The sequence below is a fragment of the Apium graveolens genome, chromosome 2 (genome assembly GCF_009905375.1).
Source record: "Apium graveolens cultivar Ventura chromosome 2, ASM990537v1, whole genome shotgun sequence".
Lineage (NCBI taxonomy): Eukaryota > Viridiplantae > Streptophyta > Magnoliopsida > Apiales > Apiaceae > Apium > Apium graveolens.
Genome location: NC_133648.1, coordinates 275,558,207 through 275,630,295, shown reverse-complemented (window position 1 = coordinate 275,630,295; position 72,089 = coordinate 275,558,207). Strand labels below are relative to the sequence as shown.

Below are 72,089 nucleotides of genomic sequence, written 5' to 3'. Positions count from 1 at the left end.
AGTATTTGATTAAAAGAGTGAGCTCGTCATACCTCTATAGCTTGTCATTATTCCTGAGTTTCATTGATCAAGCTTTAGTGGTTTCTATTGGTAAATAGTCTTGGCATGTTCAGAATCTTCCAAAAGTTTACATCATTAAAAGATCCTTAACTTACTTGTATTGCCATCATTCTTTCGGTTTACTTGAGCTTCTAAAAGAAATATTCTTTTGGCATGCTTGTAGTAATTCTAAATAGAATTGCAACCTTTCCAACACGCTCCTCTATACCTACTCTGCAATTACTTAGCAAATAATTTTGCACAAGTTTTTTTTAGTAGACCAACATATAACATTATCATGATATCACTGCACATATATAACATTATGTCCGTACCTGATGATAAGAGAGATATTAATATGATGACTCTAGTAGTTCATATTTAACTATAACTTCAGTTAGAGTGCCATACCATGTCCTTGATGATTTCTTGAGTAGTATACTAGATCATACCAACCTAAAGTGAGCTTGTGAAGAAGAGATATGCATAGTCCAATAGATATGCAACTGCAAAGTCCAGGAACTGTGCATTGACTACTTCTTTTGACTCACCAACCAGGAGTGCACTTGTACATATTTACCAGAGTCCAATTCCAGGTAGAATGTGCAACAGGTGCCTGATATGTCGTAATATCCTCAAGTCTCGTCACTAGTGCTTTCTGTCAGATACTGCTTCCCGATAATAACCTAGCATCCAGTTTGTCCTTGTCCCTCGTAACAATGCCATTATCATCCAGTTTGACTTCTGGTTATCCTTGTACCAATTATAAAGTTGTCATTTGGTTTGGATTCCAGCTTCCCTTTAATCTTCTTGCTGACTGATTGAGCTCATCTTGATTTGCAATCACCCAATCAATCTAGATCTATCAGAGCTTCTGTAACTTTCTTAGTTTCTTCCTTATATAGAAAACTAGAGAGATACTCATTTATACTCAGTAGCCCTGCTAATCATTACTCCACCAGCTGGATCACTTAGAACTAGACTCTGGGAATAATATTGACATCAAACCCTTTGTCTCAGCAGATATGTTCTTGTAGTGTCCTCTTCATATTTAATATGGTGTAGTGTCTGACTAGTTGATCCTTCTATTGCTCCCCCTAAGCTGTTGCTGGGATTTCCTGAAAATCCTTACCCTTGCTGATGGGCTTCATTGAAATAATGAGTTGTGTTATACACTGTCATTTCATTGCTTGAGTATGAATTATGATCAATACAATTAATTTCTCCTGTAACAGCTTGGAGCATGGAGTTGTTGAATTATGCACTTAGACTTTCAATCATCTTCCGTTGATCAACCACAACTGCCCTGTAGGTTGTAGACTCCACTGAGTAGCCATGGAAAATATCCTAAATAGTCTTAGCTGCAAATGCCAAGATCTTCAAAAAACTCAAAACATTTCATTGTTTGCTTCTATAGAATATTCTCTCCAAACACTTTCAGGTTATCTAGTGTTTGCTTCTGTTGGCCATTAACTCATTAGTGGTCTTCATGTGTACATCCTGATCAAGGCTTGATCTTACTTGTTGCAAGTTGTTTTAACTACTTCATCCCTTTGGTATTTAGAAAGTCTTGATTAGCTTGATATTTCCCTTGTAGCTTTAATCAAATTCCGGTTCTTCCTTTGTACCATTCCATTCTGACACGGAGCTCCAAGTGCTGAATATGTCTCAAAATATTCTTGATGTTACAAATATTAATCAAAACTGCTTCTTGAATTCAGTCCCATTATCTGACCACAAGATTATTTCTTTTACAGTTACTTCCGGCTTGATCTTCTGATACAATCAATCACCATCTGTGATGTCTTGTCTTTAGAATGCACGAATAACAACTTTGTGTTAAGAGTAGTCATCAATCATCACTAAGGTATATCTTTACTTTAATGTGATGTTGTCTTTGACTTCTCATCCTGATATGCCTCACATTTATCATCCTTATGAATTCCAGATGAGGCAGTCCTCTCACTACCCCCTTTTCACAAAAGAGTTCCTTGAGATGATGTTCAAGGGTGAGAGCTTTTAATGCCATAGCTAAACTTATGTCAGATGAAGCTTTATAGTAGAAACCATTGATTTCACCTTTCTTGAGATTCCAGTCTAGCTACGAGCATATTATTTCCTTACTCTAAGAAGAGCAAGCTTCTTAACCTTCCTGCTTCAGATGAGGCACTAATCCTTCGTTGAATTGGCATTTTGTCCTTTGATGCAGACCTGTCTGATAAGAGGATTTGTGCCTTGATTCTCCAGCAAGAAAGATGCTTCAATTGTTATCAATGACTCTAATCATTAGTTGTTATCAGTGATAGCAATTGTTGATTTCATGATGACATCCCTTTTTTGTATAGCTTGTCTCTTAATGAAAATCTTTATTGTCATCTCCAAAGATTATTGACAGAATAGCTTTTCTCAATCATATTTGATTGTGAGGCTCTTTCTTTGATCACATGCTTTGAGTATGAATTATCAAGAATACATATGAATCAATTAACCTGTTATGTCCTACACCCACAAATGGATTAACATTTCTTGGTACCCAACTTATTAGTTTGGGTCCATATGTATTAGAGATTTTACTATAAACAGAGATAACAACAGTTGCAACCTTATCATGCTAATTCTTATCTTTGACTGACCATTTTCTCGATTTTAATACCCTTGACAGAATTGTCTCTAGACTAGGGGAAACATGGTTCCAACCTTACATGAGGAGGACTAGAACTCTTTGCCGTATTGTAATCCTAAACATGCTTTTTCTACAATTAATGCAAGTACTAAGAGATGCATTCATGGCATAAAGAATAAGCCAGAATCGTATTGGGAATACATGGCATTCATTCAGATATATGACTTATAAGAATTAAGCAGTATAGGCATTATCTGGAACAAATAGAATTAACAATTAAATCACTAATTCTATCTAGTCCAATCCTGTTAAAAAATCTCATCTGGCTATCTCAATCCAATTATAAACTAATACAACTTAACAAACAATTCAGATCAAATGAATAAATCACATTGTAATAGGATACAGAGGGTACGCATAAACAAAGGTCTTATATGCTGGAAAAATATATACCTCACTAAAGCAATTAATCATGTTCAAATTCAAACAATTATTTAAGATCATCTAATGTAACATGCACAAGTTAAACATCAATCCTAGTTACCATATAAATAATCTAGTGAACTAGTTCAGCATTATCTAAGTGTGATGATATCATGCTTGTGCAAGTGTTAAACATTTACACACTATGATCTTAACCTGCATTGAATATTGAAAACAAAATATTGCAGTGGTTCAAAAATTTGAAACCTGAGGTATGTGAGTTGGACCATCTTCAGAGATTGCTATAAAAGCAAAATATTCATGATTCTCATCATCTGACCCATCCCAACTCTTTCGTGTGCACCATAAGTTTTGGCTGGCTGCTTCCCTAAAAAAACATTCCACCTTTGTCTCAACTCTTCAACTGAATCACTACATATCCTTGTTTGTCAAGCTTCTTGTTCTGTAGTAGCAAAACCCTGATAGTTACTTGACATATATTGCTTGTCAAACCTGTAGCTATCAAATCTTGTTTATGTCCCAACCTCAGTCTGTAACCACCTTTTGAACTGAGTCTGTAAGAATCTCTGCTTCAGAATAGATAGGCTTGATCCTTGTGAATATGATACGACCAAACTTCCTTGACATATGAAACACTGCCCTGACGTCCAGTCCCTCAAGTACTTCTACCTGAGCTTCTTCTGGTTCAGCTATCAATAACTCTTCCATATTGTCCCGAGGTTCCAACCTTAATGCATGTAACTGAGATATTTGTATGTCCCCACTATTCTCTCCGACCTCCTCAATTCCTGCCTATATGATCTCATTGATTCCCTAGATAAATATAGCATTGGTACAAACCACTGTGTGACTGTATAATCTGGAATTATAGATTGTCTTAAAATCTTCGAGAAAAATTGTACCCGTAGAAATTTCATTCAATTCCTGCGTCTGAAAACCCAGTGGTATCCTATAGAGTAAGCCTTTGAGGAAGATCCACAATTATCGTCTATAGGTCTTGAAATAAGTTCCATTGGAGTAAAAAAACCATTATCTATAATTTCCGTGTTCGGGAATTTTCCGTCTAAATAGCACATGATCTTCGTTTTCTTCAAAAGATTAAAATCCACTTTTAAAATCCCAGAGGAATCCTGATTCTACCAATACCTTGAGTACCCTTAATTTAATATTTAAGAAAAATTTAAATTTCCAATATTTTTAATTTTCTTAAAAACTAATTTTCAAGAATTTCGAATTTTCTTAAAAATTAAATCAAACGTAAATTATTATTTAGGAAAAATTTAAGTTTAAGAATTTTAAATTAACCAGGAAAAATAAATAAATCAGAAATAAAAATTGGTATCTACTCTGCGCACACAGGAGGACTGATTTTTGCCAAAAAAAAAATAGTCTGTGGCGACACCTGTATGGAGACTATTACTTCTGTGGCGACCAGTGTAATAACAGATAGCTTTTATTTGTGCGGAGACTACAGGGTGATATCAGTAGAAAATTAATTACTTGACCAAATTTATAACTTCTCTAAGTCGACCTCTGTTGTCTCTGTGGCGACTACAAAGTACTAGGATGCTACCTTAGATTTTATTTCTAAGCCGAGTGGTTTGAATGCATATTCTTCCTCATTGCACCAATCACAGATACAGGCGCGTGCGTGACAGTCGAGCTGCAACAGGAGGCTTCCCGGTGCGTGACTTGCAAGCAATTCTTCATTCGAGTCTAACGAGGATGGGGATTTGCGAACTCCCATTGCACCACCTGTGACCTCCTTAAGGAAGGTTAAGGTGATTTTCCTTGCAGGTACATCTGGATTTTGGAGCTATGAGAGGAGTGATACACTTGTGAGAATGAGTGTAAACACGAGTGGAGAGAAGAGTGAAATACTTGTGAGGTACACGAAATAGAATCATACACTCACAATGAGGAAGAAAGAGAAACATCATATCCCATTCCCTATTCCTTAACATGGTTCTTGATACTTCGGGTCTCGAATCTGTTTATGATTGGAACCTAACTCTTAGGGACCTAACATTTATAGATTGGATTAGAATACTTCGAGACCTAACAAGTTCGGGACATAACAATTGGTAACAATTGGAGATCTCACAGTTGGGAGGTATAAGGAGTTGGGAAGATTGGTGAACATGATGATCAACAGTGAGGTCATTCTTGCAGCATTTAAAGGGACATGGTCGATCAAACTATGACTTGTTATTTCTTTTCCAACCAAGTAAAATATGAGAACTCCTTCAGACAAAAGCATACACTCCTTCTCTAAGGGGGAGATAAAAGCCTAAGTAATAGTTTGGAGGATTCCTCAACTAAGGGGGGAAATAGCAGGAAGGAGGAAAAATGTAAAGCACATGTACACTACACCATACCATTGTTGTTTGTAACTACGGATCCTATTGTAAGGGAGGGTGGTAAACACAAGGTGATTTCCTAGTAATCAGAAGAAGTGGTTTGGTTCATCACTATTCTTCGTAAGGGGATACGTTATTTTCCAAAAAGGGAGTACTATTGGTTTTTATCTGCGGATCCTATTGTACAGGAGAGGTGGTAAAAGAAGGTGATCTTTTTTAAACAGTCAACTTTCATAGGGGGAGACTCAAGAGAGATATGCGCTTCTCAACAGGAAATGTGGTTGTACAAAGGAAACTGCTAATGATTACTTCAAGACTGAAAAATGTTATCGGCAGAAATTTGAAGAACCAAAGAAATGAAGATGAAAGTACTTGAAGATCTGTTCAAGGATGGAGGAACAAGTATCTCTCATTTCAGTTACTCAAGAAATCTGGAAATGCAGTATTTGATCCAGAAAACCAGTAGCATTATTTACAAGTCCTGGTACTTTACGTTTTCTAGTTGTTAGTTGAGTTATCCTCTCTATTTAATTTGTTTGTTAGATTTAACAATCAAATAGGGGGAGATTGTTGGTGAGACTGCGTAGCTGTATGAACAGTTACGTGATAACTCAATATGAGAACAACACTAGAATATGACAGGTTTATAATACTACATCTACACAAGAAATCAGAAGAAATGAAGACAAGGAAAATACAAAGAATCAGAAGATTAGAAGGCCTGAAGTCTGTCTACAGGTTACTAAAAGAAGTTCATTAATATGATCATGCCTCAGTGAATAACAAAGGTTAAAGACTTTCAGGGTTTCAGAAATGTTGAAGGTTATGTATACAAGTGCTACTAGAAGATTTCAGTGTATTGGCATTGATTGAAGATAGACAGTGTTCAAAGCATAGGAATCTGAAGAATTGAAGACAGGGTATAGACAGAGGTTAAAGAAGACAATTGCAGTCTTGAAGTTATACTCATTAACAGGAGTTCATTTATATGTTCAAGCGTCGGTGAAGAACAGTGAATAAATTATTCAAGATTGTAGTAGAAATGAAGATGTTGTCTAACGTACCATAAAGGATTCCAGTGAAAGTACAGTTGTTTATTGACAGTCAGTGTTCGAAGCAATAAAGTTGAGGCAAGCTTAACAATGTAATCAAGGCTATAATACGAAGATCCGAATTGGGGTTAGTCGTCTATGAACCGGACCAGTTGCACTAGGTGTCAACAGCTCGTGAAAGGAATCTGGGTATTATTTATAAAAGGATTGTTAAGTTAAGGAACGTACTTGGATTGAACGTTTATCAGTTAAAGTACGAGAAGAGGTCCACGGGGTATACAGCTAAACCGCTCAAGGGACTGGCGAAGCTCAAAGTTTAATTGTTATATTAAATAAATTTATTTAATGGACTTTAATATAATTTATTTAATAAACTTAAAATAATTTATTTTATAAACTTTAAATAAGTTTATTTTATAAATCTAAATTAGTTTATTTATATAAGTTATATTTAAGTTTATTTTATAAATTAATTTGGTTACAATTTAAACTTAAAAAGAAAGGAAAAAGAAAATACAAAAAGAAAACAAAAAAGAAAATAGAAAAAGAAAACAAAAAAGAAAAAGGAAAACAAAAAGAAAACAAAAAAAATAAAAAGAAAAATAAAAGAAAAAGAAAAAAAAGGAAAAATAAATAAAAGGAAAAAAACAAACAAACGAGTGAAAGTTTGTTTGGTTTTGTTTAAGTACAAACTTTTGTACTAGTACTAGTAGTTAGTCGCCAGAGAAGGTTTCCCCTCTCCCCCTCTTGTTGTCGCCACAGAGTAACACTACTCCCTCCTGTATCACCTTGGTCGCCATAGAACACTACCTTGGTCGCCACAGAATCCTCAACCACTACTTTATTGATTCATTCAATTAATATGTGTTGTCAATATTTACCCACACATTTGAATTGAATATAAAGACTACACTCAGCAACAGATCAGATTCAAGCTATTAGAATTATTTTCTGTTCATCTTCTTTGCCAAGAGTGGTGAAAAATAGCAATAAAGATTTTCAGAGAAGCTCAAGCTTTTTCTATATCCGTTTAACTTCTCACTAGAGTATCGTTATAAACCCGATTTAATTCTTGTATATTAATAGGGGCATTATAATCGTTACCCGGTAATTAAATCCTTAAACAAACAAAAGTTAGATCATTGTATAGGATTTGATTTGTTAATCTTTGTAGAAGTTAGGAACTTTGTTGTTCTTAAATTGTAGCCGGTTAATTTATTTACCGGAGTGTAGAAACACACCTCGCGGATATATATATATATATATATATATATATATATATATATATATATATATATATATATATATATATATGAATATATACTTCACTGAATATCTTGTGTTCGTCATTTTATGTTCCCAAACACTTTTTACCTCAAGAACACGGAACCACTAACCGAGCACTAAATCTCTATCCGATAAACATTCGAAAGAATTTTTAATTTAGCGATTATCGTATTCAACCCCCCCTTCTACGATAATTCGGGACCTAACATTAACCATATCATCAAGTTAACCAATCACGTATTTTCTATTCGACTTTAACCAATGAGAGATCACACTTAAAAAATAGACCGATCATATTACAAAACTTCTATTTCCATACACATCCTTCCTTTCTTATAAAATTTGAGTCTAACTAGGTATGTAGTTAACCAGTCAAAAAATTTTGAATTATTTTAGACCAATAAAAGAAAATTCCTAAATTTTAAACCATTCATATTATATTAAAATATCTTTTTTTGACAAATACGGCTTATTATCTTACAAATGAGTATTTGTTCTCATAAATTTTTGGGGTGAGCGAGGATCAAGCCCGGGACATGGGACGTCATAGGATAAACTCTTAACCACTTGAGTTATTCAACCGTACTCTATTTGTCCAAAAAACATCTTTATTTGCAATTTTCATCCAATTATACGAACCATTGTTAATAATAGGGCTTTTTCAGAAATACCCAAGTTTTACAATTTTTTTGTAAAAATACTGCCATTTTTTAAAACATATTGCAAAAATACTATCTTTCAAAAAATATTTGCAAAAATACGGAGGTTGCATTTGCAACCATATCTACAACTGCTAGTAACCATATATGCAACCACAAATGTAAATTTGAAAATATCCGTTGAAAATTATATTTAATTACAAAATAGGTTGTCTAGGTGGTTGCAAGTGGCGAAAAATGAATGCCCCTACGGGGCCAATACTAATACCACAAAAGCAACCATGAAATCAACTAAAAAACAACCCCAAAATTAGCTAAAAACAATCAAACCCGCTCAACACTAGCTCAACAAAGCCCCCTCCAACCACCACAACTCCCCCATCATCACCCGATTAAACTAATTATATTTCCGCTTCATTGTAATTTCATACCTCCGAACTCGATCCTCATAATTCACCAACTACAACTAATCAGAATGCATAATTACAATCAATCAATTCACACAACTCAAATTACCTACAATAAATTGTGAGAGACTGTACAAACACTTTTACCTAATTACATTTTTGCTTCATCCCAATTCCACTAATTACAACTAACCAAATTGCATAATTACGAAACAATCAATTCACATAATTCACTAATTACAACTATGCCTCGTTATCGTCCTCGTCGTCGGTGTCGACGTCAGAGAGCTAAGAGTCTAGGGCGAAGAGAGGCTTCGGGAACTTGTAGAAGGTTCGAATTGAGAGAGGCGGTTGCGTACAGAGGTTGGGGAGAGGTGGGTTAGGTAGAATCGGTGAGTGTAGAGAGAAGAGAGTAGGAGATAGATGAGAGAGATTGGTTGGGAGAGAGATGAGAGGAGAGAGAATGAGACGCTCATGGAGAGAGTGTGCCGGATTGAAGATAATTGTGTGTATATTGCTCTGTATCTAATCTTATTTATGCAAAGTTGTAATTTCTTATTTATTGGAGAAGGGGAGATGGTATTTTTGTAATTTAATTATTTGTATGTTTAAAAATATAGTAAATTTGCAAGACTTTAAGTAAGGTAGTAGAGTTGCAAATAAATATCCAAAAGTTGGTATATTTGTCAAATTCCCTTAATATTCTAATTGAAATTTAATAGATAATTATTTTAATATATTTATATATTTAATTTTAAAAAATTATCAGTTTACGTTTGATTTTATTTAATCTCTATCTTGAGCTCTAAAATTCAGATTTTGATGAATTTATAGCTCACGTAAAACTCACAAAATTATCTTAAATTTAGCGATGATTTAAAAATTATTAACCAACTAAAGTTATCCCAAACAACAAAAAAAGACATGTACAAATTTTGAATTAAGTATTCGGTTGATATTTTGAATACCTACTTAATTTTTATTTAATCATGAAAATATAGAATTATGTTTTACATCAAACAACTATCTTCTTTTAATTTTAAAATCTAACAGTCCTTTAAAGTGTCGAGGAAAAAATAATCAAATTATAGTTGAAACAAATAAAAACAAAAAATTTGCTTAGGAAAATATTTTAATCTGAATTCGTTTGATTTTATTTTGGTTTTAACGTGGATTCTAAAAACAGATTTTGACGATTTTAAGCACACGCGACATTCATGAAATAATATATAACTAAATGATGATATAAAAAGTAGTATACGACTAAAATTATTCAGATTCAGAATAAAAACTACATGCACAACTTTTACATAAAATATTCAATTATTTTAGACGAACAACATAACACTCCTAGATTTTAGACCAATTGCATTATATTAAAAGATTTCCTTATTTCTAATTCTCATCATCGAACACGAACCACAATTAGTTTATAGTTATAACTTAAATATATTAGTTACTTGATTTAACATCATATATTAAATTTTTATATGTGAAAATATAATTTTATGTTTTTTAAAAAAAATTACAAGTATACAAATATTTCTTCTCGAACTTTGATTAGTCAGACTTTGTTTGATTTTATTTCGACTTCATCTTCAATTCTATAAATCAGATTTTGACGAATTTACAACAAAAAGAAACCCACGAAATAATCTTTAACTTATGAACAATTTAAAATGTATTATCGGTCTAAAGCTATCCGAAAATGGAAGTAAAAATACATTTATGATTTTGCATTAAGTTTGTCAAATTATATTTAGGATAAATACTATTTTTGGTTTAAATCATGAAATACTATTTCATAAATGGCTTTCTGCAACAACTCAAAAATGTTGCAAAAGGTCGAAATAATGTTGCTCCAATTAATAAAAATCAACGACAATATTTTTGGGGTTTTAGTCTTTTCACCATTGCCCTAGGTATCAATGGAAACATTTTCATACGTATCCTAGCATCCCAAATTTGTGTTGCAAAAAGGTATAATTTGCGGTAAAAAAATGGGTCCCACAACAGGGCTTCATGTTCGGTGCCCACCTGCAATTTTTTTGTATTGTATAATTTATATATATACTCATTTTCACAATCAGAAATGCAACATAATAGCTAAAATATTTTTTTATTGTGTAAAATGTAATCATAAATTTCATTACAAAGTTCATGAACCTCAACTTTAAAACAAAAAAAACAACATAAATGAAGGTTTATAAGCTCTACAAAGTCTCTTTATTAATAAAAAGTAAATACGTAAAAATTGTCTAACTAGGAAATTTATATATCTATGCGAAGTTCTTCCAGATCTTTGTAACCACTTTCTCTTCTACCTTCATTATCATCAACAACGCTTTGCCTTAATTTTTTGGTTGTGCATTCATAATACTTGACTGGTTTTTTAGCTTATCTTTTTCTTCTTTTAACCTCTATAAAAGTATAGATATTTCAGTATTTTAGATCAAACATCTATTCATCTGTTTAATTTAAGATCTAATCATCTCTTAAAATAATTTAAGAAATATATTTAATAAATCTTTTAGCAGAAAAAATACCGGTTTTTATTTAATTCTATTTTTGCTCTATCTTGAATTACTTGATTTAACATATCATATATTACATATTTTATATGTCAAAAAATATAAATAGATTTTAATTAAAATAATTACGAATTACAAATATTTTCTCTCACACTTTGATTAGTCGTTTGATTTTATTTTGGGTATATGATAAGTTATATTAATCAGATTTTGACGAATTTGGAACTCACACGAACATCACAAAATAAAATTTAATATAGGGATAGCTTAAAACTTATACAACTAAAATTATCCAGAAACTAAAGTGAAAAGAAAGTTGTGAATCTTGGATCAAGTATTTGTTTATATATAAGACACCGGCTTTTTTTTTGTTTAAATCATGAAATATGAAAATTCATTTATTTTAGAGGAAATAACTATCATCGATGTAATTCAAGATCTAACAGTCCTTTGAAATAGTTAAACAAATAAATAATCAAATTGGAGTTGGAAATGAATAAAATAAATAATTTTTCCTGGAAAAAAATATTTATGAGTTTCCGTTTGATTTTATATCGGTTCAATTTTGGGTTCTAGAAATCAGAATTTGGTGATTTTACAGCCACTCAAAACTCACGAAATGATCTTTAATTTAATGATGATTTAAAAAGTAAAATCCAATTAAAATTATACACAAAATTGAAGAAAATAGACAGTTACAAATTTCACATTTAGTATTCAATTCTACTTTGAATACCCACTTTTCTTGTTGAAATTATGATATATGAAATATTTTTTTATACAACGACCAGATATATTAATTTCAAGATCTACTTGTCTTTATAACATTGGTCTTCAATGACCAAAATTTCGGATAAGATATCTTTTACTCTTGATATATAAAAGCATAAAATAAATTAATTTTCCTAAATATAAATCAGAGCAGACAAGGATCACCATATATATACTAAAATCACTATAATCAGACTATCACAACATATGCATTGTCATTTGCCACTATTTATCACCACATATCCACCGTCATGATCACTAGTAACATCATTATTTGCAAACTATCACTATATATAGATTACCAAACACAAGCCGAAATCACAATGAAAATCACAAGACTCGATAAAAATTATAAACAAATCATGCATGTGGAATTGAAAATAAATACGGAAAAGACAACTTGGAAGAAACAAGAAATTATTTTCACGGAAGCATGCAATGTTGAAGAATCGATATAACGTTATAGATATGAAAAATGGGTAGAGAGTAAAAATTAGAAAAAAAAAGAAGAAGTAACAATCAAAATTCAGTTTTCAGGAGTTACTCAAAAAGATGATGATCGACATAAAAGATAAAAAGAAAAATATGTATATTAATTATATATGTAAGATCTAAACTGATACAAATTAAGATTAATATAAAAAAATGAGTGACTGAGATTACTTTCAAAAGTGCGTTTTTCTGAATTTTTAATCGATTACTATATAATATATATGTTAATATTACACAATTAATCTAATAAATGATAATAATAAGTAATTTATCCAATAAATATTAAATTCAATAATTTTATAATATATTGATATTTTTTATAATTTACGTACCTAACTTCAAGTAATAAAAAAATATTATGCAATTTATACAATGGAAAAATGGGTAATTTTGAGTTCTTTTTGTAAACAAATCACTAATCTGTCTTTTTTCCAAAAAATGTTTGTTTTGAAAAATAATTACAAAGAAATTTTTTAAAAGTTTTGTTTTAAAAAATACGATATGCAACTTAGCATCTCAAACTGCATTTGCGGCTTTTTAGTTAGTTTCAGTTGCATATGTTACAAAATAAATTAATTTCAAATCAATATCAAAGGAATCTGAATAAAAATATTAAATTTCTTCGTGACATTATGTCAAACAGTTGATATCCATGAAAAAAGATTAATTAAATCAACAAAAATGTAATTTCATGATTCATCTATCGACCAAAAAATGAAAAGAGTATTTAAACCAAACTCAATATAATCAATTAATCGCAACTTTAGAAATAACCAAGCCACTTAATTGCAAGTTTTTGTAAAATCTTACGTGTGTTGGTTCCGTAATTACTTTAATATGTATAAAGAAGAGTTAAATCAAATATAAATCAAGGGAAACGATAATGGTAGTGCGGTAAAAATGAGGGAGGCTGGATGATGATCTAAAATCATACATGATGAAGAATGATGACGACAGGGAATGATGATAGAGACGCTACGGAGGATGCAAAATGAGAGAAAAAATATGGGATCGTATTGTTAAAAAAAGAGGATTGAGAAACTGTAATAATGAAATACAAAAGGAGACGCCGTATTTTTGAAATAAATTGGTAAAATATATTTTCTATAAATTCTCTAATTTTAATTATTTATATTATAATAAGTTTTAGGATTATGAGATAGATCTTAAGAAATGATTCCGAAGGTAGTAACTGATTTGTATGTATTTTACTAAGAATTTACAGATATATTATCCTGATTTCAAAACTAGACAAAAAGGATGATAAGTAAATAAATGTCAAGATTGAGTTATGATTTTATCATAATCTTAGGAAAAATATTTTGAGATTAATATCATGATCCTTATTATCTTATTTTATTATAAATATTATCTATAACTATGAATTGGCATAAAATTTAATCACATCTATAATTGGGTGCTAAGCTTGGTATAAAAAATATTAAAAAAATCACGAGAACACATTTTCTTTTCGCCGCTGAATTTGAATTTGAATAAATTTTTAGTTTACGCATAACTCAAATTATTTATACATACATAAATAAGCATAAAATTTTAATTATATTAAATTAATCATCAAACTCCTTATATTGCAAAAATGATAAAGGGTTTTTTTAATATTGAATCCAAAAAATGTTTTGATAGAGGAAAATGTAGTTCGTCCCAATTTATTTGTCATGTTTAACTTTTTGTGGTTAAATTGTCCTAATTTTGACCAAAAAATTTATAAAGTATATATTCAAAAAAATTATAAAAATTATATCATTAGAAAGTACATGTAATCTACTTTATTATATATTTTCCAGTTTTTAAAATAATGAAAGATTAATGTTTAATTTACAGTCAAAGTTGAGTCAATTTGATCACAAAAATCAAATATGACACATAAATTGGGACGGGGTAATACAATTTTTATTCCCAAAAGGATGTTATAAATGTTAACTTTGGAAATAACAGCCTGCATAATAGGCACCCGCTACTATGCTCGTAAGCTTATAAATGTTTTCTGAATTTGAATCAAACCATCTTTGATGAAGCCCAATTCCACAATTATGTTTATCTCGTATGTCTGTACACAGTACATATGTGTGGACGGTGTAGTGTGAATGTGTGTGACAGTATGCCTTGATCATTCATTTTTTCTATTCCATGAGACATATGGTGCTTTTAAATCAAAGCCATCGTCGTCGTATTCTATTTTCATGCCATGTTCTTACATTTAATTTGCATCTTTGTAAGTGTTTGTTTAAGATGTCGCAAGTATTTTGCTAATTAGACACACAGATATTTTTAGATTGTTTTCTTATCATACATGTTGCAAGTCAATTCATGACAACATAAGTTATAAAGTTAAATCATTGATATGTCCTCGTGCAGGTAAAAACTTTAACAATGTTGTTATCATGTGGTTAGTGTTAGTACTGATTTTTCTTAGATTCGACACGAAAGGAAGATGGAACATGTTAAGACGGGAGTGGATTAAGGACATGAAGATATCTAGGCGATATCACAGAATTTAACTAACAATCAGGTTGGAAGAATAGATCTAGATACTGAGTCCAACATTGTCCCTATTTCGGAGGAGCAAGTTTAACAGCAAGACCGATTCTATAGGCAAGATCTAACAATGGGAGAAGGGAGAGAAAAGATAAGGATGATTCAAATGTGAGGAGAAAAAGGTGGAACAAACAGGAGAAGATCAGGGTATAAACACAAGAAGCTAGCATGGATCAAGAAAAAAGGAAAAAGAACACGAAAAATAACCTTGACACTACCACCAACTCCCAACACAAAGTGTTCATACAGATAGGGAAAAACACAGCAAAAAACATTGTGTAAAATATGAAGAATGTAATCAGAAATTGTATCTTGTAATCAACTCAATATCATAGTGAAAGCTATTTAGGTAGGGAACACAATCCCTCCCACGGTATTTTCCCGTTCTCGGATTTTCCGCGTCACCAGTTTCTTGTGTCATTCATATTTCCGTTCTTATTAGTTTAGTTATATTGCACGAATCGGCCTAAATAGTTCCTAGCAATTAACCTACAAAATTTGGTAGAAACAATTGGCACCGTCAGTGGGAAACTTTCTAAGGATTCGGTTGGTTCACCATGATGGCAGGCAACGATTTGGAAGAATAAGTTACCAATCAAGGAGTTGAAATAGAAAATAAAAAAGAAATGGCAGCAACGTTAAAGAAACTACAAGTAGAGATGGAAAAGATACGCTCTGAAAATGAGGTATTTAAGAAAGAAATCACTATGTCCAAATCCAAGACCAAAATAGCTACAAAGAAGATGATTCCAAGTGTGGCCAGGCGTCTGAACATGGACGATGTTGAGGAATGGGATCAACATGATGACCCAACAAATGATATCGACGATGTTATCGAGATAGAGGATGCTGAGAATGTACCAAATAATGATGATGATGATGTAGATAAATAACGAGATGAACGACATTTTAGAGATCGTGAGGAACGAGAAGGAGATTATGACAGGAGGAGATCACGTCACAGGAGTACAAAGTCACGGAATCAGATTCCAGAGGAGTTCAAAAGAGAATTACAAGAGGTGAGACAATTAATCGAGAGGATTCATGGCGTCCCTAAGCCATTGGACAAAGCAATCCTTACGAGTTATGTTGATTCACCTTTTCATAACAACATTGCTTTGGTAGAGATACCAAAACGCTTCACAGTGCCATAGATGAGGCCATATGACGGCACTAGTGACCCATTGGAACACATCACACAATATAAACAACGAATGTTTACAGTTGCTATTACACGTGACTTAAAAGAAGCTTGCATGTGTAAGGGTTTTGGCTCAACATTGTCAATACCAACCCTACAATGGTTTGTGAATCTTCCACACAGGAGAATCAAGACGTTTGCCAATCTGGAGGATGCATTTAACATGAAATTTGTCAGCAGTAGAGTGTTTGAGAAAACCACGAGTGATTTATACAATATCTTTCAACGTCATAGAGAGCCACTACGTGACTACTTGACATGATTCAACAGAGAGAAAGTAACTATTACCAACTATAATGTACCTACAACTATTAAGGCATTAAGAAGGGGATTGGAAAGGGAGTGCTCACTGTATGAAGAACTGACAAAGTATCTATGCAGAACTACGGATGACGTACAAGCTAAAGCTATGGCACATGTGAGGTTGGAAGAAGACATGAGGGAAGATAATGAGAAATGTTACAGACCTTCGAGAAAGATTATGACACCAAGGTCTAGGTAATACTAACCCTATTCGAGGCCTTCTAGAGACGAAGTCTATGTCAATAGAACACGGGAACACAATGATTGGAGAAAGGAGGAGCACGTGGATTGGAGAAAAGACCCTAATTTGTCGCCAACGTACAACATCTACGGTTTCACGATAACACCGTTAGCCATGATGAAGGAGTTCACTAATTTAGGAGATATAATCAAATGGCTAACAAAGAGCAACAAGCCCAAAGCGAATCTAGACTCCAAATTATGGTGTGAATACCATGGAGATTACGGGCATAAAGCTTATGACTGTGTGGCTTTATGAAAGGAGCTATAATTTTTAACCAAGAAGGGGTACTTAACTGAGTTTATGACATCCAAGAAAGCAACTTACGTCAGGAGAGACAAGTCACCCAATAGAGATGACATAACACCAATGAGATAACCACCACCACCATCACATCATAAAGTAATTAACTTCATCGCAGGTGGTTCTGAAGTGTGCGGGTCTACGTACTCACAAGCTAAAATGGTGGCTAGAGAGACAGACATACGAGTTACTCAAGTTGGAGTTGGAAATAGTACTCTACCAACCTTGATGTTTGACAAATCAGATAAGAGGAGTATTCGAGAACCACAACCGGATGGAATTGTCATCTCGCTCCCAATGGGGAATTACCTTATCAAAAGGATATTTTTTAACGACGGGAGTGCTGCTAACATCATGATGTTGAGCACGTTGAAGCAAGTGGGTATGGAAGAAAGAGACATGATTAAGAAATTGACAACATTGGTGGGGTTCAGTGAAGAAACCAAGCATATAATGGGTGAGATCACGCTACCTACATATGCACAAGGAGTCAACCTCTTAGAGAAATTTTGCATAATAGACATCGACTTCACATACAATATAATAATGGCAAGGCCCTGGATTCATAATTTGAAAGTTGTCCCACCAACATACCATTAAGTTCTCAAATTCTCAATACCATGGGGGGGCACAGAAAATTCGAGGGGACCAAGACATGGCACGTGAATGTTACAAGACGTGTTTGAAGCCAACTGTCCAATATAATGGGAATGAGATATATGTGGCCACAATGACAGGACCTGAAAAATTGGCTGAGGTCGAACTAAAGACGGGAGACAAGAAAGTTCTGATTGGAAAAGACTTATCACCTACAATTGAAGCTAATTTGGTGAACTTTTTGTCCACGAGGTTGGACGCGTTTGCGTGGGAACATGACGACATCACGGGAATTGATCTCAGTATGATCAAACATAAGTTAAATATCGATCCTAACCACACTCCTGTTCAACAGAAACTAAGGAAATTCGCAGCAGAAAGAAACAAAATAATCAACGAAGAAGTAGACAGGCTTATAAAGGCTGGGATGATCAAAGAGGTCAACTATCCTTAGTGGTTAGAAAATGTTGTCATCGTACAGAAGAAGAACGAGAAATGGAGAGTTTGTGTTGATTACACGGACTTGAACAAAGATTGCCCCAAAGACCCCTATCCATTACCCCACATCGACACCCTGGTGAATTCAATAGCTAGACATGAATTTCTTACGTTCTTGGATGCGTCAAGTGGATTTAATCAAATCCAAATGGAGCCGTCTGATTGTGAGAAGATAACATTTATTACAGACATAGGGATATATTATTACTTAGCTATGCTTTTTGGACTACGTAATGTTGGGGCAACATGTCAAAGACTTGTCAACAAGATGTTTAAAGATCAAATAGGTCAAACAATGGAAGTCTACATAGATGATATGGTTGTCAAGTCTACAAATGCTGAAAATCATGTACGTGATCTGCAAGAGGTGTTCGACATATTGAGGACGTACAATATGAAGCTGAAACCGTCTAAGTGCAACTTTGATGTATCGTCCGGAAAATTTCTTGGACACATGGTGACGAGGAGAGGGATTGAAGCTAGCCCAGAACAGATTAAGGTGATTTTTGAATTAAAAAAGTCCATCGAATGTTAAAGTTGTTCAGAAATTAACGGGAGTGGTTGCATTCTTGAACAGGTTTATCTCCTGATCGTTAGACAAATGATGTATTGAGAAAGAACAAAGGGTTCGTGTGGTCAGAAAAACATGAAGTCGCGCTCAATGACTTGAAGGATTTATATCACTACCCCTCCACTCATGTCTAAACCTCTTCAAGGTGAGAACCTTAATGTATATCTATCTGTTACAGATCATGCCATGAGTGGGGCACTCGTCAAAGAAAGTGAAGGCGTCCAATCACCAATATACTATATCAGTAAAAGTTTAGTGGATGCAGAGACAAGGTACATGTCACTTGAAAAACTAGTACTTGCACTGGCCATGACCTCAACCAAGCTGAGGCATCATTTTGAATCACACAAAATACATGTTATGACCAATTTTCCTTTGAGGAATATTTTGAGTAAGCTTGACTTGAAGGGACGGATGGCTAAATGTACCATATATTTAAGAACTTACGACATTACATATGACACTAGAACTGCAATAAAATCACAAGCCTTAGCTGATTTTTTGGCCGATTTCAATCCAAGCCAAATGACGATAGCTGAGGAAGAATTTCAACAAGTCGTTTTAAGGAAGGACGTCAGGCCATGGACGTTGTACACCGATGAAGCTTCAAATGTGAATGGAACAGGATTGGGGCTTGTACTCAAATCTCCATAGGGGGATATGATAGAACATTCAATATGTTATGATTTCAAAGCCACCAATAATGAAGCCGAGTACGAAACATTAATCATGGGGTTTAAGACTGCTAAAAACATGAAGATCGGACATATTGATGTAAACTGTGACTCATTATTGATTATGAATCATGTCAACGACTCTTATGAAGCTAAGGATCACAAGATTATTACATGCCTAGACATCACCAAGAGATTGACGAGTTATTTTGACACATTCAACATACAACAAGTTCCAAAGAAGAATAATGCTCAAGCTAATGCACTAGCTGGGCTTGGACCTGTTTTCAAAGACCTCAGTTTAAGTAATATTCCAGTTATATATATCATGAAGCCTACTATTGAAAGGTTGGTTCACGACATGGAGATGTTGGCCCTTGATCAACGTGATAACAATTCAGATGAGGGCATGGATAGCTGGATTCAAACATACAAGGATTACTTGCAACTTAGAGTCAAACCCAGTGACAACAATGAAGCAAGAACCCTTAGGATGAAGGTGTCAAGGTTCACGGTTGTCGATGATGAGCTGTTTAAAAAGTCTTCTACGGGATTACTATAAAGGTGCTTGAAGAAGCATGAGGCTGACATGGTTTTAAGGAATACACATGAAGGGGAGTGTGGAAATCATACTAACGGAAGAAATCTTTCATTGAAGATATTACTCTTACGCTATTATCGACCAACATTAAGAAAAGATGCACTGGATTACATGAAAAAATGTGACGCCTACCAGAGACACGCACCCATCATACATCAACCATCCAAGCATCTTAACATGTTTATTCCCTCTTGGTCTTTTATGAGATGGGGGATGGATATTGTGGGGAAGATGCCACTTGTACCTGGACAGAAAGTGTTCATGCTGGCCATGACGGACTATTTTTCAAAATGAATCGAAGCAGAGGTGTTCAATTAGGTCACGTCGAAAGATGTGATATCATTCATCAAAAAGAATCATCTGTGCAAGTTTGGTGTGCCATCTGAAATCGTTTATGATAATGGATCATAATTTATAAGCGACAAGAAAGAAGCATTTTATAGAATTTGGAACATCAACTTGATCAAGTCGAACCAAGATACCCTCAAGCCAACGGATAAGCTGAATCTAGCAATAAGATCATAATCAACAACCTCAAGAAGAGACTGACTTCGTGCAAAAGAAAATGGGCAGAAGAATTGCCTTGGTAATGTGGTTGGATAGGACTACTCCTAAGACATCAGCTGGATAGACACCTTACAGCTTAGTCTGGGGGACTGAAGCTATCTTATCAACAGAGATCATGATGCCCACTGCCTGGTATGGATTGTTGACAACTAATATGAACAGCCAAGAATTGGCATATGATGTAGATACAATGGACGAGCTTCGAGAGATGACAAAAATTCGTATGGTGTCTTACCAACAGAGGGTTGCCAACACATATAACAAACATGTTCATGTGAGAGCTTTTCATGTTGGCGACTTGGTATTGAGGAAGACATTCCAAAATACTATGGACAAGACAGCAGGAAAGTTTGCCGACACCTAGGAAGGGCCTTACTTTGTAGATGCAGTTGTTGGACGTGGGGCTTATCGGCTATCAAATTTGGATGGAATTCAAGTACCAAGAAGCTGGAATGCTTTACATTTGAAGCTTTATCATGTGTAAATTTTACTAACTTATCTTTTAAATTCAATTTTTAGGAATCTTTGATAAATAAGTCGCTAGGACATAGTTGATTGCTGAATTTTGCTTATGTTGGTATGGCGTTTTACTTGAAGAAATTTGATCCCATATTTTTGATTCTTTGCGTTTTGCATCATAAGTTACATGATTATGCAATTTATTTCTACCTATTGTGCTTGTCTTCTAGATATACTTGAGTTCACATAAGTCTACTTTATTATAGTTGCTTTTATAGTAATTGTGTATATCAATATATGACAAACAAAAAGTGTCAACTACGGATGTAAGGGCTGATCACCCAACTACAATTGTGTTGCTTTGAATAAAAATGCTATAAGCAATCAACATTCATAGTCGACGAGCATGTTTTATTGAATTCCTTGCAATAATGAATAACATTTATATACATTCACGTAATAATAAAAAATGACGTAATATTTTGGTGAGTTTCAAAAGGGATAAAGGCCTCTTAACCACTCTATGAGTGCATGCACCAACGTATATTGAAGAATCAAATAGGGCAAATTGACGATTACAGTTGGATACGAAACAAAAAACTAAGTCGTTAAGATACATGTTGTTGACAAGATGAAAGCTTGCCTTATAAAATTGTGTAAATGGTTACTCCATTATGTCAAACAATTGGTCATAATATTCACAACAATTAGAAGGATTCTGATTTACAAATTGAACTACTAATCAATGCTCAAAATCTACAATGAATTGCTAAATTGTATATGTGATATCTCATAAGACAAGATAACTACGATCGACAAAAAGGAACAAGTCGAGAATACGCTTAAAATACACAAGAAGAGACAGTGATACGATAAATACGGAAATAAAATGCATAGAAACATAGTTAAAGTTACGTTAAAAGTTCAAGGCAAAAATCAACACGAAGCAAATCACGATCCCCCGCTATAAAGCGAAACAAGGACTAAATGTAACAAAACCAACCAAAGTACCAAAATATAACAAGTTCAAGACAAAATTGAACAAGTTCATAATCTAGCAGAGGAGCTCAATTACTCATCTAGGATCACCTTCTCTAGGGGACTTTATCTCTCTGTCACCATCACCGGGACTGTTGAATTCATCAAGGGGAAAGGCATCATCAGGAAAGGCTTCGTTATAAATCTTCACGGTTTCGAGTACATTCAATGAGCTCCATTCACCCCTATGATATTCAAGCATCATATCAACACGTGTCCTCATGATATGTTGATGGACGACTCTCTCAGCTTCATCACGTATATCCTTCTCTAAGGACTGGACTTTCGTAGCAAAATCTTCAAGCTCTTTCTGCACATCATCTTTAGCTTTCAAGTTCTAACTCGCCAGCTCCTCAGCAGCTTGGATCTTTGAAAAAGACACTTTATGTTCGATTTCAATGTCCTTAAATATCTTTGACTCGTGCCCATGGACTTCAAGAGCAACCAAAATGCTTTGTAGAACCTGAGGAGATGTGGAAGCGTTATGAATGAAGTCAGCGCAAATACAATTACAGAAATTTACAACATTATAGTAGACAAGTTACTTACATGGAAAGAGTAACCTGCATCATAGTCCATTATCGATCCGACGGTTTTGGCAGAATGACCCTCCATTGACTGAGGAAGAATCATGACTCCCAATAAGTGTGCAAATTTAGACAGATTGACTCCAACATTGTAAGCCTGAGAAGCAAGAGGGGTAAACTGACTACTAGTTCCTGCACTAGATGGGGTAGCTTTTATTTCTTTATGGGGGGACTTGTGACGGGGCTAGCTAAGAAAGGAGCTTTGGAAGATTCGGTCTCAGTAGGCTTATCCTCACGGGATCTTTTAAACAACTCTTTACTACATACTAATAATGGCTTAATGACTGGAGGTTTGAATTCTACAATTACAAAGTACGGATCAAGATACGCTAACAAAAATAACAAGGAACAACAAGAAAAAAGAAGATACATCAAAAAGAAAAATATTCGACGTATACCTCTAGCATACTTGAGTCCTGAGCTCATCTCATTTTCATTCACAGTTTTTGGACTTTCCATAGATTCCGATGAAACACTGTGAATAGACAGGGAAGGCTTAAGAATAAGGGTAGACAACTTACTTCTAGTCCTTGTAGACGCGCCCTTACTTCCAGGAAGCTCAGGGGCACATCCTTCAGTCATGCCACATTATTCCTCATCTTGACAGCAAACTCTTCAACATTTACTCTGTTAGCATTGTTGCGGATAGGGCGATCAAGAAAATTGGGTTATAGCCTGTCTCCAACCACAGATCTTCGCAACAATCCCTTTGGCAATGAAATTTCCTTCATCAGCTTCAAATTCACAATCTGCTTGAAGACAAATTAAAGAGGGAAATAAAAGGGGCGAGTCTTAAAACTACGAGAGTGATAAGTGATATACGAAATATGAAGAGTATGAAAAGATGTAAAAGTTTGGCTTAAATACAAAAACACAATAATGATGCATAAACAAGGAAACAAGTTGGGCAAGTCTAAAGGCTATAATATCATTATACAAAGCCAAATAGAAAAGGGAACAATAGTAAAATCAGAATGACTGTTACCAGTATTATTCCAACGCTCTAACAGGTAAGCGCCTTTTCTTTCAGAGGGATCTCTTGTCTACAAAAAAGAAGTCCTTTTTCCAATTCTTATCATTGACGGTATCATGGTTCAAGATCATGGGGTCGTCTGTGTTCTTGTTTGAGAAGCCAAAACGACAGTTGCTGAATTTTTTTAGGCTGTATGTCTGCTCAATCACCTTAACATCAATTTGGAAGTGATGATTGTTTTCAATCGCGTCTAAACAAGCAAGGTTCCTCTATGCAAACGGCATAAGTTTTCCCGGGGATATATTCAAGGTCTTCAATATATCAACAACCAATTTGGGGAAAGGAAAGGTGAAACTGATGTCAAAGGGGTAATAGTAGAAATATACCCAATTGGCCCCGTGGAAATTCGTGCGGACATCGACATCTGGAGTAAAGGCTATGGCCTTAGAAGGAAATAACAACTGGGCGTTATCAAGTTTTTTGGATTTCATAGAACTAGGCTGACTGTCACGGAAATACAACAAGTTGGTAACAACCCATCCAGAAGGATTTGAGGATGCATTGGAGCTCTGATTGTTTGGGTTTTCAGCATGTTTGGAGCTTCTTTTAGCCATGGATAAAGAAGGTACAAGAGTTTTTTGCTTTACAGGATGATGTGGTCTTAGAGAAAGCGGCTGATTAGGGTGAAAAAAGTTAGAGAAAGAAAAACCTATAACAAGTGAGAGTATATAGGGAATACAAGAGGGTATTTATAAGATGTTGGGAAGAGATTTTTTGATAAGTGAAACATCAATGCATGTATATCTCTTCATGGTACACGCAACTTCCAAGAGGAAGACTAACAGACGGTGCACGCATCCAACGTAGTATCACGCATATGTTATCATTATGATCATATCTAATTAGATTGTGGAGATTTTATTGATTAATTCAATAAATCCGGGGCTATTGTTAGTACTGGTTTTTCTTGGCTTCAACATGACAGGAAGAGGGAACATGTTGAGATGGGAGTGGATTAAGGACGTGAAGATATCTAGACGATATCATAGAAGTTAACTAACAATCAAGTTGGAAGAATAGAGCTAGTCCAACATTGTCCCTATTTCGGAGGATTTCGGAGGAGCAAGTTCAACAACAAGACCGATTCTTTAGGCACGATCTAACAATGGGAGAAGGGAGAGAGAAAAGACGAGGATGATTCAAATGCGAGGAGAAAAAGGTGGAACAAACAGGAGAAGATTAGGGTATAAACACAAGAAGTTAGCATGGATCAAGAAAAAAGGAAAAAGAACACAAAAAACAACCTTGACACTACCACCAACTCCCAACACAAAGTGTTCATACAGATAGGGCAAAACACAGCAAAAAACATTGTTTGGAATATGAAGAATGTAATCAGAAATTATATCTTGTAATCAACTCAAAATCATAATGAAAGCTCTTTAGGTAGGGAACACAATCCCTCCCGCAGTTTTTTTCATGTTCTCAGGTTTTCCGCGTCACCAATTTCGCAAGTCATTCATATTTTCGTTCTTATTAGTTTAGTTATATTTCACGAATCGACCTAAATAGTTCTTAGCAATTAACCTACAAAATTTAGTAGAAACAGTTAGCTAAAGTTCAGTCAAGCTGATACACCTTACATCGACTTTAAAATTTTATATGTACTTACGTCTGGATGGATAAAGATGGTTGAAATGGGTTGGCTATTGAAGAGGTTATCGTTTGATCCTTACTGTGTTTTCATACTTAAATGTCTTAGTATAACTTACGTGATTAGACTTGAAGGATGTAGCTGACCATATGCCATTTACAAATTAGTGCATATCTGTAAAACTTAGAGCTTGTATACATGTGATGAATAAGTAGTACTGTTTTTTACTCGATTTCTTTTATACCGGTTAGGGAAACCATTTTATCTGTCATTGACTTGACCAGCTATAAGAAGTTGGCATAGAGAGGATCCCAAAAGATTCATCATTATATATGTTGATGGATCTGCATTAGTCGTATATTGACGAGTCGTCTGCTTATCATTGTTATTTAGTTGACATACATAATACATTCATGAGTGATCTATATATTTATTAAATTGTCACAAGGCTCTTCCTCATCTGGATTAGCTAGTGCAGGATGTACTGTGATTTTGCTTTGCATTGCCTGCATGTTACAAGGAAACAAACACATAAGTACGATTGTCTATGACATACATAATAATTGTAATAATATTATGTGAGGGGACTTGTTTGTTCCAGTAAAGCTAAGCTTCCAAATTAAAGCAACCTTTTCAGGAACTACCAGCAGCATGATATTTGACCCTCGTAGTGATACTATCAAAGGTAAAATCTCTTCTAGTTTTTAACTATATATTAATAGTTGAAAAGATATACGTAAACCTATAAAAGAAACAGAAGGGGGATTTGAAATAATTACATAGTTTGTAACATGGTTGCTTAAATGCTGGATCCTCACTTGGTGCAGGTGGTTCCTGACCATATATCATCTCACAGCTCATATCATCAAAATCTGCAAATGAATAACATAAGGTGAGAAGCCATTGGTTCTTCCTTGTCAAGTATTATTCTGTATATGTGCACCCTTAATGGTTCCTTAATGGGACTGTAAATTGAGTTTGGTGAGCTGTGCATATAATAGTGTGTGCACACAGTTGTCTGCAAATCTCTCTTTTTCCTTTGTGTCATTTTGGCGTATTGCTTTATTTCCAAGTAGAAAGTATGATTTTCTTATTGTTATGAAGATATGATAGTTGTTTTGAAGTATTACAAGTGTATTATTTTTTATCAGAAACATACTTATACATGTACCCTTCTGATCAAAATATTCATAAACAAAATTAAGTGGTATGCAAGCTTGAGGACATACTAATTGACATATTTAGTTATCAGTATACAGGCTTCCTATCGCTAAATACTTACTCGGAAGCATGTTGACTGGTATTCCAAAGGAGTCCTTAATGAACGCTTGAGAAGGCATCTTACATAAATTGGTGCAGATATTAACACAATTGCTCTCCTCCAAAACCCTGAAACTTATGAAGACGATATAAGATTTTGACATTTATCATGCAAATGATGATGATGTTTATAGTGACTTGATTGACTGAACCGAACCATCAACAACAATAGAAAAATAAAGGGAATTGAAAATACTGGTTCATATGTAACTGTCTCTAATCAACTTGACGAGGTTCTGCTAGTTACTTATTTGGCCTGCTTACAGAAAAAGAAGTGGATTCCCAGGGTGTCCAGATGGCCCAGCTTAAGGAACCGGTTCCTATAGACCAGAGTGGAACTGACCCCTCCTCAAATAACTTAATTTATGTTATTCAATATAAGACAACAACTGACTTTACCTGCATTTTTTTATGTGGACAACATTCTTCTCTTCTTTTCCATTGAACTCCGACTTTCTCACCTTGTATCAGAAAAATTAGACATTAGCAATGGAATTTAAATCAAGCATTGTACTTGCAATGTTAAGCTTGCTAGAGCACTTGGTATGATTGTTTAACCGGACTAATTTTTTTTCTCTTGGCCATCATTCATCTTTAAAGTATTCTTTTGAAATATTTCTGGTTACTTTTTTGTTTTCTTGGGAGGGGAGGGGGAACCTATTTGATAAAGAACCATACTATTGAATAGTAATTTCTGAACTTAAAAGTGATTAGACTTATTGGACTCTTTTGAAGGATCAAGCTCGACAACATGAGATCGATTTGGAAAGTCCTACGATTATATCATTATAAACTGGGTAAACAAACACAACCTATGTGTTTACAGTATCTAAACTAACTTGACTAAATATGGATTTGCTGTCGACCTGTTGCATGCGTAAGTTCAAAATACTTAATAATTTTATTAGTATAGTCAGATTCCTTAACACCTCTCTAGTGTCCACCTTTGTTATACCTATCAATTGCACGTTAACTTAATGTTCCTCATACCTCGCAGGGGCCTACTAGCCAGGGAAAGAATATTGTAGTAAACGCAGCAAAATATTCCCTTTGAAGTTTTGATGGTGGTAGCACTGCTCTAATCTGCCATTAAGACATGACATCAATTTCATATTCTTATTTATAATCTGCATTGTCGTAATGTATGACTTATGCATTGATATGTATGTAGAGAGGCAGGGAGAGAGAGCACAATGTTGACAAGAAAGAACTCACCAAAGAGAGAATAGGCTTGGGAAAAGCTTTGTCAAGAGCTTGAATGACCAGTTGTTGTTGTTGGTCTGGACTGAAGTGCTGCCTTGCTGCTATTGTGGCCTCCACCAGACCTTCATAACCCTTCTTGCTGCTTTTGAATCCTGTAATACAAAACAAACACATATATACATGAATACTTTTCTGTTCAACTTATACATAATCGCATCACTTATGTATGTGGAAGTAAAGAAGCAAACCTATTGTTTCTTGTACGGTGTTAGATAGATAATTAATGGCGATACGGTCGAACCAATTGTCTTTGTATTCAGTCTTCAAAGTTGTTATTGTTTCTACATTTTGTGTTGGCGATGTCATTGCAGACACAATACGAGGAGGATATCTCTGTGTATGCATGTTGCGTTGGCTCACGCAAGGAAAAACTGGGCTGGTGACATGCAGAACAAGTGTTGCATCCATGTTTAGCATGAAGGTAATCTGAGAATTGACACTGTCCCTGCACTTCTCAAAGTGCTGTAATTTAACTCTTTTAAACTCCTTGAAGAGATGCATGAAACAACAAAACAGCATGTTAGAGCATATTAACAACAAAGATTCCTCGTGCGAGAAACTGAAAGTTTAACAATACATAAGCCGTACGAGAAAGTAGACAGTGAGCATGATTCACAAGAGTTTTACATCATTATACTATTAATGACCGGCCGAAATTGATTCCTGATAGGTCAGTGAACTTTTAACGCAACATACTATAACTAATCTGTATAAGTCGCAAAACATCTGTGTCCTAACATTGTAATATTCAGAGGTGAGATATATTGATATGTCGGCAAAATCAAAATTCCCTGTTTTGGAACAATCAGACAAATCCTAACATTGTAATCCATAAGCAGCAGCCTCAGCCTATAATCATATTAGGAAATTGTCACCTACAGCTGGCTGGTAAAGCAATTCGATTGCTCCTACTTATATTTTAACACAGTTTTTGGCATCTTTAATCACTTATTACTAAATGAAATTTCTCAGCTTCTCTTCAATTGACTGACACTACAATCATCGACAGGTTAGATTTCATTTTCCGCCCCAGGAATAGACCATGGATATTGGTCTGTCCAGATTAAGTTTCATTTGACTAAACCTTTCATTTGTAACTTGCAATCACGTAAATTATATACGATTTTCATACAATATGTACTCTTTTGTTGGTCACACAGTCTTGATTATAAATTATAACTAGGAAAACTGCAAGTCACAGAAGTACAAAATAAGCTGGCAACAAGCTACACAGCGAGCCCTCAGTTAATCGCAAATCCTGTCATTTGAACTAATGCTAATCTACAAGATATACATATCAGATTATCAACTGCCATTTGAAATCAAAGTTACTGGAAATTAAATCCCTCCTGCCCAGCATCATATTGAATCAAATGAACTAATGCTAACATACAAGATACACCTATCAAATATTAATTTCAATTTTAAACCAGATCGAAAGTAAATTCCTTCGGTACACGAACATGTTATATAAATCACCCATTCAGAGCTTCTGTGAAGGCAAACTACTTCCAACACCGAGTATTTGTTGCAAACTAAGCGCTGATCAGAAGAAATAAAATGAACAAATAATTCAGTAAGTATCTACGATTCAATCAACAAACAAGTGGGACAAACAGGAATCGAACCAAACACAATCCATAACATTAACCCAGTAATTAGAATACATGAATTTGATAGACTCCGAACTAATAACTCCCTATTTTAAGCTGCAAGGACTACATATGGTGAGAGTTATATACCCAAGAATCTCTAAAACTACAATTACAGGATCCAGCATTAGTCAACAGGGAATCAAACTACCAAAGCCAGAGACAAGTACACTGTCTTGAAGTAACAAGTGACAAACTTATTCCTTGGTGGTTTTGTTAATTAGGGATTTGTGAATATGGGGGATAACACCACCTCCAGCAATGGTTCCTTTAATGAGAGTGTCAAGCTCCTCGTCACCACGAATGGCAAGCTGCAAATGCCTTGGTGTGATTCTCTTCACCTTCAGATCTTTGCTAGCATTTCCTGCCAATTCGAGTACCTCTGCTGTCAGGTATTCAAGGATGGCAGCAGAATACACAGCTGCAGTGGCGCCAACTCGCCCATTAGCAGAAGTCCTCGTTTTCAGGTGACGATGAATTCGACCAACCGGAAACTGAACCCGAGAAGATAACAAATAATGGCTGTTCTATCAAACTTGTATAATAAGTAGCTCTTGTAAAATGTACAACAAGTGCAATATAGTAGACGGGACTCCAATATTTTAATTGACAAGGAGGGCAATATAAGCTAAAAATTTCTGATGAACCAATCTTTTAAATAATTAGGAAATGCCAAAAGAAAAATTTGCAACAAGCTAGAAATCACAATTATCCATATATGGCTTGTGCACTACTGGCTTCACTGTGTGAATGGGTGCACTTGGAGGCCTAGCACAATTACCTTTTGGCATTTGTATAAGTGCTACATTTGAGGTCAAGCCAAACACATCTCATAACCAGAAGATATGATAAAGACAAGTTCTTAATTGACTAAATTGTCATGTATCTTCTCATACTACATTCATTAGATAATGAGACTGCAAAAAACATTAAAAACTTGGACCAGTACGGATTTCCGATGAGTAAAGACCATGTGCATTGTAACATTCGATTGTGAAACCAAAGAAAGTAAGAATGCTATCTGTGTAATACCACTTTGATGATAAAAATAATACTGCATGCAAGCAACACATGATTGTGGTTTAGACCAAGGTTTTGCTGTATTTTTAAGACTATATCAACCTTAAGCACTGTTGTATTATTAGCACTACGTACATTTACAATTATTTATACAGAGTTACTTTAGTAAAAATAATGCAGTACATTAGAACAATCATGAGTTCTGTCAGGCTGGTTTATTGTTCAAAAGAACAAAACAGTTACATAGTCATGGAATATTTAGGCTAGTAAAGGAAAAGATTGACCTGCACATTGTTATTGCAAAAAGTTCATACGGTAGCTTATATTTTTGATGAGGCCAGAAGTTTAAGCAAGAAAGAAGAATGGAAAATATGTCATATGGAATGTGTGCCCTATCATCAGTAATTCTACCAAGAAAATGATCCTTAAACCTAACCGATACCATCATACAATTATTCACTCCATTGCAGAACTAGAGATCATCAATTACTACCTGCTTGTAGCAAGTTCAAACTTAAGAGTACCATTGATACATAGCTTCTTAACAAGAGAATTCCTATATGTAATATAGGAAACAACTATAATAAAAGTATTTAACAAATTTATAGATTAATGGAAAACACAACGTATTCAGCTTATTGTTACTGTAGATTATTCTTCTAAGTTCTGATACTCTTTGGCTTTGAATTTTAATAGTTAAGAGGTTATGTTATGTTTCGAGTAGTAAGTTTCAGTGATGTGTGCCACTACTATGCTGCTCAGCATAATTGGTCTGAATCCCTAACATGAAACAGCCTTCACTGGCAGCAGCTATTACTTTTGCAATTAAAGGGATATTTCCTTTAGATACTCATACTACAGAAAATATAAATGAAGCTTCCCACTTTACCTTCTTTCAACAATAAATATTGGTAAAAGGAAAGCTTACATTTTCGTGTTTCAAAAATAATTCAAGAAGTCCGCAAGTCAGCAGTAATAGGTAGCGAAATACTCCAACTACAAAACATATATAATTAACCACAAAGCACTATGAAAACTACTATCAAGAAAAGCGAGATAAAAGATGTGATAGTCCATTCAGGCTAGATTGACAAACAAAGAATCGCTTAAAAGAAGTAATTCATGCATCCCTATTTCTGAAACAGGTTGAAGACATCTTTATGATCATATCATATGGGTTTCAGAATCAACTAAAACTATGCAAAAATTTCCAGAAGATTAGCATTTTTATATACCATAACCTCTGAGTAAAATCAACACCCTTACAGCTGTCACCTAGGAGTAACAGAACACAGTAGCTCAAGTAATCAAGTGAACAATCGAGTTCTTAAAGCCTAAATTTCAACACAATACATAGGTGGTTTAGAGAAGCACTAATTATGACACACACACACGGGACAAAAACTTTCAAAAGTAAACTCCTTGTTTCTACTTGTGCTATTGTCCAGTTTCAACATTCCACCTATTGTGTCAGTGCTGTATCCACAGTTTCTCACCAATTGTCACATTTTCAGATATGAATTTATCTTTTACCTTTATTTAATTTCTACACAATTCGTAAAAGCCTTAGACAATATTAGCTATAGACGAGTCAACATCGTAAACATTAATGTCAAAAACATCTCTAATTTCAATGTCCTAATTAGGGTCAGGAACGACAAATCTCTTTATGATAAACAGATCCATTTTGCAAATTCGTTATTACGGAGGTGGAATCTTCTAGTTCTTCCTATTTGACCCGAAACCGATCCATCTAGCCATGAGCTTCCTGCTGTTGCGGCCGGTGCTCGTTTGTCTATTGGCTGAGCAAAAGACGAAGACCCGTCTTTTAGCTTTTGTCGTGGTTATTTCTATTTATAATTGCGTAAAATTCTAAGAAAACGTCAACGGCTGCTCGCCTATTTGTCTCTCATGCCTTTCTTCGTTCATGGTTCGATATTCTGGTGTCCTAGGCGGCGTAGAGGAACCACACCAATTTGAAAACTCAAAACATTCTAAATCACAATTCACAAGATCCGCAAAAAACACATATAACACAAACCGCAAGCAAGCAAACAAATGAAATCCAAAACTCCCTATTATACACAATAAATGTTCAAATAACCGCCAATTCAGAACAAAAAAACAACCATATTATACCTGAAGACCAGCGCGAGACGACCTAGAAATCGGCCTTTTCTTGTTATCCTTGTCCTTGCTAGCTGCCGCTGCAGCAGCCGTTGTTTTTCCAGCCACTAAACCCTTCCCTCCTTTTCCCGCCATCTATTCTTCTTGACTAAACAAACAGATTTATCACTAATTACATCAAATTAACACATAACAGCTTATAAACAAACACAAACACATACATACGTGTAAAATCACACACACATACGCAAAAAGACACAAGCTTATCATTTAAACAACACAAATATGCGAGATCTAGCAAATTGAAGCAATGAACTAGTCAAAAAATAACCTAGCATAACAAAATTAACATAACAACATCACAATTACATGTTTATACAAATTAATATAGGTATAAATCTAGAGAGAGAAAGAGATTACCTGAGAGTTGTGTGAAGTTAGAGAGAGAAAGAGAGAGACGACGATTTTAGAGAAGTTAAATTGCGGATGAGGCTTTTGGTTAGAACTTTATTTCGTTTTTCATAGTTATTTACATTTTTGCCCTTGTAATTTGTTAAATTTTTTCTGTACTGGCGGGTCAAATTTGGGCGGACAACAAAATTTTTAATTTCGAAATTATTATTGTGACTAAATTGCCCTGTTAGATGCAGGGCGGTCAAAAAATTCAAACGTTCAAAAAATCGATATTCATTTGAAAAATTCACATTTGTATTTGAAAAAAAATAGATATTATTCATATGTAAAAAAATGAATATTATATGTATCCGAATTCAGGATATTCGAATTACAAAATTAAAAACAAATATAATATTTAGATTATATATATATAATTTAAAATATATTTTATTAATTTATAGTGTGTGTATATGTATTAAATAATATATTTATAAAAAAATTATATAATTATACAAATACTTATACATACATAAAAATATCATTTGAGTTTAATGTAAAAAAGTTATTCTATTCTAAAATTATTGTCAATACGATATGATCATCAAAAAAATCCAAAAAAATTGATATTCGTCTGAAATATCGGCATTCATATTCGAAAAAACGGATATTATTCGTATCCAAAATAAAATAAATATTATCCGTACATGAAACAGGTATAGCCGAACGTATCTTTCATGATATTATAATACCTATTTATAATAATGAGATTTTAAAATAAATAAGTTCATAAACTGATACGATAAATAGGTTTTAAAAAATATATACCCGACCCAATTAAATAGGTTATGTGTTTTCATGAGAATATTTTAATTTATAATTACTTGGTTTGTTGATAAAATTCAAATCTAGGACTAATTTTTTTAATAACTATTACTATTATATCTAATCTTAAATTTGAATACAAAAATTCAACAATTACAATTCGGCGACCAAACTACAATTGAGTTTATTGGAGATTGAAGTGATTTTTTATTTGTGCCGGAAAGATATTAGTGTGTTAGTGCTAACTAGCTCTATAGCTCGTGCAATGCACGGACATACTCTAATTGCACGAATATGTTATTTTAATTGCAGATGTTGACGATCTATTCATATTGTCTTAGGGTGGATAATAGATGATGTATCTGTTTATTTATATAATGAGTAGTTTTTAGGGTATGATGGCATTAGTGCAGAATATGTTCTCCGGCATTTGACATTAAGCTGAAACAACATTTATAATGTATTCCTTATTGTGTAATGGGTGACTTATATGGATTATTGTTACGAACATGTAGATGATTGTTTGAACTACTGCAGAATATAGTAGTTTATTAACATATACTTTTAATTTATAACTGTTATTTGAATTTAAGTCTTCTTGAATTTTTATTTTTGATCTTAATAAATCTCCCCCCTCCCTTGCTCAATATTAACAAGTACATAGCTTTGGGCATGTTAAACGACCCATGGTTGCATTTGATAGAGAAATCGCACCGTAATTAATCGTTTTAATCCATACCATTCGTTCACGTTTTGGGATGTAAGGACGCATCCAAACACCAATATAAACCAGTATGATCACATATTTTATGAATACTATAAGCTAAACTATATATAAATACACACCCACACACATTCATGCTTAATACATACCTTTTTCAGTTGATATTTTAATATTCAGTGGATCTAAATATTAGTATTAATGGGACATACGGTATATGTCATCAAATCGTGTGATAAATTATTATAGAAATGGTGTGACGAAAATCATTGAAATTTATGACAAACAGTTATATTTTTGTAATTATAAACTCTATGATCACTTAAATGTATTGCCACTTATTAATAAAATAAGAAAAAATAGCCAATATTCTCATTTTTTGGTATACTTTGATCCAATATCCATGTTGCCGGTTTGTTGGTTATAAATACCCATGTAAAGCTCTAACCACAATAGTGTATTTAATTTATGTTAATATATGCAGAAATATGTACTCATACCTCCACTCAACCTCATACCTTTACTTTTTGCGTCGTAGCCGCCTTTAACGACCCATGTTCAGGTGGTTCATTCTATCTTCTCTTTTTTTCCATATTTAGGATTAAACCTATTAACTCTTTTCTACGAGTCTTTGAATGAATTGAGTCAATTTAGACCTCAATTAGCACAATTAATTATTCACTGTGTTGAGTTGATGTTATTCTGTTAGGTCACACACTCACTGTAGAGGGGGTGAATACAGTGTAAAGTATAATTAAATCGAACTTTAATATCTCAAGTAACAGAAAACAAACTTTATTGAAACAATAAACTCTGTTACAGTATGGAACTGTTACATCTCAATGATGAACAAATATCACGAGAGCTGCTAGGGTTACAATGAATAATCTTCTCGAATATGATAACACTTATAGTGTAAACCCTATGTATGTGTTTATATACTACACAGTTACAAGATAATCGCTAATTGATATGGAATATAATTCTGCTTCCTAAAATATATCAATCAGATATCTTTTCTTCCAAGTATTCTATTCTTCATAGAATTCCTTCTTCATGCATATCTCTTCTTATGTTTGTCTCGATCTTCTTTCCTTTAATCAGCTGCTGTCCTTATCTGAACATCCTTCAGTACTTAAGTTCTGATATCCATCTTCTGATAATTATCTCCTGATAATATAAGTACTGATATCCTTAAGTCCTGACTTCCAATAAGTACTGATTTATCCTGTTTAAGTAAGATCTGAAAACTAAACATAAATCATATTAGCCATGACATTATCAAATATATCTAACAATCTCCCCCAACTTATAAATTAGCATAATATACAAGTTTAACAAATATTTGATGATGTCAAAAACATTAAGTACAAATGCATGAGAATTAGACTAGATAACTACAACTTACTATAACGACTCGTGTAACCTTTTTGAATTATTTAATTGTGCAATTATGGAAATTATTAAATAAATAAAATATGCGTGTTGGTTTTAACCGCTATGTGTTGTTTGATTATTATCCATATATGATTTATAGTGTATCGGGTTGTCCGCGTGATTAATTATGGGATCGTATTGAATTGTTTTCACTTTCAAAAGTGGATTTAGTGCAAATTTATTTGCATAAATATTGGGAATGTTTCTAAAATTGTATTTATGATTTTATAATTACAATAATTATTTTTAAGATTTTATAAAATTGAGAAATCAATATTTCATTAATTATTTATCTTTAAATGATTTTATGAGTTTGTTTAATGGTAAAATCCATATTTAATTCTAAAATTCTTCAAAAATTATGAAACTCATATTTATTTAAGTTTAGAATATTTTGAGAATTTTAAAATTATTTTGGAAATTTTCGGGATTTATTTCACCCGCGCGTCGATTCGTTTAATTGTTAAAAGCGAGTATAAAGTGCATTTTAGAAATTATTTTAAAATTTCGAAAATTTCGTTTTCATTTACTTCGGGATATTTCTAATATTGTAAGACTATTTTTGCGAATTTTAGAATTTATTTTTAAGTACAGCTCGGTTCGTTAATTGCGAAATGCGGGTACGGATTGCGTTTTAAAAATGCTTTAAAAATTACGGAAGTTTTATTTTATTAATTTTTGAATAGGTCGGATATTTTAAAAAATATTTTAGAATCTATCCTACTTACTTTCATTCACAAATTTTAACGATATCTGTGTAATTGCGCGTTAGATTCGGAATTTCAGTGGGAATAGGAGAATACGTGTCCATTTATTGGACACGTGTTAGGCCCAGTTGTATTACACGGGTCATGTTTTCTTTATACAGGAAAGAATAAGGGGGTAACAGTTTAATCCCCCATTCTCAATCTCTCCCCCTCGATTTTTGTTTTCCTCATCTCCCTTCTCCCTCTTCTCTTCACTCCCGCTTTCACTCTATCTTTTCACCATGTTCTTTCTCGTGATTCGCTGGTTCGAGCTCGCCGTCGGTGAGTTTTTTTTCCGGTTAGCTGCTCTGTTTCCGGTTGCCTGGCTTCGGGTTAGGCATGGTCAGTTGAATATATATATACACGCATATGCTTGTGTATATTTCCGTCGGGCTTTCTATTTTGCTGTGGTTTTTGTTGTCGGTTTTTCTGGGTTACCGTCGGTTTCTCCGGCAAGGTGGCCCTGTGATGTGTGTGAGCGTGATTAACACGCGTGTATGGCGTGTGTGTATTGTGCACTGTATTTGTGTTGTAGTTGCTGTCGGTTGTGCTATCTTGATTAATTCTGAAATTTAATTGTTCTTTTCTGCACGATGCATTTGATTAAGGTTTCGTGAAATAAATTTATTCGCGCAGAAATAATTATTTTAATCGGCGGAATTCGTGCCGGAAATCCAAATTTCATCGGATACCCGCGAATTTTACCGCCGTCGACGATGAGCTTCGGCGAGTCGACGGTGGACGGTGATGAATTTATTCTGAGTCCTAATTTTTTTTATATAAAATAAATAAATCAATTCGTAAAATGATTTTTGAAACGAGAATTGGATTGTTATATTAAAGTCAAGTACGTAAGTTAGTGAATGAATTGTGATTGGATTGATTATTGGCTTGAATTGGTGGTTGGATTTTGGGTTGTGGTTGTTGTGAACTTGATTGTCGTTGGTTTGACGTCGATTATATTCGACAGGTAGTCCGATAAACAAAGGAGACGCTGCCCGATTTTTGGGAAATCGAACTACGAAAATACGGGAACGTACCCGGGGATTATCGGGACGTCGAGCGAGTATAAGTATATACATAAACGTAAGTTTTATACAAAACCTGAATTGTACATTGTAGTGGAACGTTTTGCCAAAACTAATAACCCTAATTTCATACGATAACAAGTATACGTACTTTCTGAAAACAAACACCGAATCGATTTTCGAGAACGTGAACCCTAACTAATGCATGTATTGCAATACTGTATATGTTACGAGTCGGATTTAAATATCGTTGGGTAAGAATTAGTATTGAGGATATGTCAAGCATACCTAGACGTCTAACGTAGGGTATTTCGACCCTGTAGGTTATAGTCGAGAACCTGAAAGTGGACGATGGACTAAAGATAACATAGTGGTCAGTCGACAAGCTCAGTAGAGTTTCAACAGAAAGACCTGAGTGTCGAAGTCAAATCCAATGGGATCTAGTGGTTGGACGTTAGAGTCTGAACAACAGAGTCGGCTCAGAGTTGATCAATAATAGTTGTAAAGCCTTGTAAGGCAAGTGTTTCTGAACTTTTCTTCAAGATATACTACCAATGTTTTCGAACTATTTCATAACGTATGGCTATTATTAGATATAATTCCTATTTTATAATACAAATGCTTTAAACCGTTTAACCTTGTACTTTGATTTTCTTGATCTTGAGCCATAAGCCTTACTCTTTGTAAATCATCATTTGTTGATCCTCAGACACCAAACTACACAAATATGATACTACTTCCCAAATGTTTAACTACCAAACACTAGACGAAAATTGTTTGAAAACACAGAAACTTTTATACTCCAACCATTCTTATAACATCAAAGAATTATACCTTGAAAAATCAGCATTCGTCTAACACCTGATCATTTTACAAACTGAAAATCGTTTCCTACACATACCCTGATATACCCTTGAGATATCCATGAGTTTCCTTATGTTTATATTCAAGTGTTTAACTATCGTTGATTATGATCCTGTTTTATCGAATTATATTGTTTACCATATTGAACTGCTTTGGGATTGGATAGTTTTTATATATGTGGACCAGAATCGTGGTCAGACCATACCAATGGTCAAGTTAGGCCAATGTGTGCCTTGGATCCAGTAATTAGAGCAATGCTGTGTGCTTGCTCGGGGTTAGCGCGTGACTGATCAACAGCCTAACCTTGGTTTTTAAAACTTAAAATGAATATCCAATTCTAATAATCAGTTAAAAAGAAACTTGATTCATCTGAATCATCTCACTTGATTATTGTTTAACCTCAGTTATCGTTATTATGACTTGCTGAGCTAGTTAGCTCACTCTTGCGAATCTTTTTATGTATTCTACAGCTAAAAAAAAGGATACGGTTGATAGCGAGGTTTCCCAGTTCAATGTGCGAGCTAGGATTCCAGATTGTGTTGGATCGAGCTAGCAGAAGCTTATGGAGGTAGTGAGATAGTAAGATTGTAAGAATAATTTTATTATCAGTGTAAGTTAAATTAGTTGGGATTTGGTACGCTGTAATAAAAATTAAGGTTGTGGCTTGTTTTCATACTTAAACCTGTTGTGATCCATGGTTACATAGAGCAGGGTCATTGCAATTAATATTTCATATACAGGTTGAGATATTGTGATTGTGTTGTGGACCCCAAACTTCTGACCCGGGTTTGGAGGGCGCCACAGGTTGGTATCAGAGCCACATGTTATAAGTCACTAAAACAAGCCTAGATTGTCGGGATTGGGTAGAGGATTAGGAATAGGAAATAGAAAGATAAGACATTGTGAGGTTGAGTGTGATTGTATAGTAAGTCTCCGGCACGGTTCGTGTTGTGATTCGGGATTCTTAACTTGCGATGTGATTTCCAGACAACGACAATGGCAGATTCTGATTTCCCGATATCATCTGATCGTTTGGAACCTTCCGTTCGAGGATCGTCATCTTCTCCCAGATTTGAATTGGATCTTGTTCTCCCGTCAATATTAATAGTATTACCTTCGGTTATAACGGTTGCACATCTTCAAGCTATTCTACACTATTTTCCACCCCTTGATATGAGATTACCTATTCAAGAACCTCCATCTGTTTATTCTTGTTTCACTGGACATTTGGCTGTGAGTGTATCTCTTTAATTTACCCTACATCCTGTTCTATACCCCCAGTTTATAACTTGTTCTATGAAGCGATTGTACCTACGAGGATGGATCCGAGAGTTACAGTAAATAGTAAGCGTTTGAGACATAAATAAAGGTGAGAAGAAGTTTAGAGAGAAAGTTTAAGTGTTTCAGAGGATAGCTGTTATCGGGTTAAAAGAAGCCATTAGTGACTAAGCCATCCGTGAATAATTACTGGGATGGATTAGCTGAATTTTGAAAGAGTTAGAGAGAAAGGTATAAATCTGGAATTTTTGGTGAAATTAAATGAAGGTGCTATGATAAATGCGATATGTAAAGTAGTGATGTGATGTGATATGGGAAAACTTTGTTCTATGAAATAGACTTGTTGACTATTGAATAGCCTGTTCTACTTAACTACTGTAACGATAATGTATGGGAGCCTTGATGTGAAGCTACAAATAAGATAATGTGCGACAACAATTGAAGTTTCGTCGATTAAGGAAGGTAAGTGGACTCGATAAAGGAGAAAAGGTAGATCGAAGTGAACAGACCTTTATGTGATTGTTTCTTTAAATTGGTACCTTGTTATAGGTTGGAAGGACAACAACCAACTCATATAGTAAGGACAACCAGACTTGTGATTTTCAAAAATTTTAACAAGTTTTCGAAAAAGATTTTTCCTTACAAAATTTCTAAAAGTCTTTTTGAATAAAATAAGTTTTAAACCTTGGTTGTCAAGTTACTACTTGAGTTTCTTGTTTGTTAAAAGACCCGGATTACCTGAAAGGATGCTGTTTCAAACTCAGTATTGTTAATTCGGAGAACGAGATAACCTGCGATTATGAAGAAGTTAATTATTCCTAACAGCAAGGTGCAAGTATTATCTGATAAGATTAACAACAGAACCAGCGTACGGAGTAACTATTCATCCAATTACTGGGATTATCAAAGTTCGAAGAATTCATTGATTTAGCGGAAGCCTGAGCATGACCGAAGAAGATTGGGAAGATTTCCAGACTTTTCTAAAAGAAGAATATTACTAATAAAAAGATCGCTATGTAGAATGATTCAGGGTTATTCCAAAAAAAAAAAGGAAAACTCAAGGTTATCTGATAAGAATGCCATTATGATCGAATTGTTAAAGTATTATACGTGTAGGTGCGACGTTACAAACGCAAGACTTAACAAGTAAGAATCTACCATAATGCTTAGTTGCGAAGGCATTTTAGTATATTTCTAAAGTTGTTATATGACACAATTGGGATATGATCGAACGAGCTCGAAAAATGAATACAAATGAAATGTGCATGGTAACCAATGGTATCGTTCTTGCCTTCAATATTACAGCATATATTCCTATTCAATTCCTAAAAATGTATGAACTTCTTTCTTAAATAAACTCTTTGATGTGATATCGAAAAGAGAATATTGCATTCCTTTCAAATTTAATTGTTTCCGCAAGTTTTGCTTTTTGATTGGGACAAACAGTGTTATGGTAAGACACTTGGTCAGAATGACGAAGAGTCGGGTGGGACGCCACCTAATCATGCGTTGTATGCCATATGGTAGGAAAGACTGGCCATCTTGAGTACCAATATGGTTGTCTCATTCATATTCAAATCCTTACTTCTTCTTTCTTTTCAACTCTAAATTTTGTTGAATTTTGAATCCTTCTAGTCATTTCGTTATGCTGTCGTTCTTTGTAAGAGGTTTTCAAACAGAAATCAAGGTATCCTGAATCAAGCGGACGAAGTTCCATCTACATCTTATGCATGGGAAGAAAATAAGGGCACCTGGCGAGGATTACAAATCATTAGCCCCAGTGAAGAATCCACTAAGAGTCAAGGAAATCTACTCCAATAAGGAATATGTTTTCAAAAACGAGAATATACGATTTTCTTGTGAAATATGTTATTCAGAATACGTACGTGATGACATGGATGATTAGGGTGAATACCTTATGCGTTAAAGTATTAAAAGATGTGAGAGAAACTTAATTGTTTATCTCTCAAAGTTTTGTTGATAAGATTAGGATCAAAGGACCTCAAGTTAAGAATGTGAAAGTGTTGAACAAGTGAATACTAATGGTGAAATTGAGATTCCTGGCAATAAGTTATGAAGAATTGATATCATGGAAGATAAGAGGTTTTGATATTATTCTAAGGAATGGATTAACTATGAAAGTATGATGCCCAGACAAATTGTCGTGATGAAGAAATAGTCCTAAAGACGTTAAGTGAGAATATGATGAGATATAAAGGAAGAAGGAGAGTAAAGAATTTGTTAACGATGATTACGGTGATCAAGATGTGAGCATTATGGTAGTTATGAGATAAATAAAAGTCAGAAGCAAACAAAATTTGAAGATTTTATAACGATTAATGAGTTTTAAGATATGTTTTCAAATGGTTATCAATATTTTCTCCCGATAAAGAAGTGAAGCTCACGATTGACTTAGCACCTGAAACGAAGCCAGTGACCAGGGCCTTACACAAAATGGCACCAGTTAGAATGAGAAAGTTAGCAAAGCAGATGCAAGAAATGCTAGAAGAAGAAGAAATTAAACCCAGTGTATCCCATGAAGTGCACAAGTACTATTTGTTAATAAGAAAATGGAAGTATGCGATTATGCGTCGACTAAAGTCAGCTCAACAAGTTTACTATCAAGAGTAAGTATCTGGTACCTCGAACTACTGATTTGTTGATCAAACAGAAGAAGCAAAGTATTTTCTAAAATTGATTTAAGATTTGGGTGTTACCAATTAGAGATTGAACCTATGGACATAATCTTTAAGGAATATCTGGATGAGTTGTAATTATGTTACTTAAAGTCAACGGAGGACCGCGCGAAGCATTTAATGACAACTGAGGAATCAGAAGAAAAAAGAAAGAAGTTGTATGTAAAGTTAACAAGGTGAAATTTTTGATGATAGAAAGCATAAGTAATCAGTGAGAAGTAGACCAAAGGAGATCCAGTAGAAATTAAAGTTACTATGAATAAAGAAAGGCTAAAAGCACCAGCAAAGGTAAGAAGTTTTACCATGGACCGATTATTATTAAAAATTTGTGTAAGATTTCTTGAAAGTTACAATACCTTTGACGAAGCTAACCAGGAAAAGCAAGAAGTTGTATAAAATGGAGAAAGATGAACAAAGTTTTGCGAAGTTAAAGTAAAGAATGGTTACAACACCTGCTTTATTACTTTGAAAGTATCAAGGAAATTTAGTAGTTATAGTGATACTTCTCATAAGGGAATAGGATGTGTGTTGATGCAGCACAATAAAATTATTGTATGTGTATCCAGACAACCGAAACCTTATGAGCAGAAGTATCCTACTCATAAATTGGGACTAGTAGAAATAATATTCGTTTTGAAGGATTGGGGAAACATGATATGTATGGAGAAAGGTGTAAAATCTATATGGGCCATAAATATTTGAAATATGTATTCACGAGGAAAAGCAAAGGTAGAGGCAAGCGATAAGCAGAAAGGAGAGAACGAACATAGAAACTATACCAGAAGAATTATCTATGGAATTTTAGAAGTTGGAATTGAAAGTTAAAGTTTATAATCCAAAAAGAGCAAGGATGGATAGTATGACCTTCCAGTCAAATTTGTTAAGGGAAAGATAAGGAGATGTCAAGAGAAGATAATGGATCACGATGTTAGCAGTTAGTAAGAGGAAATTTATGCGCCCAGGAGAACGATCACGATATCTCCCGGTTTTCTTCCAGCACTTGGATGCTACAAGTAGGAGAATTAAGAAATGAGATCCCACAGGAAATTCACAATATAAAGTATTTAATTTTTTGAAGAAATGTCAAGATATACGGAAAATTTAAAGAAAAATAGTAACAACCAGGTATAAGAAGGAAATTTCGAGATGGATTAGGAAGTGTTTGATATGTGAAAGAATTAAGGCGAAGTATTGGAAGCCTAGTAGATAAGGCAGACCCAGGGAGTGGTTTTATAAGAAGTGAATCGTGAAGGTTATCAGTGATGTTTATGGAGAAAAGGAATGAAATTATGAGATTATGTACTGATTATCGGGAATATAACAAAACAATGAATTAGAAGAAGTGAGACCCTATAAAGAATTGATTACTTATGAGACCTAATCCAATAAGTGTGTTATGTATTGAGAATTAACTTAAGATCCGACCTGAGGACATAACAGAGATTACGATTAAAATAAGTTATGAGTATTGCAAGCTCTGGTGATATTATGTGAAATAACAAGTGTATCAGTTGTCTATAAGGAATTAAGGAACATGTTGTATAAGGAGTACTCAGATAAGTGAATTATATTTATTGATAACATCTTCAGCTGTTCAGGAAACTATACATTGAGTCTTCAAGAATGAAATTTTGACTAAGATTAACAGAAGATTCTGAATTGATCCATGAACAACTACCTAAGCAAAGCTGTAGGGTAACATATGCATTATGCCGACAGAGAAGATTGGATGTAATTAAGACCACCGATGAGTTAATAGACGAATAGGAAAGAGTGGAATCTGAAGTTTATATACTTAAAGGTGATAATACGTGGATATACGAGACTACTTTTCAGCCTTAACTGATGGAAAAGAGTAAGAGATGTTCAAATGTTTGGAAATCAAGTTGAAAATGAGCACCGCCTATCATCCTTAAACGGAAAGTCAAAGTACGAAAGTGATTCAGGAACTGTAAGATATATTGAGAGATTAAGTTTTTAAGAAAATACTAGAATGATTAATTATCATCGATGTCAGCTTTGGAATGCTGCTTTACCAAGCTTCATGTGAACGCGAGTGTAGGTCCCCATTTTTATTGAGATAAAGTGAGAGAAAGGAAGTTGTTAAAATCTAAGTTAATTCGACACACCAAGAGCGTAGTGCTATTAGTTGAAGCAGCCCAGAGTAGACAAAGAAAGAAGACGAAATTGTATTGAGAGAAAGTATGAGTATAGAAATAGGACCAGTAGTGTTAGTAAAAGTGTCGTCTTGAAAGAGATTGGAAAAGTTTGAGTAGAAGGGACAAGCTAAGTCCTAAAATTAATGAACCATTCGAGGTATTAATAAATATAGATAAAGTTGTTCATAAATGATATGACCGTCACACCCGTGTGTACACCTAATGTATTTTACTTGTCAATGTTAAAGTGATAAGTATTGGGTTTGAATTAAGTATTTGATCAGGAGCCAATGGGGCTCTTGTCCAAGTTGTTCTGCATATAGTGACCAATCCAAATTCTTGATCGTTAAAGGCAAATCATTGAAAATGAGTGTATATCTATAGTAAGTACGTTTGAACCCTCGAGTATAAGGGTCTACTTAGAAATTAGAGTCAGATATGCTTGACAAATATCCTCACTTGTGTAACTAGACCAGATTCTGAGGACAGAATCTTTTTAAGGGGGAAAGGATATAAGGACTCGTGTAACCTTTTTGAATTATTTAATTGTGCAATTATGGAAATTATTAAATAAATAAAATATGCGTGTTGGTTTTGACCGCTATGTGTTGTTTGATTATTATCCATATGTGATTTATAGTGTATCGGGTTGTCCGCGCGATTAATTATGGGATCGTATTGAATTGTTTTCACTTTCAAAAGTGGATTTAGTGCAAATTTATTTGCATAAATATTGGGAATGTTTCTAAAATTGTTTTTATCATTTTATAATTACAATAATTATTTTTAAGATTTTATAAAATTGAGAAATCAATATTTCATTAATTATTTATCTTTAAATGATTTTATGAGTATGTTTAATGGTAAAATCCATATTTAATTCTAAAATTCTTCAAAAATTATGAAACTCATATTTATTTAAGTTTGGAATATTTCGAGAATTTTAAAATTATTTTGGAAATTTTCGGGATTTATTTCACCCGCGCGTCGATTCGTTTAATTGTTAAAAGCGAGTATAAAGTGCGTTTTAGAAATTATTTTAAAATTTTGAAAATTTCGTTTTCATTTACTTCGGGATATTTCTAATATTGTAAGACTATTTTCGCGAATTTTAGAATTTGTTTTAAGTACAGCTCGGTTCGTTAATTGCGAAATGCGGGTACGAGTTGCGTTTTAAAAATGCTTTAAAAATTACGGAAGTTTTATTTTATTAATTTTTGAATAGGTCGGATATTTTAAAAAATATTTTAGAATCTATCCTACTTATTTTCATTCATAAATTTTAACGATATCTGTGTAATTGCGCGTTAGATTCGGAATTTCAGTGGGAACAGGAGAATACGTGTCCATTAAATGGACACGTGTTAGGCCCAGTTGTATTACACGGGTCATGTTTTCTTTATACAGGAAAGAATAAGGGGGTAACAGTTTAATCCCCCATTCTCAATCTCTCCCCCTCGATTTTTGTTTTCCTCATCTCCCTTCTCCCTCTTCTCTTCACTCCCGCTTTCACTCTATCTTTTCACCATGTTCTTTCTCGTGATTCGCTGGTTCGAGCTCGCCGCCGGTGAGTTTTTTTTCCGGTTAGCTGCTCTGTTTCCGGTTGTCTGGCTTCGGGTTAGGCATTGTCAGTTGAATATATATATACACGCATATGCTTGTGTATATTTCCGTCGGGCTTTCTGTTTTGCTGTGGTTTTTGTTGTCGGTTTTTCTGGGTTACCGCTGGTTTCTCCGGCAAGGTGGCCCTGTGATATGTGTGAGCGTGATTAACACGCGTGTATGGCGTGTGTGTATTGTGCACTGTATTTGTGTTGTAGTTGCTGTCGGTTGTGCTATCTTGATTAATTCTGAAATTTAATTGTTATTTTCTGCAGGATGCATTTGATTAACGTTTCATGAAATAAATTTATTCGCGCATAAATAATTATTTTAATCGGCGGAATTCACGCCGGAAATCCAAATTTCATCGGATACCCGCGAATTTTGCCACCGTCGATGATGAGCTTCGGCGAGTCGACGGTGTACGGTGATGAATTTATTCTGAGTCCTAATTTTTTTTATATAAAATAAATAAATCAATTCGTAAAATTATTTTTGAAACGAGAATTGGATTGTTATATTAAAGTCAAGTACGTAAGTTAATGAATGAATTGTGATTGGATTGATTATTGGCTTGAATTGGTGGTTGGATTTTGGGTTGTGGTTGTTGTGAACTTGATTGTCGTTGGTTTGACGTCGATTATATTCGACGGGTAGTCCGATAAACACAGGAGACGCTGCCCGATTTTCGGCAAATCGAACTACGAAAATACGGGAACGTACCCGGGGATTATCGGGACGTCGAGCGAGTATAAGTATATACATAAACGTAAGTTTTATACAAAACCTGAATTGTACATTGTAGTGGAATGTTTTGCCAAAACCAATAACCCTAATTTCATACGATAACAAGTATACGTACTTTCTGAAAACAAATACCAAATCGATTTTCGAGAACGTGAACCCTAACTAATGCATGTATTGCAATACTGTATATGTTACGAGTCGGATTTAAATATCGTTGGGTAAGAATTAGTATTGAGGATATGTCAAGCATACCTAGACGTCTAACGTAGGGTATTTCGACCCTGTAGGTTATAGTCGAGAGCCTGAAAGTGGACGATGGACTAAAGATAACATAGTGGTCAGTCGACAAGCTCAGTAGAGTTTCAACAGAAAGACCTGAGTGTCGAAGTCAAATCCAATGGGATCTAGTGGTTGGACGTTAGAGCCTGAACAACAGAGTCGGCTCAGAGTTGATCAATAATAGTTGTAAAGCCTTGTAAGGCAAGTGTTTCTGAACTTTTCTTCAAGATATACTACCAATGTTTTCGAACTGTTTCATAACGTGTGGCTATTATTAGATATAATTCCTATTTTATAATACAAATGCTTTAAACCATTTAACCTTGTACTCTGATTTTCTTGATCTTGAGCCATAAGCCTTACTCTTTGTAAATCATCATTTGTTGATCCTCAGACACCAAACTACACAAATATGATACTACTTCCCAAATGTTTAACTACCAAACACTAGACGAAAATTGTTTGAAAACACAGAAACTTTTATACTCCAACCATTCTTATAACATCAAAGAATTATACCTTGAAAAATCAGCATTCGTGTAACACCTGATCATTTTACAAACTAAAAATCGTTTCCTACACATACCCTGATATACCCTTGAGATATCCATGAGTTTCCTTATGTTTATATTCAAGTGTTTAACTATCGTTGATTATGATCCTGTTTTATCGAATTATATTGTTTACCATATTGAACTGCTTTGGGATTGGATAGTTTTTATATATGTGGACCAGAATCGTGGTCAGACCATACCAATGGTCAAGTTAGGCCAATGTGTGCCTTGGATCCAGTAATTAGAGCAATGCTGTATGCTTGCTCGGGGTTAGCGCGTGACTGATCAGCAGCCTAACCTTGGTTTTTAAAACTTAAAATGAATATCCAATTCTAATGATTAGTTAAAAAGAAACTTGATTCCTCTGAATCATCTCACTTGATCATTGTTTAACCTCAGTTATCGTTATTATGACTTGCTGAGCTAGTTAGCTCACTCTTGCGAATCTTTTTATGTATTCTACAGCTAAAAAAAAGGATACGGTTGATAGCGAGGTTTCCCAGTTCAATGTGCGAGCTAGGATTCCAGATTGAGTTGGATCGAGCTAGCAGAAGCTTATGGAGGTAGTGAGATAGTAAGATTGTAAGAATAATTTTATTATCAGTGTAAGTTAAATTAGTTGGGATTTGGTACGCTGTAATAAAAATTAAGGTTGTGGCTTGTTTTCATACTTAAACTTGTTGTGATCCATGGTTACATAGAGCAGGGTCATTGCAATTAATATTTCATATACAGGTTGATATATTGTGATTGTGTTGTGGACCCCAAACTTCTGACCCGGGTTTGGAGGGCGCCACAGGTTGGTATCAGAGCCACAGGTTATAAGTCACTAAAATAAGCCTAGATTGTCGGGATTGGGTAGAGGATTAGGAATAGGAAATAGAAAGATAAGACGTTGTGAGGTTGAGTGTGATTGTATAGTAAGTCTCCGGCACGGTTCGTGTTGTGATTCGGGATTCTTAACTTGCGATGTGATTTCCAGACAACGACAATGGCAGATTCTGATTTCCCGGTATCATCTGATCATTTGGAACCTTCCGTTCGAGGATCGTCATCTTCTCCCAGATTTGAATTGTACCTTGTTCTCCCGTCAATATTAATAGTATTACCTTCGGTTATAACGGTTGCACATCTTCAAGCTATTCTACGCTATTTTCCACCCCTTGATATGAGATTACCTATTCAAGAACCTCCATCTGTTTATTCTTGTTTCACTGGACATTTGGTTGTGAGTGTATCTCTTTAATTTACCCTACATCCTGTTCTATACCCCCAGTTTAGAACTTGTTCTATGAAGCGATTGTACCTACGAGGATGGATCCGAGAGTTACAGTAAATAGTAAGCGTTTGAGACATAAATAAAGGTGAGAAGAAGTTTAGAGAGAAAATTTAAGTGTTTCAGAGGATAGCTGTTATCGGGTTAAAAGAAGCCATTAGTGACTAAGCCATCCGTGAATAATTACTGGGATGGATTAGCTGAATTTTGAAAGAGTTAGAGAGAAAGGTATAAATCTGGAATTTTTGGTGAAATTAAATGAAGGTGCTATGATAAATGCGATATGTAAAGTAGTGATGTGATGTGATATGTGAAAACTTTGTTCTATAAAATAGACTTGTTGACTATTGAGTAGCCTGTTCTACTTAACTACTGTAACGATAATGTATGGGAGCCTTGATGTGAAGCTACAAATAAGATAATGTGCGACAACAATTGAAGTTTCGTCAATTAAGGAAGGTAAGTGGACTCGATAAAGGAGAAAAGGTAGATCGAAGTGAACAGACCTTTATGTGATTGTTTCTTTAAATTGGTACCTTGTTATAGGTTGGAAGGACAACAACCAACTCATATAGTAAGGACAACCAGACTTGTGATTTTCAAAAATTTTAACAAGTTTTCGAAAAAGATTTTTCCTTACAAAATTTCTAAAAGTCTTTTTGAATAAAATAAGTTTTAAACCTTGGTTGTCAAGTTACTACTTGAGTTTCTTGTTTGTTAAAAGACCCGGATTACCTGAAAGGATGCTGTTTCAAACTCAGTATTGTTAATTCGGAGAACGAGATAACCTGCGATTATAAAGAAGTTAATTATTCCTAACAGCAAGGTGCAAGTATTATCTGATAAGATTAACAACAGAACCAGCGTACGGAGTAACTATTCATCCAATTACTGGGATTATCAAAGTTTGAAGAATTCATTGATTTAGCGGAAGCCTGAGCATGACCGAAGAAGATTGTGAAGATTTCCAGACTTTTCTAAAAGAAGAATATTACTAATAAAAAGATCGCTATGTAGAATGATTCAGGGTTATTCCAAAAAAAAAAACTCAAGGTTATCTGATAAGAATGCCATTATGATCGAATTGTTAAAGTATTATACGTGTAGGTGCGACGTTACAAACGCAAGACTTAACAAGTAAGAATCTACCATAATGCTTAGTTGCGAAGGCATTTTAGTATATTTCTAAAGTTGTTATATGACACAATTGGGATATGATCGAACGAGCTCGAAAAATGAATACAAATGAAATGTGCATGGTAACCAATGGTATCGTTCTTGCCTTCAATATTACAGCATATATTCCTATTCAATTCCTAAAAATGTATGAACTTCTTTCTTAAATAAACTCTTTGATGTGATATCGAAAAGAGAATATTGCATTCCTTTCAAATTTAATTATTTCCTCAAGTTTTGCTTTTTGATTGGGACAAACAGTGTTATGGTAAGACACTTGGTCAGAATGACGAAGAGTCGGGTGGGACGCCACCTAATCATGCGCTGTATGCCATATGGTAGGAAAGATTGGCCATCTTGAGTACCAATATGGTTGTCTCATTCATATTCAAATCCTTACTTCTTCTTTCTTTTCAACTCTAAATTTTGTTGAATTTTGAATCCTTCTAGTCGTTTCGTTATGTTGTCGTTCTTTGCAAGAGGTTTTCAAACAGAAATCAAGGTATCCTGAATCAAGCGGACGAAGTTCCATCTACATCTTATGCATGGGAAGAAAATAAGGGCACCTTGCGAGGATTACAAATCATTAGCCCCAGTGAAGAATCCACTAAGAGTCAAGGAAATCTACTCCAATAAGGAATATGTTTTCAAGAACGAGAATATACGATTTTCTTGTGAAATATGTTATTCAGAATACGTACGTGATGACATGGATGATTAGGGTGAATACCTTATGCGTTAAAGTATTAAAAGATGTGAGAGAAACTTAATTGTTTATCTCTCAAAGTTTTGTTGATAAGATTAGGATCAAAGGACCTCAAGTTAAGAATGTGAAAGTGTTGAACAAGTGAATACTAATGGTGAAATTGAGATTCCTGGCAATAAGTTATGAAGAATTGATATCATGGAAGATAAGAGGTTTTGATATTATTCTAAGGAATGGATTAACTATGAAAGTATGATGCCCAGACAAATTGTCGTGATGAAGAAATAGTCCTAAAGACGTTAAGTGAGAATATGATGAGATATAAAGGAAGAAGGAGAGTAAAGAATTTGTTAACGATGATTACGGTGATCAAGATGTGAGCATTATGGTAGTTATGAGATAAATAAAAGTCAAAAGCAAACAAAATTTGAAGATTTTATAACGACTAAAGAGTTTTAAGATATGTTTTCAAATGGTTATCAATATTTTCTCCCGATAAAGAAGTGAAGCTCACGATTGACTTAGCACCTGAAACGAAGCCAGTGACCAGGGCCTTACACAAAATGGCACCAGTTAGAATGAGAAAGTTAGCAAAGTAGATGCAAGAAATGCTAGAAGAAGAAGCAATTAAACCCAGTGTATCCCATGAAGTGCACCAGTACTATTTGTTAATAAGAAAATGGAAGTATGAGATTATGCGTCGACTAAAGCCAGCTCAACAAGTTTACTATCAAGAGTAAGTATCTGGTACCTCGAACTACTGATTTGTTGATCAAACAGAAGAAGCAAAGTATTTTCTAAAATTGATTTAAGATTTGGGTGTTACCAATTAGAGATTGAACCTATGGACATAATCTTTAAGGAATATCTGGATGAGTTGTAATTATGTTACTTAAAGTCAACGGAGGACCGCGCGAAGCATTTAATGACAACTGAGGAATCAGAAGAAAAAAAGAAGTTGTATGTAAAGTTAACAAGGTGAAATTTTTGATGATAGAAAGCATAAGTAATCAGTGAGAAGTAGACCAAAGGAGATCCAGTAGAAATTAAAGTTACTATGAATAAAGAAAGGCTAAAAGCACCAGCAAAGGTAAGAAGTTTTACCATGGACCGATTATTATTAAAAATTTGTGTAAGATTTCTTGAAAGTTACAATACCTTTGACGAAGCTAACCAGGAAAAGCAAGAAGTTGTATAAAATGGAGAAGGATGAACAAATTTTTGCGAAGTTAAAGTAAAGAATGGTTACAACACCTGCTTTATTACTTTGAAAGTATCAAGGAAATTTAGTAGTTATAGTGATACTTCTCATAAGGGAATAGGATGTGTGTTGATGCAGCACAATAAAATTATTGTATGTGTATCCAGACAACCGAAATCTTATGAGCAGAAGTATCCTACTCATAAATTGGGACTAGTAGAAATAATATTCGTTTTGAAGGATTGGGGAAACATGATATATATGGAGAAAGGTGTAAAATCTATATGGGCCATAAATGTTTGAAATATGTATTCACGAGGAAAAGCAAAGGTAGAGGCAAGCGATAAGCAGAAAGGAGAGAACGAACATAGAAACTATACCAGAAGAATTATCTATGGAACTTTAGAAGTTGGAATTGAAAGTTAAAGTTTATAATCCAAAAAGAGCAAGGATGGATAGTATGACCTTCCAGTCAAATTTGTTAAGGGAAAGATAAGGAGATGTTAAGAGAAGATAATGGATCACGATGTTAGCAGTTAGTAAGAGGAAATTTATGCGCCCAGGAGAACGATCACGATATCTCCCGGTTTTCTTCCAGCACTTGGATGCTACAAGTAGGAGAATTAAGAAATGAGATCCCACTGGAAATTCACAATATAAAGTATTTAATTTTTTAAAGAAATGTCAAGATATACGGAAAATTTAAAGAAAAATAGTAACAACCAGGTATAAGAAGGAAATTTCGAGATGGATTAGGAAGTGTTTGATATGTCAAAGAATTAAGGCGAAGTATTGGAAGCCTAGTAGATAAGGCAGACCCAGGGAGTGGTTTTACAAGAAGTGAATCGTGAAGGTTATCAGTGATGTTTATGGAGAAAAGGAATGAAATTATGAGATTATGTACTGATTATCGGGAATATAACAAAACAATGAATTAGAAGAAGTGAGACCCTATAAAGAATTGATTACTTATGAGACCTAATCCAAGAAGTGTGTTATGTATTGAGAATTAACTTAAGATCCGACCTGAGGACATAACAGAGATTACGATTAAAATAAGTTATGAGTATTGCAAGCTCTGGTGATATTATGTGAAATAACAAGTGTATCAGTTGTCTATAAGGAATTAAGGAACATGTTGTATAAGGAGTACTCAGATAAGTGAATTATATTTATTGATAACATCTTCAGCTGTTCAGGAAACTATACATTGAGTCTTCAAGAATGAAATTTTGACTAAGATTAACAGAAGATTCTGAATTGATCCATGAACAACTACCTAAGCAAAGATGTAGGGTAACATATGCATTATGCCGACAGAGAAGATTGGATGTAATTAAGACCACTGAGGAGTTAATAGACGAATAGGAAAGAGTGGAATCTGAAGTTTATATACTTAAAGGTGATAATACGTGGATATACGAGACTACTTTTCAGCCTTAACTGATGGAAAAGAGTAAGAGATGTTCAAATGTTTGGAAATCAAGTTGAAAATGAGCACCGCCTATCATCCTTAAACGGAAAGTCAAAGTACGAAAGTGATTCAGGAACTGTAAGATATATTGAGAGATTAAGTTTTTAAGAAAACACTAGAATGATTAATTATCATCGATGTCAGCTTTGGAATGCTGCTTTACCAAGCTTCATGTGAACGCGAGTGTAGGTCCCCATTTTTATTGAGATAAAGTGATAGAAAGGAAGTTGTTAAATTCTAAGTTAATTCGACACACCAAGAGCGTAGTGCTATTAGTTGAAGCAGCTCAGAGTAGACTAAGAAAGAAGACGAAATTGTATTGAGAGAAAGTATGAGTATAGAAATAGGACCAGTAGTGTTAGTAAAAGTGTCGTCTTGAAAGAGATTGGATAAGTTTGAGTAGAAGGGACAAGCTAAGTCCTAAAATTAATGAACCATTCGAGGTATTAATAAATATAGATAAAGTTGTTCATAAATGATATGACCGTCACACCCGTGTGTACACCTAATGTATTTTACTTGTCAATGTTAAAGTGATAAGTATTGGGTTTGAATTAAGTATTTGATCAGGAGCCAATGGGGCTCTTGTCCAAGTTGTTCTGCATATAGTGATCAATCCAAATTCTTGATCGTTAAAGGCAAATCATTGAAAATGAGTGTATATCTATAGTAAGTACGTTTGTACCCTCGAGTATAAGGGTCTACTTAGAAATTAGAGTCAGATATGCTTGACAAATATCCTCACTTGTGTAACTAGACCAGATTCTGAGGACATAATCTTTTTAAGGGGGAAGGATATAACGACTCGTGTAACCTTTTTGAATTATTTAATTATGCAATTATGGAAATTATTAAATAAATAAAATATGCGTGTTGGTTTTGACCGCTATGTGTTGTTTGATTATTATCCATATGTGATTTATAGTGTATCGGGTTGTCCGCGCGATTAATTATGGGATCGTATTGAATTGTTTTCACTTTCAAAAGTGGATTTAGTGCAAATTTATTTGCATAAATATTGGGAATGTTTCTAAAATTGTTTTTATCATTTTATAATTACAATAATTATTTTTAAGATTTTATAAAATTGAGAAATCAATATTTCATTAATTATTTATCTTTAAATGATTTTATGAGTATGTTTAATGGTAAAATCCATATTTAATTCTAAAATTGTTCAAAAATTATGAAACTCATATTTATTTAAGTTTGGAATATTTCAAGAATTTTAAAATTATTTTTGAAATTTTCGGGATTTATTTCACCCGCGCGTCGATTCGTTTAATTGTTAAAAGCGAGTATAAAGTGCGTTTTAGAAATTATTTTAAAATTTTGAAAATTTCGTTTTCATTTACTTTTGGATATTTCTAATATTGTAAGACTATTTTCACGAATTTTAGAATTTGTTTTAAGTACAGCTCTGTTCGTTAATTGCGAAATGCGAGTACGAGTTGCGTTTTAAAAATGCTTTAAAAATTACGGAAGTTTTATTTTATTAATTTTTGAATAGGTCGGATATTTTAAAAAATATTTTAGAATCTATCCTACTTATTTCATTCATAAATTTTAACGATATCTGTGTAATTGCGCGTTAGATTCGGAATTTCAGTGGGAACAGGAGAATACGTGTCCATTTATTGGACACGTGTTAGGCCCAGTTGTATTACACGGGTCATGTTTTCTTTATACAGGAAAGAATAAGGGGGTAACAGTTTAATCCCCCATTCTCAATCTCTCCCCCTCGATTTTTGTTTTCCTTATCTCACTTCTCCCTCTTCTCTTCACTCCCGCTTTCACTCTATCTTTTCACCATGTTCTTTCTCGTGATTCGCTGGTTCGAGCTCGCCGCCGGTGAGTATTTTTTCCAGTTAGCTGCTCTGTTTCCGGTTGCCTGGCTTCGGGTTAGGCATGGTCAGTTGAATATATATATACACGCATATGCTTGTGTATATTTCCGTCGGGCTTTCTGTTTTGCTGTGGTTTTTGTTGTCGGTTTTTCTGGGTTACCGCCGGTTTCTCCGGCAAGGTGGCCCTGTGATGTGTGTGAGCGTGATTAACATGCGTGTATGGCGTGTGTGTATTGTGCACTGTATTTGTGTTGTAGTTGCTGTCGGTTGTGCTATCTTGATTAATTCTGAAATTTAATTGTTATTTTCTGCAGGATGCATTTGATTAAGGTTTCGTGAAATAAATTTATTCGCGCAGAAATAATTATTTTAATCGGCGGAATTCGCGCCGGAAATCCAAATTTCATCGGATACCCGCGAATTTTGCCGCCGTCGACGATGAGCTTCGGCGAGTCGACGGTGGACGGTGATGAATTTATTCTGAGTCCTAATTTTTTTTTATATAAAATAAATAAATCAATTCGTAAAATTATTTTTGAAACGAGAATTGGATTGTTATATTAAAGTCAAGTACGTAAGTTAGTGAATAAATTGTGATTGGATTGATTATTGGCTTGAATTGGTGGTTGGATTTTGGGTTGTGGTTGTTGTGAACTTGATTGTCGTTGGTTTGACGTCGATTATATTCGACAGGTAGTCCGATAAACAAAGGAGACGCTGCCCGATTTTCGGGAAATCGAACTACGAAAATACGGGAACGTACCCGGGGATTATCGGGACGTCGAGCGAGTATAAGTATATACATAAACGTAAGTTTTATACAAAACCTGAATTGTACATTGTAGTGGAACGTTTTGCCAAAACCAATAACCCTAATTTCATACGATAACAAGTATACGTACTTTCTGAAAACAAACACCGAATCGATTTTCGAGAACGTGAACCCTAACTAATGCATGTATTACAATACTGTATATGTTACGAGTCGGATTTAAATATCGTTGGGTAAGAATTAGTATTGAGGATATGTCAAGCATACCTAGACGTCTAATGTAGGGTATTTCGACCCTGTAGGTTATAGTCGAGAACCTGAAAGTGGACGATGGACTAAAGATAACATAGTGGTCAGTCGACAAGCTCAGTAGAGTTTCAACAGAAAGACCTGAGTGTCGAAGTCAAATCCAATGGGATCTAGTGGTTGGACGTTAGAGCCTGAACAACAGAGTCGGCTCAGAGTTGATCAATAATAGTTGTAAAGCCTTGTAAGGCAAGTGTTTCTGAACTTTTCTTCAAGATATACTACCAATGTTTTCGAACTGTTTCATAATGTGTGGCTATTATTAGATATAATTCCTATTTTATAATACAAATGCTTTAAACCGTTTAACCTTGTACTCTGATTTTCTTGATCTTGAGCCATAAGCCTTACTCTTTGTAAATCATCATTTGTTGATCCTCAGACACCAAACTACACAAATATGATACTACTTCCCAAATGTTTAACTACCAAACACTAGACGAAAATTGTTTGAAAACACAGAAACTTTTATACTCCAACCATTCTTATAACATCAAAGAATTATACCTTGAAAAATCAGCATTCGTCTAACACCTGATCATTTTACAAACTGAAAATCGTTTCCTACACATACCCTGATATACCCTTGAGATATCCATGAGTTTCCTTATGTTTATATTCAAGTGTTTAACTATCGTTGATTATGATCCTGTTTTATCGAATTATATTGTTTACCATATTGAACTGCTTTGGGATTGGATAGTTTTTATATATGTAGACCAGAATCGTGGTCAGACCATACCAATGGTCAAGTTAGGCCAATGTGTGCCTTGGATCCAGTAATTATAGCAATGCTGTGTGCTTGCTCGGGGTTAGCGCATGACTGATCAGCAGCCTAACCTTGGTTTTTAAAACTTAAAATGAATATCCAATTCTAATGATTAGTTAAAAAGAAACTTGATTCATCTGAATCATCTCACTTGATCATTGTTTAACCTCAGTTATCGTTATTATGACTTGCTGAGCTAGTTAGCTCACTCTTGTGAATCTTTTTATGTATTCTACAACTAAAAAAAAAGGATACGGTTGATAGCGAGGTTTCCCAATACAATGTGCGAGCTAGGATTCCAGATTGAGTTGGATCGAGCTAGCAGAAGCTTATGGAGGTAGTGAGATAGTAAGATTGTAAGAATAATTTTATTATCAGTGTAAGTTAAATTAGTTGGGATTTGGTACGCTGTAATAAAAATTAAGGTTGTGGCTTGTTTTCATACTTAAACCTGTTGTGATCCATGGTTACATAGAGCAGGGTCATTGCAATTAATATTTCATATACAGGTTGAGATATTGTGATTGTGTTGTGGACCCCAAACTTCTGACCCGGGTTTGGAGGGCGCCACACTTAGAGTCCTTAAAGCTTTACCAGTCTTTAACTTCTGATAACAACTTTAGTCTGTACAAATATCAGAATTTAAGCAGTTGTAGATCTTGACTTGGCTTCATCTTCTGATCTCTTTGATGTCAGGAGTTGTTCTGAGATAGTTCTTCAACTAACATCTCTCGGCATATCTGAGTTCATCAATCATCCTCCTTTTAGCATCTTTAAGCTCTACAGTATCTTCACCAATTTGAAAGATTACAGCCCTGAGATCATTAATCTTAGCTTTTCTTATATCCTGATCCAGTCTGATCAAATATGCTTTATCAGACTCAAGATTGAATTCCACAGCCCTGTAACCCAGAAAGGTAGTTATAACCTTAGCAGTGTTGGGCTTCATTTCAACTATATCACCCTTGTGATCTCTGTACTTTGGAAGATATGTGCTGTCAGACTTAACAGAATAAAGACTTTTCTGTCTTTGAATCTGATCCTTCAAATAGTTTGCAGCACTTTCTGTTAATTTGTCATTCACTTGAAGTAAGAAAAGTACATGCTCCATTCTTCAAAATACTTCAATGAAATGGCATTTTGCCTTATATGATAAACCCTGCCATCTGTCATGAAGTACAACAAGATGTGTTCTTTCAAGTAGGTATGGTAAACCATTTGTACAGATTCCAGTTGATTCAATCTCTCAGGAGTTGCTCCAATACCTGGTTCACTCAAGGAAGTTGGATCATTGGTAGTGTTTTGTATTCTTCTTTCATCAGCACTTCCCAATCCAGTTTTGTCTCTTGCTTCCTTTCCAGTAACTAATCTTGCTTCAAAACCACTTACAGCAGTCTTCAAAGGTTGAGTCTGTTTTGCTTTAGTGAATCCTGGTAGGAGTTTTCTTGATTTATCTTCTGATATCAAGTTAACTTGAGCTATGTCAGAGGTTACTTGCTTCTTCAAAATATTAGAACTTATTGTCTCTTGACTCTGAACAACTTGAGCCATGTCAGAGGTTGTCTTAAAAACTTTTCTTGAAGTCAGAGCAAGATCATCATCTTCATCAGTAATTTCTTCATTCACAGGAGGCACATAAACCTTGATAGGTTCACAAACTTTTTCTTTGCCCTTGGACCTTGGATCTATCTGCGGTTGTGATTTAGCCAACGTTGCTTCAGTATTTGTCCTTTTTTTTATCACAATGCCTTTGAGTTTTGGAAGTGTCTTTTTACCAGAAGCTTCATATTTAGATGTAACTTTTTCTGATTTAAGTTTGGCTTCTTCTTCCATTAAACTCTCCAAGTCCAATCCTGGATTTTCCTGAAGAAATAACTGTCTTGACATTTCTTCATCAAGATCTAAAAGTTCATCAGAACTTATCCTTTTACCAGTAGCAGAACTAATTCTTTTTCCAGCATCAGAACTTGTCCTGTGACTTGTGATTTCAGCTTTTCTTGATGAGAAACCTCTACCTTGACTATGACCTCTACCCATTCCAGGGTTTTCATGATCATCCTTTTCATCATCCTTCCCCTTCAGTGTCTTATCAGTTTTGCATTTGGACTTAATTACTTTCTCCCCCTTTTTGGCATCAGCAGGTAAGAGAAGAGAGACAAGCAATTCCACTGAGACTTGGATTTCATTAAGTTGAGATTGCTGAGAAGCTTGATTTTTCAGAATATCATTAATTTGAGGTTGTTATTTCTCTTGAGTCTTCTCAATATACGCAACTCTGTCAAAGGTAGGTTGGAAGAATTTTTTCTTGTCAATTTTCTGAACTTGTTCTTGCTTAATGAATTCTTCCTGAATCTTATGTAACTCTGAATGAGTAGTTGAATGAAGACCTTGTAGATGTTTAGTACTCAATGCAGTGACTCTAAGCTGTGTTTTGAAATCATCAGTAATTAACATCTCATCAGCTGTAGTCAAGTGCTCAGCAAGATGCTTTGCATTTGGAATACAGGAAACTGAGTTCCATTCCTTAGTCCACTCCTGTCCTGCAGGAGTTTCACTCCAAGGCACTAGTGCTTCTCTTGTAACAAACTTCTTAACAAGTTCAGATTTAAGAACAGTTTGTTGAGGAGCATGTCCTGAAGGACCTGCTTCATCATCATCTTCATTTGGAGCAGCATCACTAGTATCTCCAGCATTTGCAGCATCAGAACTTACAGAAGCAGTATCTTCTGATAAAACAACAGTATGAGTACCAATGGAGGCTTCAGGATCATCCTCTAATTGCTGATCTGGTTCCAAGTTCTGATCAACAGCCATATCCTGATGCTCACCTATATTCTGATCATCAGCATCTAGATGCAGAGAAGGTGTAGTAGATAACTCTGGAGTTTGAGCAGCATCAGTAACATGTGTTGTTGATGGATTAGTTGTTGTTGGAGCTTCTAAGTAAAGTACTTCAGGCACAACTAAGTTTTGGATATCAATATCAGCACTTGTGCCTGAATTAACAGGAGATATAGTCTTAGGAGACACAGATGGTGTGTTGGCCTTATCAGTAGCAACTTCATTAGTTGGAGTTAATGGAGAAGCAATAGCTTTAGCAGATTCTGGTTCTTGTGCGATCATATATTCCTGATCTCCTTCCTTAGCTGCTGCTTCCTCATCATCTGAAACTGGCCTTTTTGCCCTCTGTTTCTAGTATCTCTTTGAAGATATGGATTCCTTGGGAGTTTCATCAACAGTCATTCTTCTAAGCCTTTTGAGAAGCTTAGATCCCCTCATTGCAGAATCCTTCTGAGAAGGAACTTTCTCAGCTTCTTTATTAACAGGTTCTGAAGTAGAAACCTGTTCCTCATTATCGTATTCATCTCTCAAAACAATCCTCCTTCTCTTCTGAGGTGTTTGAGAAACAGTCTTTGTCCTCTTGGCCTTGGAAGATGAAGGCTTTACAGCAGGTGCTGAGGATGAAGGTTGAACTGTCTGTGAAGTGGAGATATATGATTTGAGATATTGTCTGAGGGTAGGTTGAGTAGTATAAGTGATATGTTCTGATGGTTGCTGTGGTGTTTGGGAGGTGGTTGTTGTTTGGACATCAGGATAAACAGATCTGTAGGTATCAGGATCAGCATTTACCAAGATCTGTTTTACAGACTGAGGAATCTGTAAAGGTCTAACCACCCTTTTCTTAAGATCAGCATTTACCAGGTCATTAAAAGCTCGTTTTGCAATTTTGAAAGATGGAGTTAAGTCAGTGGTAGACTGGGAAGACGAAAAACAGTCATTGGAAGTGTAAGTCAGGGTTTAATGCGCACAAGTAACAAGTAAATATTACTGTACATGTACATGAACCACTTTCCCTAATGATTTTGACTGTTAATATTCTGCCCAAACATGGTCTGATTTAAAATGAAACTATTTTTAGATTTTATCCACAATTAAGTCAAGTAAAGAATCAGAATTTAATATCAGAACTTAAACTTATATCAGAACTTAACAGTTATCAGAACATAATTGCTTAACTCGAAAAATGAATGCCTATCTTAGTAAATCCTCACACAAATTCTGACGTAGATTCTTCAGAACTTAATCATCAGAATGTGCAATCAGAACTTGTCCTCAGAATTTGTGCAATGTGACACAGAAACTGTTCATCTAAAATAACATAGATCACCACAGTTATTTTCATCATTCTTATGGAGTGTTTAGTGTGTGCATTAAGCTAAATATCAGACAAAGAGTAAAGTCTGATTCACTTCAGTATATCTTATAAATAAGGCATAACTAAAACTTTACTAAAAACCTGTGATTATTCTGAAACCTACTATTGAATGAGTTCATGCTTGAGTCCACCTCAACTATTTTGTGCTAATTTTGTGCATCTTTTTAAATTCCATTTTACAGTGGCTTCTCAGTGTAAGTGAGTCACGACTGCTTATCAGAATTTATGCTATTATCAGAGTATTTCTCCAGTAATCATAGAGTGTGAAAAGTCACCAAGAAAATATTTTGCTTTTCTGATGCATATTTACTTAATACCAGCAATGCACTTGGGTCGTCCCTTCCACATTTGTACTCTATATCTCAAAGGAGTACCTGAATTTTAATCCTTGATTCTATTCTTTTTCTTTTGATAAGAGAGGTTTATCAGCACTTAGTACATTCAACAGATTTACTAGCATCAGAACTTAACAGATGAGAAGCATTATTCTAGTTTGTGACTTAGTAATAAGATAGACAAAGTAAACTCAACTAAGCTCAATATCAGAATTTGTGTGTGTCAAAAGATTTCCACAGAAATAATTACTTCTAACATGGGATCCCTAGTTTATTGAAGACTACTAGGTCAGCATCTAGCACATGTATCCTCATGGGATTGAATAGTTACATAAACAGACATATCATTTTCAGAGTTTAGAAACTTACATCAGACAACAGTCAGTACTTAAGCAAATTTTCAATTAAGTACAGAATACACAAAGAGAGTAAATTCTGTAAATACTGATCATAAAGTCTGATGTATCAGAACAAAACTAAGCAGATTTAGAGAAAGAACCTGAAACCATTCCAAGTTCATTTACCAATCTTGTAAAAGTAGCTTCACACAGTGGTTTTGTGAAGATATCTGCTAGTTGTTGATCTGTTAGAACAAAGTGCAATTCCACTGTACCTTCATCCATATGTTCCCTTATGAAGTGGTACCTGATGCTGATGTGCTTTGTCATAGAGTGTTGAACTGGATTACCTGTCATAGCAATAGCACTTTGATTATCACAGTAAATAGGGATTTTGAAATATGTTAATCCATAATCCAGTAACTGATTCTTCATCCAAAGAATCTGTGCACAACAGCTTCCTGCAGCAATGTACTCTGCTTCTGCAGTTGATGTGGAAATTGACTTTTGTTTCTTGCTAAAACAAGAAACCAATCTGCCTCCAAGAAATTGGCAGCTTCCACTTGTGCTTTTCCTGTCAATTTTGCAACCTGCAAAATATGCATCTGAGTAACCTATTAATTTAAAATCTGATTCTTTGGGATACCACAATCCCAGATCAGCTGTTCCCTTAAGATACTTGAAAATTCTTTTCACAACTGTTAAGTGAGGTTCTCTTGGATCTGCTTGAAATCTTGCACAAAGACAGGTAGCATACATGATATCAGGTCTACTAGCAGTTAGATAGAGTAGAGAGTCAATCATACCTCTGTAATCAGTAATATCTACTGATTTACCAGTATCCTTGTCCAGTTTTGTTGCAGTGGCCATGGGAGTGGATGCACTTGAATAATCTTGCATTCCAAATTTCTTCAGCAAGTTTCTGGTGTACTTAGTTTGACAAATAAAAGTGCCTTCTTCATTCTGCTTGACTTGAAGGCCCAGAAAATAGCTAAGTTCCCCCATCATACTCATCTGATACCTTGACTGCATCAGTTTGGCAAACTTTTTGCAAAGTCTGTCATTTGTAGACCCAAAAATGATATCATCAACATAGATCTGGACTAGAAGTAAGTCCTTTCCATGGTTGAGGTAGAACAGTATTTTGTCTATAGTTCCTCTGTTAAATCCACTTTCCAGAAAAAACTGATCTAAAGTCTCATACCATGCTCTAGGAGCTTGCTTAAGTCCATAAAGTGCTTTATCAAGCCTGTAGACATAATCTGGATATTTGGAATCTACAAAGCCTGGAGGTTGTTCAACATATACTTCTTCCTCCAATTCTCCATTGAGAAAAGCACTTTTCACATCCATTTGAAAGATAGTAAACTTTTTGTGAGCAACATAAGCCAAAAATATCCTTATGGCTTCTAATCTAGCAACTGGTGCAAATGTTTCATCATAATCAATTCCCTCATGTTGAGAATATCCTTTTGCAACCAGCCTTGCCTTATTCCTTGTAATTATGCCATCACTGTCAGTTTTATTTCTAAATACCCACTTTGTACCAACAACAGATCTATTCTTTGGTCTTGGCACTAGGGTCCAGACTTTGTTTCTTTCAAATTCATTTAACTCTTCCTGCATTGCTTGCACCCAATCAGCATCTTGAAGAGCTTCTTCCACTTTATTTGGCTCAGTCTGAGAAAGAAAAGAATTGTAAAGACATTCATTTGAAGTACCTGTTCTAGTTCTGACACCTGCATCAGGATTTCCAATTATCAAATCAGGTGTATGTGATTTAGTCCACTTCCTTGCATATGGAAGGTTTTCTCTAGAACTGGATGCTCCCCCATGTTCCATGCTGTCTTCATTTTCATTTTATGATGCTCCCCCTGAAACTATGCTCTTTGAGTTGGATTCTTCAGAATTTAGATTTTCAGAACTATCAGAACTTGGCTTATCAGAACTTGACGAATCAGAACTTGAAGAGCCAGATATATGTTCTGATGCTTCTTGAGATGTGGTAATATCTTGAGTATGCTCCCCCTGCATAGGTGCATCTTTCTTTGGCGTAGTCACCACAGTTTCAATAACGTCAGAGTTTAATCCATCAGAGTTTGCAGTATCAGGACTTGGTTTGTCAGGATTATCAGTATCAGAATTTGAGTCTTCATTTTCAAATCTCAGCTGATCATGATCAATAAAATCTTCAAGTCCAGTAATCTTCTTGTCATCAAAAGAGACATTGATAGACTCCATGACCACTCTTGTTCTCAAGTTATAGACTCTGAAGGCTTTTGTGGAAAGTGGATATCCAACAAAGATTCCTTCATCAGCTTTTAGATCAAATTTGGATAGATGTTCAGGATGAGTCTTAAGAACAAAACACTTGCATCCAAATACATGAAAATACTTCATATTTGGTTTCTTTTTCTTCACCATCTCATATGGTGTCTTTCCTTGCTTGTTAATGAGTGTAGCATTTTGAGTAAAACAAGCAGTCTACACAGCTTGAGCCCAGAAATAGGTTGGAAGCTTTGCTTCTTCAAGCATTGTACGTGTAGCTTCAATGAGAGTTCTATTTTTCCTTTCAACAACTCCATTTTGTTGTGGAGTTCCAGGAGCAGAGAATTCCTGCTTGATTCCATGGTTTTTGCAGAACTCTTCCATTATCAAATTCTTGAACTCAGTGCCATTATCACTCCTTATTGTCTTCACAAAATCTTTGACCAATTTATCCAGTTGTTTGACATGATCAATCAAGATAGATGCAGTTTCACTTTTTGTGTGCAAGAAATACACCCATATGTATCTGGTGAACTCATCTACTATGACCAAGGCATATTTCATCTTTGCAATAGACATGACATTCACTGGACCAAATAGATCAACATGTAGTAGGTTATAAGGCTCAAGAATTGATGATTCAGTCTTGCTCTTGAATGATGATTTTCTTTGTTTGGCCTTCTGACAAGAATCACAAAGGCCATCAGGAGCAAATACTGACTTTGGCAGTCCTCTCACAAGATCTTTCTTGACCAACTCATTTATATTGTTGAAATTTAAATGAGAGAGTTTCTTGTGCCAATTCCAGCTTTCTTCAATTGATGCTCTACTCATCAGACAGATTGCAGAACCATCAGTACTTGTTGAAAGCTTAGCTTCATAAATGTTACCACGCCTGTATCCTTTCAGAACAACTTTGCCTGTAGATTTACTCACAACTTTACAGTGTTCTTCAAAGAAATCAACATGATAACCTCTGTCACATATTTGACTTATACTCAGCAGATTGTATTTAAGTCCTGAGACCAGAGCTACTTCTTTAATGATGACATTCCCAAGATTGATATTTCCATATCCCAATGTTTTTCAAATGTTGCCATCTCCATAAGAAACAATTGGGCCAGCTTTCTCCACAAAGTCTGATAGCAGGGCTTTATTTCCAGTCTTATGTCCTGAACATCCACTGTCCAGAACTAGGATGTTTTTCCTGTTGCCCTGCAATCACAAAGACCACTAATGATTAGTTTTAAGGACCCAGACTTGCTTGGATCCTTTGGCCTTATCAAGTTTGTTAACATTTACAGCGGATTTAGCATCAGAGTTTATGTTAACATTTTTCTTATCAGAATTTACACTATCAGACTTTGAATCAGAATTTACACCAGAAGGAACAATGGAAACTTTCTTTAAAGAAGGTTTTATTTGATAATAATCATAGTACAAACTATGATATTCCTTACAAGTATAAATGGAATGCCATAAACTACCACAATGAAAACAAGGATTTTGTGGTTTATATCTAACAGACTGACTCTTAACTCCTGACCTTGAAGGTAAGGAGTTTTTGTTCTTATTCTTCCTGCAAAAAGAAGCCAGATGGTTAGAACTTCCATAGTTATGACATGTTTTCCTAGGAGCATCAGGAACAAGCTTATAATCATTGCTTTTATTCACTCCTTCCTTTCCATTCCCATTCTTCCTAGGTGATTTTACCTTGTTTGCATTCTTAACATCTTTCAGCTTATGCTTAAGCTGCTTCTTAGTCATTAAGCCTATGTTTACTTCAGCTGTCTTTTCCTGTTTTAGTTTGACAGAAGTTAATCCCTTTTTAACTTCTGATTTCTCATTATCAGACTTTACAGTTACAAACTTAACAGGTTTTAACTTTGGCTTTTGCTTAACAACAACAGGCTTAATTTCTACAGTTCCTTTTTCATTCTTATCCTCTCCATAACCTAAGCATTCTTTCCAGTTTTCACTACTTAGCAAATTTTGAGTTGTTCTGCCAGAGTTAGTCCAAGTCCTGATAACCTCTCTTTCCTTTTCTAACTCAGTTTTTAGAGATTCATTCATTTTTAGCACTTCATCCCTAACATAAAAAGCATCATCTCTATCTTTCTGAGTTTGATGGAACATAACTAACTCTTTTTCTAAGAAATCATTTCTTTTCTTAAAAGCAAGATTTTCAGAAGTTAATCTTTCATATGTTAAAGTTTGATCTCTATAACTAACAAACATGGTTTTAAGATATCTTCTCAACTCATTAATATCATCAGTATGAAAAGCATAAGTAGTTTGAGGTACCTTTGATTCAGCAGCTTCAGGACTGCTTTCAGCACTTACTTTATCAGCATTTGCCATCAAAGCATAATTCTCCTCACTTTCAGAGTCTGAAGTGTCTGTCCAGCTTTTCTTCTTTGTGACAAGAGCCTTACCTTTGTCACTCTTCACTTTCTTGCAATCAGGAGATATGTGGCCTTTCTCACCACAATTATAGCATTTGACATTGGTATAATCTCCTCTGTCAGACTTTCCTGGAAAACTTCTTTCCCTTCCTGAAATTCCTGTATGCAATCTTTGTGATCCCTTTCACCATAAGAGCACACAGCTTCATCATCTCCTCATCAGCATCAGTCTCAGGCAAGCTTTCAGATTCTGAGTCATCATCACTTTCAGAATTTGATGACTCAGTATCAAACTTTGTGAAAAGAGCTTTACCTTTGTCTTTCCTTGAGGTAGCTGCCTTGGGGAATTCTTCTTCAGCCTTAAGAGCACATGTCCTTGACTTTCCTCCTTTCCTCTTGCTTCTTTGCTCCATCTCAAGTTCATGAGTCTTGAGCATTCCATAAATTTCATCAAGAGTTGTTTCATCAAGATTGTAGTTGTCTCTTATTGTTGTTACCTTCAAATCCCAGCATTCAGGAAGAGCTAACAGGAATTTAAGGTTTGAATCTTCAAGATCATACTCCTTATTAACCAGTGACAAATCATTCAAGAGTTTGACAAATCTATCATATAAATCAGTCAAAGACTCATTAGCCTTTGAGTCAAAGTGTTCATACTCTTGAGTGAGTATTGTCTTCCTGTTCTTCTTAATTGTATCAGTTCCCTGACACTTTGTTTCCAGAGCATCCCATATCTCCTTTGCAGTCTTGCAGTTAATTACCCTATTTGACATTACATTATCAATGGCACTATGCAGTAAGTGTCGTACCTTAGCATCCTTAGCAATTGATGCGATATCTTCAGCAGTGTAATCACTCTTCTCCTTTGGTACAGTCTTTGCTGCTTCACCTGCAACTGCAATAGCGAGCTTGGTTGGTTTGTGAGGTCCTTCCTTGATTCTATCAAGATATTCTGAATCTGTAGCTTCCAGAAACATGGTCATCCTCACCTTCCATATGGCATATTCAGATGGTCTCAATATTGGAACTATGATGGTCTCATACCGACTTTGAATTTGTGTCTTTGGAGGTTCTTCAGTTTTGGTGGGCTTAGTTGGAGTTTCTGTGTCAGACATGATTGTGTTTGGATCTTAAACTGTTTGTGCGTTAACAGATAGGCTCTGATACCACTTGTTAGGTCACACACACACTGTAGAGGGGGTGAATACAGTGTAAAGTACAATCAAATCGAACTTTAATATCTCAGGTAACAGAAAACAAACTTTATTGAAACAATAAACTTTGTTACAGTATGGAACTGTTACCTCTCAATGATGAACAAATATCACGAGAGCTGCTAGGGTTACAATGAATAATCTTCTCGAATATGATAACACTTATAGTGTAAACCCTATATCTGTGTTTATATACTACACAATTACAAGATAATCGCTAATTGATATGGAATATAATTCTGCTTCCTAAAATATATCAATCAGATATCTTTTCTTCCAAGTATTCTATTCTTCATAGAATTCCTTCTTCATGCATATCTCTTCTTATGTTTGTCTCGATCTTCTTTCCTTTAATCAGCTGTTGTCCTTATCTGAACGTCCTTCAGTACTTAAGTTCTGATATCCATCTTCTGATAATTATCTCATGATAATATAAGTACTGATATCCTTAAGTCCTGACTTCCAATAAGTACTGATTTATCCTGTTTAAGTAAGATCTGAAAACTAAACATAAATCATATTAGTCATGACATTATCAAATATATCTAACATATTCTTTTTAACATTCTCTTGTACTCATAGCTTTGTTGGGTGATTTAAGTACTCAAATGATAAATTTACACAAATATACTGGAATGGCTATAAGCTTCATTATCATATCTTATATACATGTGACGCCCTCAATCTCGGGGTTAGGAAATGAGGACTCACACACCTTTAATCCAATAATTAAATAAGCATAAACCCCGATTAACTACTAACAGGATCAACAGGATAAAGTATAAGACAAGATTACAACTACCAATCATTAAATATAACTTACAACCCCAAAAATATTATTAAATAAACAATATCGATTCCGGCTGGGAACCGACAGATAACCCATTGTATCTTTAAACATTTCCTTCTAGGCGTGTGCTCACTCAAAAATACCACTACCTGCTCTGGCAACCGGAAGCCCTCAACACGGTAGGGACCACCAGGTACGCTCTTACGAGCAGTGCACCTAAGCCTGGCCATCTTCTTGCTTAACTGCCATGGTTAGATTAAAATAAAACATATGAGTATAAAACTCAGCAAGTAACTATAAAGCAGTTCTATGATATCAAATCACAATATACTTTACCAAACTCAGGGCATTCTAGTTTATTTGTTCTAGGTGGCAGATTCCCAGCTTTTGGGTTAAGGAAAGGTTTTGAAGGAACAATATGGAGCTTTTAAGGAACAAGGCTCAACGTAGGTCGAAAGCCGACATTCATCACAAATCATTAAAGGATCAGAATAGATCTTTCAAAAAAAAGGAAAGCAACAGTATTTCAATATATGGAATCAATCATATGATCAACAGATTTAAGAATCAGGGTTCTCGAGCTTTAAGCTTCATATCAACTCTTTTCAAAACAATATAAACCATTTTCATTTTCAAGAATCAATTTACTGAACAAGAAGTTTCAGTTCCCTTTTAAATAATCATTTAGAACCCTTGATTAGATCACATTATCTTTCCATTTCATTATAATACGGGTGATCAGCCCGTACCGACCTCCATTCCGGTCTTTAAGGTACCAATCGGCATAATTTCAGCCTTAAGTTGGACTAGCCCCGCTAGCCTCTTACCATGACTGGACTAGTCCTACTAGCCTCTTACGTCCCAATCCAATCCATCAGGAATTCATTTGGAAAACCTCGAGTTGGAAAAACAAATGGGTTTCTAAAATCCATTTTATCATTACCAAGAATATGAAATCATTCAGACTCTTTCGAGTCGAAACTCATTCTTAAGTCAGATTTTAGGAAAAACAAAGTTCATGCAATGATTCAAGGATAAACAAGGAACAATTCTTAAGGATTCTATATCAAGCATAACAAGGCATTTAAGTTAAAAGGATCAACATCTGTCTAGGGATCAATAGGGTGATCAGGAAATAAAGTATCTTTAAGCAGGGTTCACAAGGATAATTATAGGGTTCAATACAATTCATGGCTTAATAAATAACTTGAACAGAAAGGACATATTATCAAGAGGGTTGAATCTGTAAACTTATCAATAACAGTTTATCAAGATCAAAGGCAGGGTGTCTCAAATCAATATCAGGGTTTCACAAGTTAAACAGTTCAATACTCTACATGGTATGAACAATATTCTCTTTATAACCATTTACACAAGTAATAAGAGTTACTTGCCTGAATTTGCTTTCCAGAAGGTTAAACTACTGCCACCTAGTATATCCTTTCCTTTCCTAGCCCGAATGCCCTCACGCTCCGAATCTACAATAATACAAAAACCTTAATCAGTTTCTCAACTCTCGTTCCCAGAACGATTACTCAATTTGATAGCTCGATTATACTCTAGACTCGAATATACGAGTATAGCTTATACACATAAGCACATAGCGCATCACACGTCATATATTTTACTCTTAACCTACCTTTATAGACTCGACCATCGTCTTGTAAACATTCTTATCTCCTTTCGAAGTCAAATCATACTTTATATTAGTACATATAGCTCTTTATACTAGAAATCCTTATATGGATAAACAAACGGCAAAACTTGCAATATCGACCCTAAAGTCATCTTTAAACCAACACGATAACCATAGATAATACAATTAAATCTTCCCATTTCTTTATACTTTAATTCAAACCAAATATAGCCAATTAAGCAAAAATCCCACATACAATCCTTAATTAATCTCTATGATCAAATCAAGCATTTAAATTAAAATTGACCCCTTTTAGGTACTATATACCATTCGGCCTTAACCACAATCACATTCAAACCAAGACATGCATCATCAATTCCTCTTTTAAATCAACATGCAATCTTATTTCTTCCTAGTTAAACTTAGATTATACCAAAATCAAGTCAAAAAAATCAATTTTCCTTTTTATTAGTACAAGGTCGAACCAAAACCTTCCACATGCAATCCTAAATTTGATTTCTCAAGCATCCAATCAAACACACAAGTCCAAATATCATAAAAGTCATTGTTATCAATTAACATACTTACATCACAAACAACATAATCCCTCATTAATACATGCATGCAAACATTAAGTAATTTATCATCCAAACTCTCTAATCAATCACTAATTTCCAAGAATGAACATCAACAAGTCATATCCATTACTAACAATCATTTTTGACCTTCTAAAAACCAAGATCCCATTCGGGTTTTCAAGAAGCAACACATGCAAATGTTTTTTTCTTAATCCTTAAATCATAAATCATCCTAATATCAACTCATAATCACTTTAGTTAATAAAAATCAAATCAATAACTTCAAAAAAACAAAACCATTCGGGTTTTTTTTTCAAGATTAACACATGCAACAATCAAAAGAACAAGTTTTGGTGTAGTAGAGTTCAGTGGTTACATCATTACTCACCACCGGTTCACCGGAGTTCATCACCGGTGGCGGTAGCCTCACGGTGGTGCCCTCATTCGAGGGTATCCTACCATAAAACCTACGATTATTTCTAAAAATCACAAAAACAAACACATACAAGACATGATCACCACAAGTTCACTTCATCTTGTTTTTATAAAACAACAATTCGGCCTAGCCGAACCTACACACACA

The 72,089-nt window shown here is 34.6% G+C and overlaps 4 protein-coding genes and 2 long non-coding RNA genes across 8 annotated transcripts; 4 read left to right on the top strand and 2 right to left on the bottom strand.

The window, feature by feature from the left end:
- The first annotated feature begins 17,428 nt into the window (after positions 1-17,428).
- Positions 17,429-17,869, top strand: LOC141701099 (uncharacterized). The gene has a single exon (XM_074504744.1). It carries the CDS (start codon positions 17,429-17,431, stop codon positions 17,867-17,869), a length of 441 nt encoding a protein of 146 aa, XP_074360845.1.
- Positions 17,870-19,061: 1,192 nt separating this feature from the next.
- LOC141701086 (uncharacterized) lies at positions 19,062-19,589 on the top strand. The gene has a single exon (XM_074504734.1). It carries the CDS (start codon positions 19,062-19,064, stop codon positions 19,587-19,589), a length of 528 nt encoding a protein of 175 aa, XP_074360835.1.
- Positions 19,590-19,664: 75 nt separating this feature from the next.
- LOC141701078 (uncharacterized) lies at positions 19,665-20,171 on the top strand. The gene has a single exon (XM_074504725.1). It carries the CDS (start codon positions 19,665-19,667, stop codon positions 20,169-20,171), a length of 507 nt encoding a protein of 168 aa, XP_074360826.1.
- Positions 20,172-22,174: 2,003 nt separating this feature from the next.
- On the bottom strand, positions 22,175-24,560 carry LOC141708502 (uncharacterized). 2 transcript variants are annotated; one of them, XR_012569505.1, is made up of 4 exons: positions 23,847-24,560; positions 23,260-23,610; positions 22,824-23,160; positions 22,175-22,737 (listed from the first exon to the last, which is right to left on the bottom strand). It is a non-coding gene; the product is annotated as an uncharacterized LOC141708502 (long non-coding RNA). The 2 variants fall into 2 exon arrangements; XR_012569504.1 differs by having other exon boundaries at positions 22,824-23,610.
- Positions 24,561-25,788: 1,228 nt separating this feature from the next.
- Positions 25,789-33,411, bottom strand: LOC141708501 (putative histone H2A variant 2). Of its 2 annotated transcripts, XM_074512163.1 has the most exons (9): positions 33,291-33,411; positions 32,883-33,018; positions 28,260-28,557; positions 28,024-28,163; positions 27,799-27,891; positions 27,208-27,269; positions 26,771-26,877; positions 26,268-26,360; positions 25,789-25,994 (listed from the first exon to the last, which is right to left on the bottom strand). In XM_074512163.1, exons 2-9 carry the CDS (start codon positions 33,003-33,005, stop codon positions 25,954-25,956), a joined length of 957 nt encoding a protein of 318 aa, XP_074368264.1. In that variant the 5' UTR covers positions 33,006-33,018; positions 33,291-33,411; the 3' UTR covers positions 25,789-25,953. The 2 variants fall into 2 exon arrangements, with proteins under 2 accessions (XP_074368264.1, XP_074368265.1); XM_074512164.1 differs by lacking the exons at positions 25,789-25,994; positions 26,268-26,360; positions 26,771-26,877; ... (2 more) ...; positions 28,024-28,163; positions 28,260-28,557 and adding an exon at positions 29,694-30,217.
- Positions 26,004-28,134, top strand: LOC141708503 (uncharacterized). Its single transcript, XR_012569506.1, has 4 exons — positions 26,004-26,173; positions 26,316-26,380; positions 27,806-27,872; positions 27,980-28,134. It is a non-coding gene; the product is annotated as an uncharacterized LOC141708503 (long non-coding RNA).
- Positions 33,412-72,089: the final 38,678 nt, after the last annotated feature.

Excerpts from the sequence above, each read along its gene's own strand:
- LOC141701099 (XM_074504744.1), top strand. The coding sequence starts at position 17,429 with ATGGTGGCTAGAGAGACAGACATACGAGTTACTCAAGTTGGAGTTGGA.
- LOC141701086 (XM_074504734.1), top strand. The coding sequence starts at position 19,062 with ATGTCTAAACCTCTTCAAGGTGAGAACCTTAATGTATATCTATCTGTT.
- LOC141701078 (XM_074504725.1), top strand. The coding sequence starts at position 19,665 with ATGGGGTTTAAGACTGCTAAAAACATGAAGATCGGACATATTGATGTA.
- LOC141708501 (XM_074512163.1), bottom strand. The coding sequence starts at position 33,005 with ATGGCGGGAAAAGGAGGGAAGGGTTTAGTGGCTGGAAAAACAACGGCT. Across the intron at positions 28,558-32,882 it reads CGTCTCGCGCTGGTCTTCAG|GAGTTTAAAAGAGTTAAATT; the intron begins GTATAATATGGT and ends CATCTCTTCAAG. Across the intron at positions 27,892-28,023 it reads CCAAGCCTATTCTCTCTTTG|ATTAGAGCAGTGCTACCACC; the intron begins GTGAGTTCTTTC and ends TCTTAATGGCAG.